Below are 72,089 nucleotides of genomic sequence, written 5' to 3'. Positions count from 1 at the left end.
TATCCATAATTTTATTCTGGTGTGTGAGCCACCCCCTGGTGCGATGACTCAATGTGCTACATACCATGACGCCACTTGACTGAGCAAGAGCTTTACCGTGATAGGTTTTTGGTACCCGTTCATTTGCATTAACATTCACAGTATGTGTATACTCATACTTTTGTACTAAGCGTTGTTATCGTTCGAGTCCTCGATTTTGTATTGAACACCTCATTTCACGGGACAGGACTTAGGTTGGACGGACCCAAAGGTAGCGGTCGCTGAGGTTGCAGCAGTTCTGTGGGTTGTGTTCGTTCCAGTATCAGGTTTCTGTTGAGAGATAATTTCCAGTACTATTTCCGATGTGGTTGTATAAACTATATTTCAGCTTTGGTTTTAGGGCCGGTTGTATTTCGCCGGTTGGTTTGTTGTGAGACCTTATTTCCATTATTTTAATGGTTATGATGTTTTAAGATTTATTTGCATGCTTAAAAATATTTATTAGGAGATCCCAGGACGGATCACTACAAAAATGATGCTTTAGAAATTTTTCTTTTTCTTTTTATACAATAAGGTAAAAGAATTTCCTATCTAAGCTAACTACTTTCTATACACATGGCATTTGAACCCAAGACCATGTTCTTAGACCTCACTAAATCCTTGGTTTTCGAAAGAAAAAAATGGTATGCAAATTTAGTTTAATATACAACTACAAGCTCAAATCTTTACATGGTTTAATATACAACTACAAGCTCAAATCTTTACATGGTTTATATATATATATATATATATATATATATATATATATATATATATATATCCTCCAAAATGTAAGATTAAGTCTTTTTTTTTTTTTTTACATCAAACCCCTATTTGAAAATGTTGAAAATACACACTTTTCTTGTATGAAAATTTAATAGGATCCTAGCTCTTAAGCTTTTATAAAATTTGCACATTTTACCTTTTATCACAGCGAGTTGTTACATATATGTTATTTTTGCATCTAAGTGACCATTGTTTTTTGAAAATATTAGGTCGATAGTACAAAAATATCTTTATATTATTGTAATACTTTTTAGATCTACTAAAATACATTTCTCGCATCAGAATACACATTGTTTCTTAACAAACTATTGTGATGTGGATGATGGTCGATGTATTTGAATAGATTTGAAAACTATTATTATAATGTGAGAATTTTATTCCATAAACCTAATATAATCACACACAAAAATTTGTTACTTAGGCGCTAAACTCATCATAGTAAAGATAAAACTTACAAATTTATAAATGTTAAGGGTTGAGATGTTTGTTAAATTTTCACAACGATAAAATATGTATTTTCAATATTTTACATGCGAATTTGGTGAAAAAAAAAACTCTAATGAGATCACACTCTTTAGTAAAAAAAAACCCATAGAAATTCTTCGCCCTAGTTTTAAATTAGCTCAATTTAACTTGTCTTCACATTCTATTTTGGCTCGTGGGTAGGATGGTATATACACGCCTCTTCAGCTTCCGTTTGAAGTTCCCATGCACTTCTTTCGTTTGAAGCGCATGGATTTCCTCTTCTTTTATTATTGCTAGGATAAACGCACACGCAACGCGTGTGTATAAAATCATGCAATATATTTAATATTGTATGTTATATATAAATATTATTTTTTAAATAATATTTAAATTTATTTTTTAACATTTATAAAATAATATAAAAATAAATTTAATGTTTAGTTGAAAAAAATATGAAAATTTGAAATATAAAAAAAACAAATAAAAATAAAAATATAATATTTATATTACATAAGGACAATTTTGGCAATTTAAAAAATGGTGTCTAAGGAAAGATTTTTTATATATAGGGAGAGATTATTAGAGAAAATTGATTTTTTGATCATATATGTTTGTCAATTAGTGATTCAGTCCTTTGTATTTTCAGATTTAGTCCGCTATCTTTATTTTTTTTATTAGCAATTTTCGTCTTTTTTTTTTTCCAACGAAACGCTGATGTGGAGCTTACGTGTATAGTGCCACATAAGCATTTCGAAGAAAAATGACTAAAATTCTCAAAAATCGGAACATGCGGGACTAAAATTGAAATCTGAAAACATAGATGACCAAAATCACAAAGTGACAAAACTACCGAACCAAAATTGCTATTTTCCCTTATTATTATAACAACTTCAAAACGAAAATTGGAAGCAAAAAAAGTGAACTTTGGTGCTAATACAACGCTGGTGCATACAAAAATGCCGATTACATACAGCGAATGCATGATATATGAACAACCACCCAACAAAAAATTGTGTACCGCGTTTATCAGATACCGCGTTTATCAGATTCAGGATTCTTCCTTTACGAAATAACTTTGCGGCAAGCGGAAGTCTTCCTCCTGAGTCAGAAACTCGGTATCTTCATCGTCTGGTTTCTGAATGAGGCAATAAAGAAACCAGATGTAACGATATTACCAATTGTTGTCAAGTTTGAAGCCAATATAAATCATCCAAAGTGCTAAAGATAAAAGATTGGTGAATTGCGATAAATCAAAATGTTACCCTCCGTGTCACCAAGAAATATACAAAAATCATACATTTTGTGTCTACTGCCATGATTTCCTTTCTTGTTGCTGAACTTCTTTAAGGATCAACTCTAATGTTTAACATCATGTTGTGTACCAACCTGAAATCTATTGCCCACTCACAAATGCAATCGCTCAGTAGATATGACATTAGAGTAAAACAGCAACCTTGGAACTATAAGATCTACAAATTGTGTAATACAAAATAATGCTGTCAAGCTACAAGGATGCGGATATAATTCTCATATCCTATTTGGGCAAGGATAAATCAAATTCGTCAATCCCGACTTCTTGGACTCAAGACCAGTGTTCTAAATGGCGGTCAAGGCGGCCGCCTAGGCGGTAGGCGGCCCTCGACTGCCCCGCCTTAGACTAAGGCGGTCTTTATAGGCGGTCAGAGGCCATCCTGCGGTGGAGGCGGGCAAACAGGCGGTTGAGGCAGCCGAGGCGGTCAATGATTTTAAAATCTCAGTCAACTATCAAAATCAAATAATTTTAAAAACATGTCAAAGTCAATTAATTTTAAAAACCTTAGATATAATAAAAACACTTCTCACTCTCTTTTGTATTTACTTTTGGTTTCAAATGTCCTCCACCATCAATCACTACCTGCCTCAAACCGACTCCATCCGCCCTCCACTGCTGCCGCCATCAGCCATCAGCCATCATCTTAATTATCTTATTAGTTTGCATTTATGTATTTATTTGTATTTTGTCTAGATTGTATAATATTGAATGAAACTTCTTTATGCATAAACATTATTTAATTACATATATCACACAAAAAAGTAAAACTATTTGTAATTACATTGCAAGATTATATATAATTATAATTACCTATAAAAATTGTAAAAAAAAATTCAACAGCCTAGGCACTGCCTGGGCGGCCGAGGCGCCACCACCTCCCGCCATTTACAACATTGCTCAAGACTCGTTTCATGCTTGTATATCATCTACTTTATCATGTTTGGGTATCGAGTAGAAACACAGAAAAGTTTCATGCAAATAAATTTGAAAACAGCACTTCGTTAGACATTTTGTACAGCTTTCTTTGTGTGCATAATTGGTTGACTAGTGGAGGAGGAAGAAACATACCACCATTTCCAAGTTGTAAAAGCGGTCAAGCAACTTAAGTACATCTTCTGCAGTAAAGGGTCGATTGAAACTGCAAATTATAAGATTAAAGCTTCAACATGATGATCGAGGTAAGAGCAAACGGAAAGCCAAGATAGCATAACATAACCTTCTGCGCATGTATTCTGTCAGACCGTATAGTACGAAGTGCCTATGCACACCTGTTATACACAAGAAATATTGAATCACAAACTACTACTATTGAATAAAAGATCTCCTTCCAAACTCTACACAGTTTTTATGCTAAGCATTTTTTATTTTAAGAATTATTACCCAAAAGGTTATGCTCAAAACGAGGGAAGATTGGCCAAATTTGCTTCATATAAACTAATTCTCACTATCACTCCCTCAGTCCTATCATCTCCCTAATCCTAAATAAACAACAAATTTACAAAATGTATTTAATTTTGGAGGTTTAAACTATGGAGTATCTTTGGCAAACCAATTTCGCATACCACTAATGGTTAATTCCAGCTTGTAAGAGAAGAAAAAATAGGGTAAATTGCAAAAACAACCAATGTGCTTCTCTAAAACTTGATAAAGCTCCCCTTGAAAGAAAAAACAATATGCTAAAATTCCTTAAAATTTGCAATTTGAAACTGAAACCCCCTACGAAAACTAACGAGCTAAATACTCCAGTGCTGTTAAATTTGTGGCTAAAGCCTTCTTTAAAAAATTAATAAGCTTAAAAACCCTTCACGCTGACAATATTTTTGTGATGAATGTGTCTTTTACGCGTTTATGTATAAAAAAAACTTGAAAGTGCCCTATTCAAAATGCTGTTTTCAATAAAAAAGAAAATAAATGTTTTTTTGCCTTGTATTGTAGCATCTAAAAAAGTTCAAATTTTATACATCCCGATTTTGCTAAAACAGAGGAAAAAGGAAATATCTATTTATTCTATCACCTTCAAAGTATTATTTTCAACTTTGAACACTTAAGTTTTCAGTCTAATATCACCCATAGGTGCTTACAGTGGATAACAAAAGAATTGTCGTCTGGAGATTTTTAACCGTAAATTTGACAACACGTCCATTTTTAGCTCATTATATAATTTACACGGGTTGTAGCTACAGATTTTAGGGGCGACCTCTAAAAAACATGATTCTTCCTAACTCTACCTAAAATCACATGGGGTTTTAGCTCTTTCGGAAAATTATTTCACCCCAAATAGGAAAAATATTAACGAAAATAAATTTCAGCCATTTCATTTAGAAGTTTGAAATCACCCGAACAAATTAAAGAATAATCATTCGCGATCAAATTTACAGATAGATGACAAAATGCAAAATTTAAGCAACCAAAAAATATATATATAAAGAAGAAAATCAAAACACCTCGTAGTTTGGCGGGAGGATAGATTTCCAGAGCTTCCAATAATCTCAGCTCCAATTCCACCTCTGTATTCTCCTGAAAATCAATGAATCAAAACAATGAGCTGCAATTACTAGCTGTTACGCGCGGATAACGAAAATATCAGTCACCTTGCGAAGTGTAGAGCTAGGAATTTTGCAAGGAGAGTGAACGGAGAGCCCGTCTTGTTCTTCCTGTTCCTCGTCTTCCTCGTCTTCCTCTTCTTCTTCCTCTTCCTCTTCTTCTTTCTTTACTTCCTTCTTAGATTTACCATTAGCGATTTGCCCCATTTCCGCCCTACAGATCTCAACAACAAAATCAAAATTCAATCTCAGCTTGGATTTCGTTTATTTCCATCAGAGTGAGGTGGATTGGTTTATTTGAAGGTGTTTGATTTTTTATTTTTTTTTGAAGGTGTATGATTCCCATTTGGAGGTTTGAATTAGGGTTTTTATAGAGTGATCATAGAGGAGACTGGAAGATGAACCCATAATATGCATGGATATATGGGCCCAAATCTGAATCCTGAACTGGGCTCAAGTCCTTCGTTTTTTCTTGAGCGAAAAAACATTATTTTTTTATTTGAAAAATAATAATAATAACAATAGAAATTTTGAAACTTCAATTTCTGATTTAATCTTGTACGATTGAAAATATGCATATATATATATATATATAGAGTTCTTTTATGGTGCCCAACATTATATGCCCACTTCATGCCCACCATGTACAATAGATGAGTTGACTTGTACATGATAGGCATGAAGTGCGCATATAATGTTGAGCACCATAAAAAAACTATATATATATATATATATATATATATATATATATATATATATTGGTTTTCTTATCTTGGGCTGAGTTGTTCATGAGAACATAGATAATGATATAGACATGTCACCCATATATCTTGGGCTGAGTTGTTCATGAGAACATAGATGATGATATAGACATGTCACCGATGAATCTTTAATGAACTCTACCATTTTTTTTTTTATCACATTGAAAAAGGATTGTGATATAGTCATGGATGGTGGTGAATCTTTAACGAATCCTACCATATTTATATATTTTATCAAATTGGTATATTTAAAGTAACTAGGAGTTTCAACTTGTAGATTATACAGGAATAATTCTTTTATTGATATTCCAACCTCTTTATCAAGGAAAAGAAAATATACAGCTATACAATATTCTGTAATTACAAAATATACAATCAAATAAATATCCTAAAGATTCAGAATGTGATTTCCTTGACTTTGAACATGATTCTCAACACTCCCCCTCAAGTTAGAAGAAAGATATCGTTCATGGCCAGCTTGCTTACTAACTTGTCGAATTGCTTCTTTTGTAGGCCTTTTGTAAGAATATCCGCTACTTGTTCAGATGTAGGAATATATGGCATGATAATGAGTCCATTTTCTATCTTTTCCTTGATAAAATGTTTGTCAACTTCAACATGCTTGGTTCTATCATGGAGGATCGGGTTGTGTGCGATTGCTATCGCTGCTTTGTTGTCACAAAAAACCTTCATGGGCAGTAGAATAGGAATCTTAAGCTCTGCCAGCAACTGTTTGATCCATAAAACTTCACAAATACCATGAGCTACTGCTCTGAACTCAGCCTCAGCGCTACTTCTGGCCACCACATTCTGTTTTTTACTGCGCCAAGTCACAAGATTTCCTCCAACAAAGGTACAGTATCCCGAAGTTGATCTTCTATCGGTTACACTCCCTGCCCAATCTGCATCAGTGAATACTTCAACTTGGAGATGTCCTCTATCTTCGAACATAATTCCTTTTCCCGGTGTCCCCTTTAAGTATCTTAATATCCTGTATACAACATCAAAATGCTCTTGCTTAGGTGAGTGCATAAATTGACTCACCGTACTTACCGCAAACGCGATATCAGGACGTGTATGAGAGAGATAGATCAACCTCCCAACTAGGCATTGGTACCTTTCTTTATCAACCATTTCTTCAAGATTTGCAGGTTGGAACTTCACATTTGGTTCTATGGGAGTTTCTGCTGGTTTACAGCCAAGTAGGACAGTTTCTCCCAATAAATCAAGAACGTACTTTCTTTGAGAGACAAAAATACTCCTCTTGGATCTTGCAAATTCCATTCCAAGAAAGTATTTTAGAGGACCCAAGTCCTTGATTTCAAATTCGAGAGCTAAGGCCTTTTTTAACCTAGCAAGTTCTAGAACATCATCTCCTGTCAGGATGATATCATCTACGTAAACTATCAGCACTGCCACTTTCCCTTCTCTTGAGTGTTTGAAAAACATAGTATGATCAGCTAGACTTTGGACATATCCTTGAGACTTGACAGCTTTTCCAAACCTATCAAACTAGGCCCTAGGAGATTGCTTAAGGCCATACAGTGACTTTTTTAATCGACACACTTTCAGGTTTCCAAAATTTTCTTCAAATCCAGGTGGTATGTCCATAAAAACTTCTTCCTCTAAATCACCATTTAAAAATGTGTTTTTCACATCTGACTGTTGCAACGGCCAGTTAAGATGAACTGCAAGAGAAAGAAGTACTCGAATGGAATTGATCTTTGCAACAGGTGCGAAGGTTTCCTGGTAGTCAATTCCATGAGTTTGTGTGAAACCTTTAGCAACCAACCTCGCCTTGTATCTCTCAATACTTCCATCAGGTTTACATTTGATTGTGAAAACCCACTTACACCCTACTGTCTTCTTCTCCTTTGGTAGATCAACAATTTCCCATGTATTATTTCTTTTAAGGGCTTTCATTTCTTCATACACTGCTGATTTCCACTCCAAGTGTCCTAGTGCTTCCTGTATGGTCTTAGGTACAAACAGGTTAGAAACATTTGTTGTGAATCCTTTGTATTTTTCTGAAAGTATATGATAGGACAAATGCTTGGCGATAGGATATTTGGGACAGTTTCTAACTCCTTTACGTAAGGCAATTGGAACATCAAGATCACACAAAGGTGAAGGAGTTGAGTTTAGAAGGGGACTACCAGATACCGGAGAACTAGGTGATGATGATTGACCATGCTCAAAATTGACAGGAAGATTCTCAATGGTGGACTTCAACCTGCGTCTAGAGTAAACACGTAGCTCAGTGGACATAGGTGGTAATATTTCTCCCCCTGTGTTGGATCTAATATTATTTGGCATAGATAGATTAGACCTTTCTGAATTTTCACTATCCATAATATTCAGTTCTTGATTTATTTCAGGAACAAAAATCATTGGTTTTGGTTTTTCTTGTTGCCAAAAATGATCTTCACTCAAACTCTCTCTGAAGAGAGGTTTTGGTATAAAAAGGAGATTTTTCCAGAAACTGAATATCCATGCTAACAAAGAATTTTTTTTTGACTGGATTGAAACACTTATAACCTTTTTTATTAGGGGCATATCCAACAAAAATATATTTTTCAGCCCGTGGATCAAACTTTGAACGAAGATGGGACGGAATATGTACAAAAACTGTGCACCCAAAAAGTTTTAAAGGGAGATTATTGATGGGACTTGTGTTTGGAAATGATGTTTTAAGAATTTGCAACGGAGTGCCATAGTTCAAAATTCTACTGGGCATTCTATTAATCAAATAACAATTTGTCAAGATTGCATCCCCCCAAAGATAAGTAGGGACACTCGTATGAAACATGAGAGCCCTAGCTACTTCAAGTAAATGGTTATTTTTACGTTCAGAAATTCCATTTTGTTGAGGGGTATCCCTACAAGTTGATTGGTGTACAATTCCCTTTTGTTTAAAGAAATCTCCTAAACATTCATTAAAAAATTTTGTTCCATTGTCACTTCGAAAAATACTTATTTTAGTTTGAAATTGTGTTTCAATCAAAGAGTAAAAATCTTTAAAAAGTTTTGCAACCTCATTTTTCGATTTCATTAAATAGACCCAGCATAGGCGTGTATGATCATCAATGAATGTCACAAACCATTTTTTTCCCATTAAAGTGGTGATCTTAGAAGGGCCCCAAACATCACTGTGTATTAGGTGAAATGGCTTTGAAGCACAATATGGTTTGCTTTTGTAAAAATTACGATGACTCTTAGCCAATTAGCAAGTTTCACAGACCAATAAGTTACAATCTATTCTCTTAAATAAATCTGGAAATAAATATTTTAAATAGAAAAAACTAGGATGTCCTAGTCTATTATGCCAAAGCATTATTTGATCATGAACATGATTTGAATGGACACTACCAATGAAACCCTGAGCTTGTTTATTCCTAGCGCAGTTGTCGTCGAAATAGTAGAGATCTTCCATCATCTTAGCACTGCCAATCATCATCCCCGTGTTCAAATCCTGAAATTCACAATGAGAGACACCAAAAATAACCCGACAATTAGAATCTTGAGATAGACGACTAACTGATAAAAGATTGCAAGAGAGTCTTGGAACGTGCAAAACAGATTTCAAGATTATTTTGTCGGACAAACGAATTGAACCTTGGCCAGCAATGGAAGATAAGCTTCCATCTGCAATTCAGACTTTCTTATTTCCAGAAAAAGGTTCATAAGACATAAATAAATGTGACAAATTAGTCATATGATGAAAGGCACCCGAATCTATGATCCAAGATGCACGTAAAGAAGAAGAGTATGCACACAAAGTTCGACCTGTTTGGGCCACGGATGCTACAGAGATACCAGGGGTAGATGACGTAGATTTCAGCAGCTTTAGTAATTGCTCAATCTGCTCTTCACTCAAATTTGGATTCCCTGCAGAATGTGCTCTGGCTGGGACATTATTCAAATCATTTGTTTATGATTTCTCCACTCCTTAGGTTTCCAATCAGCTGGTTTTCCATGCAATTTCCAGCAAGTTTCACGAGTATGTCGCGGTTTGTCACAAACATCGCACCAAATATTTGGTTTGTCGTTTTGACGACGCTGATTATGAGGTGTACGATAGGCAGCGGCAGCAGTCCCCAATAAGGCTGAATTTTCAACTGGTTCAGCGGGTATTTTCTTGCCAAGCATGACGATTCTTCTGCTTTCTTCCCGTCGAACTTCAGAAAAAACTTCGCTAAGTGAGGGAAGAGGATGACGTCCTAAGATCCGGCCCCGAACTTCATCAAATTCGATGTTGAGGCCAGCCAAAAATCGGAAAATTCTCGAATTCTCCTCCTTCGTCTTAAAGTGTTTACAATCATCCGCGTTTTTCCACTCATAGTCATCATTTAATAAGTCAAGATCCTACCATAAACCTTTGAGAATATTGAAATATTTAGTGATAGAATTCTCACCTTGACACACTTCCATCAGTTTGAGTTGTATTTCGTATGTTTGGGACTGATTTCCAAGATCTGAATACATCAAAGTGACATTATCCCAAAGATCTTTGACAGTAGGATAACACATGTAATTTGCGCTAATTTCCTCCTCCATGGAATTCACCAACCAAGCCATTATCATGGAGTTTTCAGCATCCCAAACTGCGTGACCAGCATCAGTCTTTTTGGGCTCTGAAATGTCACCGGTTAAATACCCGATCTTTCCTCTCCCCCTAATGTACATTCTAACTGACTGAGACCATCTGAGAAAATTGTTCCCATTGAGTCGAATTGTAGTTATTTGGACAGAGTGAGAGAGTGATTCAGTTGGAGGTTTGGATATATTAGGTTTGGTATTGACAGTAGCTTCTTCAGACATGGCTAGGCGGAAAAAAAACAAGTGAATTTGTGAAGAACAGAGACCAATTACGTTGGCTTTGATACCATGTAGATTATGCAGGAATAATTCTTTTATTGATATTCCAACCTCTTTATAGAGATTCAGTACAACCTATAACTAAGGAAAAAACATAAATAAGGAAAAGAAAATATACAGCTATATAATATTCTGTAATTACAAAATATACAATCAAATAAATATACTAAAGATTCAGAATGTGATTTCCTTGACTTTGAACGTGATTCTCAACACAACTTAAGCATTGGATAAATCATAAAATTGAAACGGAATATTTTATAAGGTTGTAAAACCGAAGTCTTCTCGTTAATACTTTTTTAGAAAGAAGAAGGAGAGACGTATAATGATTTTTGCCTTCGAACTTCCATAATTTCTTGCATCATCTTGTGTATTTGCTTTACTTGATTTGTCTAGTTTGAGTATTTACCATCACAAAAACCACTGGCGTGTTTTCCGCGATATATTTGTTGTCCAACCGTTTTTGAATGTTGATAAAAATTTAGTCTTGCGTAGCTAACTCTATCAAGACCAGCCACAAGGATTTTCAGTGTTTTAGAGAAAAATTTAGGGAAAATAAGTCTTTTAGTTCAGTAACTTTCCTCCTTTGGGTTTTGGTCCATTAACTTTTTCGATGTGGGTTTTGGTACACTAACTTTGCATTTTTAGTGTTTTTTTTGTCCAACTGAATACATGTCAGCTTTTGATTGGCCCAAGTCATCATTTTGGACAAATCAGAAGTTTACACATATGCAGTTGGACTAAAAAAAACTAAAAATGCAAAGTTAGTGTACCAAAACCCACATCGAAAAAGTTAATGGACCAAAACCAAAACATTGACAAGTTAATGAACCAAAAAAACTTATTTTCCCAAACATTTATAGTGTTTATTCACTCCTAAACATATCATCGATCTTAACATCAAAGATATTTAACATGAGATACTTACATAAATTAAGTTTTTTTTGTGTAAAGTCTTTTCACTCCATCTATAAGCAAATAAAACAAAAGAATTCTGGTATTTCAATTAGAGGTGTCAAAATGAGCTAGGCCCATCGGGTTGGCCCGCCCCGCCATACAAAGTTGGTGGGTTGGGTTGGCAATTTCCCAACCCGCCTAAAAGGTGGGCCGGCCCGCCCTGCACCGCCTAATGGTGAGTTGTGGTGGGTTGCGGGTTGGCCCATAAAAACCCGTCAATTTACACGTGAGCACGGGGTTGGCCCGCCCCACCATCTAAAGTAGGTGAGTTGGGTTGGTGGTTTCTCAATCCTCCTAAAAGTTGGGCCGCCCCGCCCCGCCTAATGGTGGGTTACGACGGGTTGTGGGCCGCCCCGCGCCCGCTGGCCCATTTTGACACCTCTAATTTCAATCTTTTAGACAATTGAAAATATGATTTATATTATATTTATTAAAAAAGAATTCAAATCTTATTGATATTATAGATTTATGCAATGATTAATTTAAAAACTATATTATATACACACCAAAATTCAGAGTCACGATTAACATAAATTTTTTATAGTTCATACTATATTATTGATGACATTAAATTTCTATATATTTTCCATGATAAAATTTTTGTATTATAACTCATTCAAAAGTGTTAGGATCGAAAACGTGTGTAAAAAGGGGTGAATACACACTTTTAAAATATTTTGAGTTACAATAGCTCATTTTTGAAATGTTCAAAAATGAACCGAGCACCGAGAGATTATATTGAGTTTGGTTATTGTTGGTGGGATATGGTTTCTTCGATTCAGCTTTTGCCCAAGTACCTTCTTTGTATTCTACTGCTGTCAAGGAACCTTCTTTGTACAGTGGTGCTACAAAAGAACTGCACGAATCTCCTGCTACAAAATCAGATGTGTGAATCAAAGGCGCGTACACTCGCTTTTCTTAAAAAATTATTTTCTCCCACCACAATGATGCACTCGGACTAAGTAAATATTTCTACAAGATACAATGGATTCCTAAGAATTTTTTTTCTTAAAGTACACGCTTGAAAACAACCACGAATACCTTGGATGTCTTTTAACTTGATAATCGAACATTTGTATATTGTATCTGCAATATAACAATATCCAAACCACAAGTATTTTGATGAAAAATATTTTATATTGAAAAGGTCGAGGAACTAGTGTGCAGAATTTTCTCACTCTCAGATTTTCAGAACGATTGTGTTCGGATGTCTTGGAATGATGATTGATCTAGTATTTATAATGATCCAATTATTTCCTATGATAGGACACATCTTTCTGATTGTTAACCATTCGTTTGAATCATCAGAAACCGCCAAAACCACGAAGGGATTCCATGAACAGACGTCTTTGTTCGTTACAGACCTGAAGGAACTTCACATCATGGTGCACTTAGTTTCTGGTTCCTTCAATCTGGTTCTCCTATCACTTTGGTTCCTTGGTTCCTTTAGGTTTCTTTTGGTTCCTTCAGATACATCTATCATTTTCAACATGAGATCTTTCATTTAATGGAAATCACCAACAATCCTCCACTATTTTCATAAAAATGAATTTTAAAGAATTCTTCGGTTATCAAGATATAAGTCTTATGCATAAATAAATATGTAAGACCCGAAAATATTAAGTTCTTAAAGACGGGATTTAAGAGTTAAATTCTGAATACGAGTGAAAAGATGAATTTAAGAATTTATGAAAATTAGAGATTTCAATTTCGGGTCAAAAATATTTAATTTTAGGATTTTCGGATTTTAATATTTTAATATCCGGAATTCTTAAATTAAAAGTTTAAAAATATTTGAATTGATATTTATGGAATTTAAGATGTAAATTCCAGGATTATAAAATCAAGGATTTAATTTGAGGATGAAATCCGAGCAAGGGCCAATTTGCAAATATTGAGAAATTCAAGGACTAAAATGCGATAAGGTCCGAAATGATTTAATTTTAATCCGAGAATATTTAATTTGAGAATATTTAGAGTTTAGAATTAAATTCTAATATTCTTAAATTATTTAGGATTGAAATTTAATTAAATCGCTTGTCCGAGGACTGAATTGCAATTAGGCCAAAGTTCAGGGACCAAAGTGCAATTTGCCTTGAAACTTGCCATTTAAACGTGAATAAGGATTAAAGTGGATCAGATTCTCAGCCAAGAAACCAAGAGAGAGGGAGAAAGGGGTTTCAAGCCATTTTCGATTCTTCAAACTCCGATAAAAATCGATCCGCCGGGTAGAATTTCCGATTGAGCATATATTTGCGATCACAGCTCCGAGTGCTACGTTTTGACGTAAGTTTTAAGAAGTTATACCATGTTTGAATTTTAATTTGTTGTTAGAATTAAGATTTGATTGTATAAACATGTTCTAGCATATACGACGATAGCATATCTAAGACGGATCGAGAAAAGATCATCGTTTGAACCTGTTTATGAATTTTTGAAGATGATTTGCAATTCTGAAATTTAGGGGCTGCATATTTCGAAATTCAGCTGAAGAATTGAAGATGATATCATGTTGAGATTATAGTATTGATGATATTCATGTGTTTAGAATTTCCGATTTTGATCCGTTACGCCGTCGGTTTGAATTCCGGTCACGTGATCAAGTTATTAGATTGTTTGATAAGAATGAAATGATATTAAAAGCTCATATTGAATTAGATATCAATGCATTTCAGATTTGAATTGCAACATATCGATTTCGAGTCGGCGAACTCGAGAAGTTAGCCTTTGAACCGAGAAAGACTGAAGAAGGTATGAAGCAAGTTTACCTTGAATGATTGTAATGATTTGAGCAGATTTGGATAGAAGTTCTTTGATGTCAGTTGTCCAGACTTAGAGCTTCTCAGATTCAGAAGGAAAGGTAAGAATAGACATTAATAAGATGGGAAGAATAACTCGAGATTGTTTCTGATTATCGAGTTTCCTAAAATCACATACATGCATGTTTAATATATGTTATTGTTTACGTTTACATAAATGGGATAGATTATTCAAGATAGCTATCTTTTTGAATTCCCAGAATATTTATGTAAATGTTTACTTGTCTTCTTTGATTTATATTATGTTCTGTATTGAACATGTTTTACGTATTCTATGTGATGCTTACAGATTTTTCGGTATCCTTGAGTGATTATATGATCATATGATTATATGATTAATGTGTTCAAGATGCTGTTTTAGCTTATGTATGATTTGATGCATCCATATTATGTTGCATTCATCTTGAACTCCAGCCTGAAATGCACAGAGGGTAGAAAGGCCTAGAGTGCAGATGACGTTTGGAGAACTGTAGTTGAGTGGCATGAAATGTAGATTTACTTCTAGAGTCAGATGACTCATGACACGGAATATAGATTTATTTCCAAATCTAGATGACTCACTATAGTTTCACCAAAGTCAGGGGAATTGAGATATTTAACACCACTTCGAGTGGGAGAGTCGGTGGCTGGTTAAAGATTTTATTTCTTCGGGATCCCAGAGCTACGATTTATTGATATCAGATTTGATAGCCTATTCCTTGGCACATGCATTGCATTTATGCATTAACATAAAGATTTCTATGGTTTAGAATATGCGGTTATAAATGCTAGCATGTTAGTATTTGACATTCAATATTTGAATGAGTTTATATGCTTGGTATTATTTTATTATAGATGAACGCATATACTATCATGTTTTGTCTATTATTACATGATTTGAGATTTAAGATTCATTTGGCATATAGATTTAATATGCTTAAATGATGTATATGCATGTCGTTCATACTGAGATTTATTCTCACCGGAGTTATCCGGTTGTTGCTTTGTTTGTATGTGTGCATTGCATCAGGTTGGGGCATAAGCAAGTCAGACTTGACTTGGATTGCACGAGATTGAAAGATTAGAAGTGGAGACTCGGGTTTTAAGCAGATGACATGTATTTTATAATTTGGTAATCATGTTAGAACAACAAGCACTTTTGTATATGTTGTTGTTGAGTATTGATTCATGTATTACAAATATGTAGATTGATGTTTAAATGCATGTCAAGTATGGAATCATGTTGAAAGCTTATATGATAGATTATATCATTTTTCAGACTTGATAGCATAAAAAAGACTGATTTTATGCACAGGGCACGGACCCCGTGCATGCCATGTGCATAGGTCGGGATGGACACTGTCCCAAAATGTTTTGAGAAAAGGAGGCACAGACCCCGTGCAAGCCTCCGTGTAAGGGTCCGTGTGTCCTTTGTTCCGCAACTCCTTTGAATATCAATTTCTGTATAGGCACGGACCCTTATCCAAAACAGGAACGGACCCCGTGCCCTGGTCCGTGCAAAGGTCCGGACCTTGGGTCCGTGCATGTTAAAAAAAAAAAAAATCAGTCTTTGATTTTTTTCGTTCAAGTGTGATTCTTTTATGATTAAATGTTAATTTTACCCTTAAGATGAGATTAGAACCCGAGGTCCCACAACAGGTGGTATCAGAGCATAAAGTCTTGGACTAAGATAGAAGTTGAGCGGGGTAGATTGAGTCGCATGCATTTATAGTATTGCATGAGTATGCTTACTTGCTTTACAGAATTGTATGCGACTATGATTGCTTGAGTGAACACTGCTTGCTTTACTGAGATGCGAATTACATGCTTATATGCTGATATGTATGCATGATTTATTGAATTCATTAGAATAAGTGAATTCGTTGCAAGCATGTTTTATTTGAAAAGCATGAGAATTTGCAAGTATGTGTTCTATTCAGAAGAATGAGATTATATGTATGTTATATTGAAATTGTATTTTATAATCTCTGCCATATATATTGCTTCTGTTATTGAATAATACAGATTGTACAGATAGCATGAGAACCTCAGACAGAACAGAACAGTGTTGGGGTAAGTTTTTGAGCCGATCGATATGATGATTGCACTGAGGAGTATGTTAGTTGAACAAATCCAAAGCTATTAATCACCAACTCAGAAAGATACAGAATATGCTATATCTAGAAAAGGGTTGATTTGAAGAGCTGAATCAGTTGTTCAAGAGAAGAATATTCAGATGAACATAGAATCAGCTTGATTGATATCAACTCCAGGACTTAGCAAGAAGTTGGTGAAGTTGCCAGAAGAAGTATTGAAATGTTTGGCAGGTAAGTAAACAGAATTATTTTTTTCCGTATATGATAAAGAAGATAGAAAATCAAACTTTTCAGCATATAAGCATAACAACTTTAATAAGTTGATTTCAAGCCAGTAATAGAATAACGAAATTACGAACCGATAGTATAAGGCAGAGTTGAATTTTTATTCACGCCTCTGTAATTGTGAAAAACTATGATCATCACCTCCACTATAACTTTCATAGCAATATAGCTATGAAGAAAAAGATAGTGACAACAACAGCAAAGATCAATTTAGCCTAAACTCCAGCACATAAAGAAATATAAGCATAGCTTCCATAGCTGAAATGGCAGATAATTTCATAGGCAATAAGCCAATACAGAAAATAAGGTTCAAGTTGTATCAGATAAGAATATTACAGGTAAGTGAGTTAATTCTAGTTAACCGCTTGTATATTGATTGCATAGCATACATTATAGATTAGTGATTTTTTATGCTACAATCCGTATCTGATGAGCCTTTATTTATCGTATTTGCTGAGATTTTGCCTTTGAGTAGATGGAACACATTTACACGATTAGTCATAGAAGATGAAATACAAAATTGAGAAAATAAGATTGAATGTGCTGATATCAGGCGTGAAGTATTAAGCTAGCATGCATTATAGATATTAATACAATAACTGAGTACCAATTAACAACTGATTGAATCCGTGCATTGATTAAGCAATAGTTAAGATGTGAGTTTCAGACATTAGATTTTTTTTATTCGGTACTGGGTATACCAAGAGGAAAAAGTCGGAAGAATTTTAGTCGATGTACTGAATTAGTATAGAACTAACCTAGAATTGACAGATATGTCAGTGGTTAGAATATACAGAAATATTCATAAGTCATATTTTGACTTTTCTACGAAATGAATGCAGTTCTATATAGAGTGGTGTCTAGTACGAAAATCTTATGACAACTCGTACAGAAAAGCACTACTTGAACTGAAGAACTCCAGAAATAGCTAGACAAGTGAATAGAAAAGGGTTATTTAGTACCGAAATGATGATTAATTCTATGTCAATAAGTTAGGTTGAAAAGATTAAATTCGACTGTTGTCAGCTGAGAATTAATAGATGAACTCATACCAATAGAGAATAAGAAAAATCAGTTACAATTGAGCTTTCTCTTCAATTTTGTTGAAGCTATTACATCATAGAAATCATGATTCTTGAATTTCTTGATATCGATTCTGAGGTTGTGTTATTTGACCTCGATCGATTTTGTTTAGCTCTTATTCTTTTGCTAGAGTCTGCTTTGCTTAACTCGCTGTCATTCAGAATATTTGATTTTGTCTGACATTTCCTTGAGCGAGGTTCTTTGATTGAAATTTGAGAGTCATTGATTATTTGATGTATATATTCAGTGTATTTTGAATTAGTTGGCTCGTAATTGATAAAAACTCAGATTCAAAGTATCCATAATATTTATGGGTTGATTGCATAATTTGCTAGTACTTGGGAAATAGAAAGAAGAAAAGTAGATGAATGTTTGATCGAGTGATTACAGATTTGTAATTTTTATACGTGAGTTGCTAGACAGATACTCATACAATCAGAATTGTTGCAATCCAAGCTAATATTGATTGGTTTGGAAAGATAAAAGCAACATGGATATGAGATCAAGCAATGAAAATTAGATTATGAATGCTAGATTAAGATATGGGATAAGACAGCAGATCAGAACAGATGAATTTTGGGGTGAATAATCGTTTGAATATGCCAGATATTCTAGATGTGGAATATCAGATTCTGAAAGAGGCATAGGACAACAGATTGAATATCCATTCAGTTGTCTACATCTGTATGACTTACATGTAGTCATTCTTGGAAATCAGTATTGGTGAAAAAAATGAAAACATATACGATAGAATTGACATTACCAATACTAAAATTCCAATAAACGAAGCAGAAAAGAAGAATCCAAGTGGTGTCTGTAACAGAGTAGTTACATAAGAGTTGAAAGAAGATCAACTTTGCAGAAGAGTTTAGTTCGAATCTACTCAAATCGTCATGATTTTGCGATTTAGATTGTAGTAGATTGCGACATATTCAAAAATATGTTGTATTAGATATGATACAAACATACAGAGATACTTGGTATAAAGTTAGCAAGATGATCAGATTACAGAAATTAATGAAATCTATTGTCGAGATAGAGACTTTAGATTTGTTTTCTAGATTGTGGCACTGATTGTCAGATGTTCTGAGTGTTGTTTGTATGAGATTTCATTATACCATCCTCCGATTAGTGGAATATCAGATGTGATTATCCAGATTTCCGAGGATATGCTCAGAACTATAGTACTAGATTCGGTACTAGTTGATTGATTATGTGCCATTTGATTACCATAATTCCTGTGACAGCTATCTGATAGATATAGAGACAATCTTTTGCATTTAGACGATAAGAAAAACAGAATTGTCTTTATAATGAAACGATATTTCAGAAGTATCAGCTATCAGACCAGATATGAGTCAAGAAAAGATAGAGAATTTGAAGATTAATTTGAACAGAATAAGAACAGAGCAGCATAGACAGAGTTAGAAAATGAGTAATAGATATAGATTTTGAAGCCTAAACAGAATGATCAACAAAGAAGTTCTTTCCCAAGCATCATTAGGTTCAGAAAGAGATTTCAGAAGCTATGAGTATTTGATCTAGCTTATTGATTAATACTCAATTTCGAATTGTCAGACAGATGACTTGTTATCCATATGAATTGGCTGAAAAATATCAGCTAGAATATATATGTACATTCAAGTCAGATAACTGATACAGAGTTAGATCACGAGAAAGATCAACTTATATCTAAGTTGACTCAGTGATTATATGTTCATGAGAATAAGATATGATTGCAGAAGCGATCAGAAATAAGATTAAGATACTATAAAAAAGAAGATATCAGAATAGATATCTAAAGCTCAGAGAATTGAAGTAATTATTACTTCAGTCAGCTATACAGCTTACGAGAATCAGCAATAAGATCGAATGCGATTTCGAGGACGAAATCATTCCATAGAGGGGAGGAATTGTAAGGCCCGAAAATATTAAGTTCTTAATGACGGGATTTAAGATTTAAATTCCGAATAAGAGTGAAAAGATGATTTTAATATCCGGAATTCTTAAATTAAAAGATTAAAAATATTTGAATTGATATTTATGGAATTTAAGATGTAAATAACAAGATTATAAATATCAATGATTTAATTTGAGGATGAAATTCGAGCAAGGGCCAATTTGCAAATATTGAGAAATTCAAGGACTAAAATGCGATAAGGTTCGAAATGATTTAATTTTAATCCGAGAATATTTAATTTGAGAATATTTAGAGTTTAGAATTAAATTCTAATATTCTTAAATTATTTAGGATTGAAATTGAATTAAATCGCTTGTCCGGGGACTGAATTTCAATTAGGCCAAAGTTCAGGAACCAAAGTGCAATTTGCCTTGAAACTTGCAATTTAAACATGAATAAGGATTAAAGTGGATCATATTCTCATCCAAGAAACCGAGAGAGAGGGAGAAAGGGGTTTCAAGCCATTTTCGATTCTTCAAGCTCTGATAAAAATTGATCCGCCCGGTAGAATTTTCGATTGAGCATATATTTGCGATCACAGCTCCGAGTGCTACGTTTTGACGTAAGTTTTAAGAAGTTCTACCATGTTTGAATTTTAAGTTGTTGTTAGAATTAATATTTGATTGTATAAACATGTTCTAGCATATACGACGATACCATATCTAAGACGGATCGAGAAAAGATCGTCGTTTGAACCTGTTTATGAATTTTTGAAGATTATTTGAAATTCTGAAATTTAGGGGCTGAATATTTCGAAATTCAGCTGAAGAATTGAAGATGATATCATGTTGAGATTATAGTATTGATGATATTCATGTGTTTAGAATTTCCGGTTTTGATCCGTTACAGCGTCGGTTTGAATTTTGATCACGTGATCAAGTTATTAGATTGTTTGATAAGAATAAAATGATATTGAAAGCTCATATTGAATTAGATATAAATGCATTTCAGATTTGAATTGCAACATATCGATTTCGAGTCGGCGAACTCGAGAAGTTAGCCTTTGAACCGAGAAAGACTGAAGAAGGTGTGAAGCTAGTTTACCTTGAATGATTGTAATGATTTAAGCAGATTTGGATAGAAGTTCTTTGATGTCAGTTGTCCAGAATTGGAGCTTCTCAGATTCAGAAGGAAAGGTATGAATAGATATTAATAAGATGGGAAGAATAACTCGAGATTGTTTTTGATTATCGAGTTGCCTAAAATCACATACATGCATGTTTAATATATGTTATTGTTTACGTTTACATAAATGGGATAGATTATTCAAGATAGCTATCTTCTTGAATTTCCAAAATATTTATGTAAATGTTTACTTGTCTTCTTTGATTTATATTATGTTCTGTATTGAACATGTTTTACGTATTCTATGTGATGCTTACAGATTTGTCGGTATCCTTGATTGATTATATGATCATATGATTATATGATTGATGTGTTCAAGATGTTGTTTTAGCTTATGTATGATTTGATGCATCCAGATTATGTTGCATTCATCTTGAACTCCAGCCTAAAAAGCACAGAGGGTTGAAAGGCCTAGAGTGCAGATGACGTTTGGAGAAATGTAGTTGAGTGGCATGGAATGTAGATTTACTTCCAGAGTCAGATGACTCATGGCACGAAATATAGATTTATTTCCAGAGCTAGATGACTCACTATAGTTGCACCAAAGTCAGGGGAATTGAGATATTTAACACCACCTCGAGTGTGAGAGTCGGTGGTTGGTTAAAGATTTTATTTCCCCGGGATCCCAGAGCTACGATTTATTGATATCAGATTTGATAGCCTATTCCTTGGCACATGCATTGAATTTATGCATTAACCTAGAGATTTGCGGTTATAAATGCTAGCATGTTAGTATTTGACATTCAAGATTTGAATGAGTTTATATGCTTGGTATTATTTTATTATAGATGAACGCATATACTATCATGTTTTGTCTGTTATTACATGATTTGAGATTTAAGATTCATTTGGCATATAGATTTAATATGCTTAAATGATGTATATGCATGTCGTTCATACTGAGATTTATTCTCACTGGAGTTATCCGGCTGTTGCTTTGTTTGTATGTGTGCATTGCATCAGGTTGGGGCATAAGCAAGTCAGACTTGACTTGTATTGCACGAGATTGAAAGATTAGAAGTGGAGACTCGGGTTTTAAGCAGATGACATGTATTTTATAATTTGGTAATCATGTTAGAACAACAAGCACTTTTGTAAATGTTGTTGTTGAGTATTGATTCATGTATTACAGATATGTAGATTGATGTTTAAATGCATGTCAAGTATGTAGAATCATGTTGGAAAGCTTATATAATAGATTATATCATTTTTCAGACTTGATAGCATAAAGAAGACTGATTTTATGCACAGGGCACGAACCCCGTGCATGCCATGTGCATAGGTCGGGATGGACACTGTCCCAAAATGTTTTGAGAAAAGGAGGCACGGACCCCGTGCAAGCCTCCGTGTAAGGGTCCGTGTGTCCTCTGTTCCGCAACTCCTTTGAATTTCAATTTCTGTATAGGCACGGACCCTTATCCAGAACAGGCACGGACCCCGTGCCCTGGTCCGTGCAAGGGTCCGGACCTTGGGTCCGTGTATGTTAAATAAAAAAAAAAATCAGTCTTTGATTTTTTTCGTTTAAGTGTTATTCTTTTATGATTAAATGTTAATTTGCCCCTTAAAATGAGATTAGCACCCGAGGTCCCCACAAAATATTTCCAATGGATTTGAATCTTTACGTAGTGAAAACCTCTCAAATGCTAATCAAAGTGACTGGTAGACCAGCTTTGAACCGACGACCTTATACGATTAACCGGAGGGATCTCTCTCACACATAAACTTTTCTTATCCTTGGTATTCATATTGGCGACACGTGGATCGGCCTTGTGCCTTAATACCTTGGATTTTCATGAATATTTATGTAGTTATGCCATACCACACTATAGACGGTAACATCTCTTATATTCACATAGGTGGTTGTTATGAAGAATACCCACGTAACTAAGTATTTCAAAGGATTGCTCTTTATAACTTCATTCAAATCAATGAAGATTTTCCTGACAATTTCATTACATGAATAAGCACTTTCCTTGTGGCAAAATTTAAGTGTTACACTCATTCATATAGTATACTTTACTCATTGAACCCAAGATTTGGAAATCATCCAAAGTTGAGTCGATTTTCTACTATTGATGATCAATTAGTTGGCTTCAGTCCCATCTCTTTTGACGTTTTCAAAACTAGATCACATGCAAGGCCTTTCGTCAAAAGGTCCGCCAAGTTAAGACTTGACCTCACATAGTCCACAGTTATGACACCCTCATATATTAATTGTCTAAATGTACTATGTCTCAATCCAATATGCGTCGAATTCCCGTTGTATATATTGTTATTTGCCCTTGATAGTGTAGCCTCACTATCACAATGTATAGCAACTGGGGGCCCTGGTTTCGGCCACAGAGGAACTTCCATCAACAAGTTCCTCAACCATTCTGCTTCCTTAGCACCCGAAGCAAGAGCTATAAACTCGACCACCATTTTGGAATCAACAATACAAGTTTGCTTTTTGGAACCCCATGATATGGCTCCTCCACCAATTCTGAATATTCATCCACTTGTAGATGCATGATCATCTAGATCGGATATCCAACTTGCATTCGTATATCCCTCAAGAACATGAGAATAACCGGGATAATGTATACCATAATCCATAGTGTGTCTTAAGTATTTCAGCACTCGATAAATTGCATTCCAATGCAATTGTCCCGGATTACTGGTGTACCTACTCAATTTTCCAACTGCAAATGCAATATCAGGTCTCGTTGATATCATTGTATACATCAGGGAACCGATAACCCTAAAATATTCTAGTTAGTTCACTGCCCTTCCCGTATTAGGCTGCAATTTAATACTAGAATCAAATGGTCTTATGACTGACTGTCTTACAATCAAAATGATCAAACTTTCTCAATACCTTTTCAATGTAATGAGATTGTGAAGAACAAGACCTGGTTCCTTCCTTATGATCTTTATACCCAAGATCACATTCACTTGACCTAAGTTCTTCATATCGAAGCATGATGACAACAATGATTTAGTGTTATTTACACTAATCATATCGGTTCCAAAGATCAACATGTCATCCAAAGTTCTTCATTGCTCCTCGCGAGGATGTAGACGTGTGCCATGTATGTGTTGCATCTCCCTCATCCTCGGTTGACCTTAACTTTGACTTGAACTTATTTAATTGTTTAACATACACAATAGTATCGACGTAGGAATAGTGTAGTAACCCAGAATCCATGTTAAGATAATCATATGTTAAATATTATTAAGGGATTGTAATTAACCAATTCCAGGGTTTAATCGGACTTCAGAATTACCAGATGGATCGCTACATATAAAGGTAGTAGCCAAGTTCCACTTTACATGCTATGATATGACATATAATTTTAAAAGTGGCAAAACATGATTAAGGAGTCCTTATTTGGTGAAATAAATGGAAAATCAGCTCCGGAACGTCCGAAAATGGTAGGAAGGGTCTCGGGGGTCTCGGACATTTCGGAGGCACCGAAATGAGTTCGGGCCATCCGAACCCAGTTCGGAGGCTCCGAACCTAGTCAAGTTCGGAGGCTCCAAACTCCCTCAGACAGCAATGCTAGATGACTAATCCACGATTTTCGACAAGTGTTGTACATGCAGGTTCGGAGGCTCCAAACCCAGTTTGGAGGCTCCGAACTCCGACGGATTTTTGGCTATAAATAGGGCTCTTCGGAGTCATAATTTGATACGAATTCCCGAGTTTCCTTCTTCAGTTATATAGTGTGAGTTATACACTTGAGGGTCCTATCGGTTATTATAGAGGTTTTGGAATAACCAAGGTGTGGTTATAGCCATCCGGGACTAGCGACTCCAAAGAGCTTAGTACGGACGAATGTATGGTCCGGGAATTTATTTAAGTTTTGGGAGTACTTATTAGCTTAGTTAAGGCTTATAGAACTTGTTTGGTGATACGATGAACTATTGAATATAGGCTTGGAACCTAGGATCCTACTAGACTTGAACTAGCCTAGAGGTACGTACACATTGACTGAGATTGCCAGCGAGTATACATGTTTATATGTTGTATTTATTTGGTATTATTTGAAAGAGTGGGTGCCCGGTGAGCCAACTTGTGGCTAAGGGCTTTGATGACTCTTTGTATAAACAATCTTTTGTTTTATATAATTTACACTTTTATTAATGGCAATGACTTTATCTTTCTTCATATTGTTATATTGTGATATACTATTGTTGTTTTGATAAAGACCTTGAATATACTATAGTGTATGTAAGATGTGGTAGAATATGGGGATGTCTATCATGAAACACATCTTATAGTCACTGTATATTCTAAACTGTTCCTAGTCGATTGAGACGTCCGATAATAAGGATAAGGATCGCTCGAGTTTGAAACTAGCATTTGCGATGCTGAGTACCACGTTTCATTGGTAGGGAACATAGAGATGTTCGAAGCATGCAAATAGATATTCATATGATGAATGATCGAACTACCCTATCCGGACTTTCCAAGTGGTTATCACTTATCGAGTGGATAAAGTCCGCGGTTTTGGTTGTACACCATTAGTCCTTACTACTTGAAACATCATTGAGACTCTATATGCTAGTACTGTGCTTTAACTCGTTTACCGACTCTATTAGGGTCATCAGGTGTCGGGATTGGGTACAGTTACAACACATATAGGAGTCGATGCTTTGTTGTCAAGGATTCACCACATACTTGCGAGTGTGGATATCCTATGCGATCTGAGGAGATATTAGTGTGACGAATCTCTGGCCAGAGTACATGATGTGTTTTAAGAAATGGTTTCTTAGTAACACATGCGATGTCACTATTTGATCTTCAAGATGTATTGCATAGTTATCGAATCTCGAACGACTCTCGATTTACCAATGGTTGTTGATTCGATCGGGATATATGGATGAAGGGACCGTACTGTACGCTAACCAAAATATATTGGTTCTTGCAGAAACTATCAGTGATACCTAGGGAATCATGGGGCGATGTTGCTAGGCGCTCTTACCATGATTCGATGGGCAAGTCGGAAATTGTTGTTCCGAGTCACAAGGAGTTGTGAGCCCATGACTAGCTGTATCCCTGAACCATTGAGGGTCACACAGAGTAATGGATTTTTAATCCCCGTTGAGATAGATAAATTTAAAGAGTTAAATTTAATGAACAAAGAAGTTGGACTTCTTATTTAAGAGTAGAGTAGTAAGATTTCCTAAAATGACATAGGGATGGGCATTTTTGGAAATCACTGAATTCGGATTCAGAAAAATTTATCTTGACTTTAAAAGGTGCAGAAATGGTTTCTGTGCACATTGGCGAAATCGGTTTATCAATCGGAGTCATGATGAATTTTATATTAATTTCTGAACATGCGGGCTTTGCTTGTCGGGCTTGAACTTATGACTAATGGGCCCTAAGCTGTTAGCGGCCTACATTATAAATAAGTTATTGCAGTACAGAAATTACACACAACAGGTCACAAATTTTAGAAAACCCTAAGTATTTTCTCTAACAGTGGCCGCCCCCCTCCCCTCTGCTCGGAAAAATCCAGTCTGTGAATTTTGAATTACAGTCTGGTTTAACGGATCAAATTCGTTAATTCTCTTCGTAGAAACTTCTGATAGATTTTCTAGTGCAATCTATCAGAGGGATTAATTATCCGTTCGTGGACCTGATTGAAGAACAGTTCGTCCATCAGTTCCAGGGATATACAACAAGAGCAGAGCAATCTGTTGGTGTCCATAATCTCGCTTCGAGATTGGAGGTAAAAATTTATAATTGTTATTTAATTTTTACACACACAATTTAATCGTTAAGTTTTGATACCCATTATGGAATCGTTCCATATAAAATTTTTAAACTTCCGCTGCACCGGGTATCAATTCTGATTGATCTGATCGCCGCGTTCTCCAACAGTGGTATCAGAGACAGGTTGCTCAGATCAAGCGATTAAATTAATCGATTGTACAAAAAATTTTTTAAGCCTCGGTTTTTGAAACAAAATAAATATTTTAAAATAAAAAATTTTTTTTTCGGGCAAAACCCGGGCAGCGATTGGATCGCTGCCCGGGGGGGGGGGGGGCAGCGATGGTCGCTGCGCAGGGCAGCAGCGATCGTCGCTGCCCGGCCCGAGCCCTTTGGGGCGCGGGCAGCCCGGGAGTGTCCCCGGCGGCCCGCGGAAAAAAAAAATTAATTTTTTAATTTTAAATTAAATTTTAATATGTTAAAATTCTATTTTTGGTCCGATCGAAAATTGTTTTTGATTGGTCCACGAGGCGTCGGATCGAATTGTTCGAGTCCGAAAATTTTAAAATTGATTTTTGGATAAATTTGAATTTTTTGAAAATTTTAATATTTTATCCGTTAAATTGAATTTTGAAATTAATTATTTTTGGTACAATTGATGATAAGATATGATCTTATGGATATATTGAGTAAAATATGATTTTATGTATAAAATTGGATTTTATAGATAAAATATGATTTTATTTGATAAAAAGATAAAATATGATTTTGTATGTAAAATAAGATTTTATATATGAAATATGATTTTATCCTTTTAAATTTAAATTGCCATTGCATGTTATCCAATAAATTAATTTTGAATTAAATGTTATTGGATAAGGATGATCGATTGCCATGACCAATTTTGTAGGTGTATGTTAGGAATTTACATTTGTTTTTATTGTTGTTGGATTTATTAATGGGCCTGGTTTATGACCCAATATGAATTGTCATATGTAATAAAAGTGGGCTTGGTTTATGGCCCGTTCCCACCCCTTAAAAATGTATCCCCTACTTGTCATTGTTATTTATTGTAAATACATTAGATTTAGTGGGAGATGAAGATTTGAAGATGGAGGTGGGCCCAGCAGACAATAAAGACAGAAGAAATGTAAATTGGAAGCACAATGTAATAGGATTGCATTGCATACTGCATATTACCTAGGATTGGACTAAGACTCGTGATTGGCAACCACGGGTCGATTAGAAATGGAATCGATCATCCTATATAATATGTGATATTATTGTTGTATGCATGTTTTAGACAAAATTGTGTGAATCCGGCAAGCATACAAAATTTTAAAAATGATGAGACAAATTTTCAAAATTAAAATCCCTCATTTTAAATATGATTTAAAATTGATATTAAGATAAATAAAGGAAATTTAAATTTGTTTAAATGTTCCTACCTTCCATCAACGATCAATGTATGAGATGCTACCCGCGGATACGGTCCGGCTCATATTATTGGGGGGGCCCGTTCATCGGAAAGCTGTACATTGGATCGACACATGTTGTAAGTTGGGTGGAACTCCCATGGGATCGGCTCATATTATTGGGGGATCCACATGGCGACCGTCCATCACAACTTAATATTTATGGGTCATCTTGACATGTCACAATAAACGGCGTCATATTATTGGGCCCTTATTGGACATGAGGTAAAAACATGGAGGTTGCTTTGGAAGCAATTGGGCTCTACCTTTTGAAAATTATGGTTGGCTGATATTATTCGGGACCATAGTTTGTCAATTGGACTCCATGTTCTCACTAAGGAAAACAGTTTTCCGTTTTCACTAGAGGGTAGTGAAATCGTTAAAATAGTGGGAGTGAGATTCATAAAATAAATTTCGCCTATTTTATGTCTTAGTAAATTACTTAAACAATCACTGATATTTGTCTGTTTCTTTTCAGTATTTCATAAAGATGAATTCGCGTAATCCACTTTTCTCGATCCTCGAACAAAATAAATTGACTGGCGCAAACTATACGGAATGGTTCCGTAAGTTGAAGATTGTCTTGACTTCGGAGAAGATGCTCTACGTGTTAGAAAAATCTCCTCCGAAGGAAGCACCAGCTGACATAAGTCCGGAAGAGTTAGCCAAACTTGATACATGGTGGGACCATGATATCAAGGCCAAATGCTATATGCAAGCCTCGATGTCTGATGAACTCCAGAGGCGATTTGAGGACACCGTGAATGCTGCTGACATTCACGTACAACTCAAGGAACTTTTTGGGGCTCAATCGAGGGCTGAAAGGTTCGCTACTGTAAAGGAGCTAATGACGTGTCGCATGCGTGAAGGGACTTCGGTCCGTGATCATGGGGTACGAGTGATTTGGTTCATACAGAAGTTGGTAACCCTTGATTTGGTGTTGGAGCATGAACTCAACGTGGACTTACTACTTCTATCTCTTCCTTCTTCGTTTGACGGATTTGTGGTGAATTTCAATATGAACAAGATAGAGGCCTCCCTTGAAGAGATGGTCAATATGCTTGTGACATATGAATCCACTTTAAAGAAGGATAAACCGGCTTTCTTGGTGGGCTCCTCTTCTTCTGCTAATAAGGGGCCAAGTACAAAGGGTAAGAAACGTTCTGCCCCACCCAAGAAAATCGAACCAGAGAAGAAGTACAAGACAAAGGCTTCAAACATGGAAAAGTCCAAGGATGTTTGCCATTACTGCAAGAAGCCCGGTCATTGGAAGCGTAACTGCAAGGAATATCTAGAGCAGTTGCGAACTGCGAAGGGTATGTTCTATATTGAAATAAATGTTTCACTTAATACTACTTCTTGGGTATTGGATATCGGATGTGGATCTCACATTTGCAATGATTTGCAGGTGATGACAAGAAGTCGCAGGCTTAGAATGGGTGAGACCCAGCTGAGGCTCGGAAATGGTTCCAGAGTTGAAGCTAAAACTGTGGGAGATATTTATTTAATTTTGCAAAACGGTTTTAAGTTATTTTTGAGAGATGTTTTATTTGTTCCGGATTTGATTAAAAACATTATTTCTGTTTTTATGCTTGATAGAGATGGTTATTCTTGCAATTTTGTGAATGGGATTTGCAATATTTACAAGAATGAATGTTTGATTGGAAATGGACAACTTGAAAATGATCTATATAACTTAAAACTAAAAGACGTTCCAATAAATTATGTTGATAAACCGGCAACAACAAACAAAAGGAAAATCGATAGCCAAAACCCGGCAAACCTTTGGCATGCTAGGCTAGGTCATATTTCCTCAAGGAGGATGAACAAGCTAGTGGGAGAGGGCATGTTTGATATGTCTGATATTAACTCTCTACCTACTTGTGAATCCTGCCTGAAAGGAAAAATGACTAAATCTCATTTTAAGGGGAAACCTGAGCGTAGTCAAAATCTGTTGGATTTGATCCATACAGATGTTTGTGGTCCATTTAGAGTTGGTACTCAATATGGCCACACCTACTTCATTACCTTTACTGATGATTATTCTAGGTATGGGTATTTATATTTAATGAAATATAAGTCTGAAGTATTTGAAAAGTTCAAAGAATTCAAGGCTGAAGTAGAAAACAAGCTTGGTAAAAGTATTAAAGCACTTCGATCGGATCGAGGTGGAGAATACTTAAGTACCGAGTTTTTGGACTATCTGAAAGAGAATGAGATTCTCTCTCAGTGGACTCCTCCTATGACACCTCAGCTGAATGGTGTATCGGAGCATCGTAATCGAACTTTGTTGGACATGGTTCGATCCATGATGAGCTTCACTGAGCTTCCACCTTTGTTTTGGGGCTATGCGCTTGAAACGGCGGTATTGTTGTTGAACAACGTCCACACTAAAGCAGTGGACAAAACACCATACGAGTTATGGAATGGCAAAGCTCCTAAGTATTCGTACTTGAGGATTTGGGGATGTCCTGCTTACGTGAAGCAGACAGTGGGAGATAAGTTGGATAGTCGATCCACCTTATGTTATTTTGTAGGGTATCCGAAGAATTCAATCGGATATTATTTCTATCATCCTGCTGAAACAAAGGTGTTTGTTTCAAGGAATGCCACCTTCTTGGAGAAGGAGTTCTTATTGGATAAGAAAGGCGAGATGATGGAACTCGAAGAAATTCGAGAAGAACCCAAAATACAAAATAACGATCCTACACCTCAGGAACCATTGATAGACACGCTTGTACCTAGAAGATCCGAGAGGACTTCTAGACCTCCTATTCGATATGGTCTTCTTCTTGAAGGGGATCAAGATGAACCCGATGTTGGATGTGATCCAAGAAATTTCAAGGAAGCAATTTCTGATGCGGATTCAAATTTATGGCTTGAAGCTATGCAGTCGGAAATAGATTCGATGCATACAAACCAAGTTTGGTCTTTAGTAGATCCTCCCGATGGAATTGTTCCAATAGGGTGTAAATGGATCTACAAGAGAAAGATTGGGCCTGATGGTAAGGTATTGACCTACAAGGCGCGATTGGTGGCGAAAGGTATACTCAAAGACAAGGAGTTGACTATGATGAAACCTTTTCACCAGTTGCAATGTTCAAGTCCATAAGAATCCTTATTGCCATAGCTGCTTGGTATGACTATGAGATATGGCAAATGGATGTGAAGACTGCTTTTCTTAATGGAGACATTAAGGAAGAAATCTATATGACGCAGCCTGAGGGATACACATCCATGGAAAGCGAGCATAAGGTATGCAAGCTTCAGAGATCAATCTATGGTCTAAAACAAGCATCAAGAAGTTGGAACCAGAAATTTGATGAAACAATAAAGGATTTTGGTTTCATCAAGAACCCGAAGGAACCATGCGTGTACAAGAAAGTAGTTAAGGATGCTGTGACATTCTTAGTACTTTATGTTGATGACATCCTACTCTTTGGGAATGACGTAGGGATGTTGCAGTCAACAAAGATATGGTTAACAGGTAGATTCTCGATGAAGGATTTGGGTGAGGCATCCTATATTCTAGGGATACAGATCTATAGAGATAGATCTAAGAGAATGATAGGACTCACTCAATCAACCTACATCGACACCATATTGAAACGGTTTTCAATGGATGGGTCCAAGAGAGGACATCTACCCATGTGTCATGGAGTTTCTCTATCCAAGTCTATGTGTCCCAAGACGGATGAAGAGATAGAGAAAATGACACATGTACCTTATGCGTCAGCCATAGGTAGTATCATGTATGGGATGATATCTACCAGACCGGATGTAGCATTTGCTCTGAGTGTCACGAGCAGATATCAAGCTAATCCCGGTCAAATGCATTGGAAAGCCGTGAAGGACATTCTTAAGTACTTACGAAGGACTAAGAATATGTTCATGGTATATGGAGGAAGAGAACTAAAATTGGAAGGCTATACCGACTCTAGCTTCCAAAGTGACGTGGATGACTCGAAGTCAACCTCTGGATTTGTGTTCATGCTCAATGGCGGTGCTGTCTCTTGGAAGAGTTCCAAGCAGGACACCACAGCAGATTCCACCACTGAGGCAGAATACATTGCAGCATCAGCTGCTGCTAAAGAGGCCGTTTGGATGAGGAATTTCGTCCAAGAGTTGGGCGTCATTCCTGAAGTTGTTGGTCCAGTCCCGGTGTACTGCGACAACACGGGTGCCATTGCTCAGGCAAAGGAACCAAGGTCTCATCAAAGATCCAAACACGTACTGAGGAAATACCACATCATCCGGGAGATTGTGGAAAGAGGAGACATCACTGTCGAAAGAGTGGCCTCTGCAGACAATATCGCTGATCCACTTACTAAGCTCTTGCCAGGACCATTATTTGACAAACATCGCGAAGCAATGGGTCTACGTAGTATGACTAGTTGACTTTAGGGCAAGTGGGAGATTGAAAGAGTGGGTGCCCGGTGAGCCAACTTGTGGCAAAGGGCTTTGATGACTCTTTGTATAAATAATCTTTTCTTTTATATAATTTACACTTTTATTAATGGCAATGACTTTATCTTTCTTCATATTGTTATATTGTGATATACTATTGTTGTTTTGATAAAGACCTTGAATATACTATAGTGTATGTAAGATGTGGTAGAATATGGGGATGTCTATCATGAAACACATCTTATAGTCACTGTATATTCTAAACTGTTCCTAGTCGATTGAGCCGTCCGATAATAAGGATAAGGATCGCTCGAGTTTGAGACTAGCATTTGCGATGCTGAGTACCACGTTTCATTGGTAGGGAACATAGAGATGTTCGAAGCATGCAAATGGATATTCATATGATGAATGATCGAACTACCCTATCCGGACTTTCCAAGTGGTTATCACTTATCGAGTGGATAAAGTCTGCGGTTTTGGTTGTACACCATTAGTCCTTACTACTTGAAACATCATTGAGACTCTATATGCTAGTACTGTGCTTTGACTCGTTTACCAACTCTATTAGGGTCATCAGGTATCGGGATTGGGTACAGTTACAACACATATAGGAGTCGATGCTTTGTTGTCAAGGATTCACCACATACTTGCGAGTGTGGATATCCTATGCGATCTGAGGAGATATTAGTGTGACGAATCTCTGGCCAGAGTACATGATGTGTTTTAAGAAATGGTTTCTTAGTAACACATGCGATGTCACTATTTGATCTTCAAGATGTATTGCATAGTTATCGAATCTCGAACGACTCTCGATTTACCAATGGTTGTTGATTCGATCGGGATATATGGATGAAAGAACCGTACTGTACGCTAACCAAAATCTATTGGTTCTTGCAGGCACTATCAGTGATACCTAGGGAATCATGGGGCGATGTTGCTAGGCGCTCTTACCATGATTCGATGGGCAAGTCGGAAATTGTTGTTCCGAGTCACAAGGAGTTGTGAGCCCATGGCTAGCTGTATCCCTGAACCATTGAGGGTCACACAGAGTAATGGATTTTTAATCCCCGTTGAGATAGTTAAATTTAAAGAGTTAAATTTAATGAACAAAGAAGTTGGACTTCTTATTTAAGAGTAGAGGAGTAAGATTTCCTAAAATGACATAGGGATGGGCATTTTTGGAAATCACTGAATTCGGATTCAGAAAAATTTATCTTGACTTTAAAAGGTGCAGAAATGGTTTCTGTGCACATTGGTGAAATCGGTTTATCAATCGGTCACTGAGAGTACCACGATGGTGGGGACATGTATGTCTGACTACTCTGGTGTACTAGATGAGTTTGGTTGAACCCAGAGATTGATCCGTGCGATGGCAGCACTCATATGGCGTCGGTACTGAGCATGACTTTTCAGATGACTTTTTACCAGTCATCATGTTGCACGCATCATATATATACGTTTACTCATGTTTATGTACCGGGTGTTAGAGCTCACGTTATAGTTATTATCTTGGACACCCTATTCCACGGGGCAGGTCGCAGGATGGATGGAGCCGATAGCTCAAGGCAGGACTAGGGAGCCAGAGCTTTTCAGATGATTTTATACAGCAGGATTTGTTTAGCTGTATAAATGTTTTAGACAGTTTATTTCAAGCTTTTCTATATGGTTGTATCACTACAGTATTAAGCTGTAGATATGTTTTACTAAGTTGATATGTAAATTATGGATTATATTTCCGCTCGTTTTACTCTATTAAGCATTCTTGCTTTATTAAGTTTAATACATGTTATTAGTTGCCAGTTAGTAGGTGATTCAATGCAGGGTCACTACATTTTTGGTATCAGAGCATGCTTAGATTTTGGGATTTGTACTTGGGATTTAGTCTAGTCTTGAGTAATTATTGCGCATTTGGGATTTTAAATGTGCAAATCTTTTCAAAATATGGCCGGGTGTAATGGACTGCGCTTTTCTCTCTGTTGGCTCAGCCATTATGCTACTCATGGCCTTTTTCTCCCTGGTGGGAAATTTCATGCCCTCACCAGACTCGAACCTTGTACCTCCAGGCTAAGTACAAAGTCTTATCAAGTCGGGTACCATTGAGCTAGGCGCCCTTTTTGTAATGGTCCGGGTGCGTCCCATCTCTCTCGGGGGCCCGCAACCATTGTGCTACTCATGGCCTTCTCCCCACCTGGCTAGGGAATTTTTTGCCCTCCCCAGGGATCGAACCTTGTACCTCTAGGCTTAAGTACAATGAAACACCTACTACTAATAAATGCGGAAATTTTTTTTTTAAAAAAATAATCTATAAATAATACTATACATATACGCCCATACATATATGTATAAACATAAAAGAAATAATTTTACTACATAAAAATAACTTAATTAATTGCTGAAAATATCCTTATGCAAGAAATAAAAATACTAAGTTTGATAATTCAACATTCCCATAATTAAAATAATAAAAAGAAGAACTTGTTTAAAAACTCAGCATAATAAAATAAATGTTTCTTAATCATCAACTAAAATCTGCGACGGTCACGGGGTCCACTGCTCCGTGAGCTCATACGTCCTCACCACCGGTAGGAGCTACATAAAAGTCATCTGTCTCACCTGCACCATATAAGCGTAGTGAGCCTAGGGGCTCAACATGTCTAATCCTTTATAACAAGGTTAAAAATAATGCATCACATAATTACTAATACATATACATGTACATGAGCATGCATGGAAATATTTTCATCACATAATAAAACTGCTGAATCATAAACTGAATCATAACCATAATCATAAACATATTATTTCTTTATCATATATAACATAATTGAGCAATGCTTTTGAAACTTGAAGATGGTCCTATCCATAAGTGTGACGCTCATGTGTCGACTGATCAGTCTCATAAACCAACGTACGATGGCGGTGATAAATCACCTCCTATGGTAGTAAACTACCAAATCATATGGTGGATAACCACCCCTATGGTAGTAAAACTACCGAATCATATGGTGGAAAACCACCCCTATGTTACACATACTTCAATTTCCACCAAAATATTTTATTGCTCATCATTTACATAATTATATACATAAGAAATTTCATGAATGCATGCACTGAAAATATGTCCTTAATATATATTTAATTTATTTTCATAATAAATATACTTATACTTAAAATATAAACTTTATGCATAAAATAATTAAATATATATTTTGGACTCATTTATTTTTCATGGGTTGGTCCAGACTGCTGGTCTCTTTACTAAGCCCCTTAACTGACTTAAAGCCCATTAACTCATTTAAAGCCCATAATTAAATAAATAAATTTTAAAATTATATTTTTTTACTAAAATAAAATACTTAAATATTATTGGGCTTAAATAAAAATATTTAGGCCCATTAACTAATTTATTTATAAAAATTCTTAGACTGGCCCAAAAATTCATTGACTGGCCCAATAATTCTCATGGGCTCCCAAGCCCATAAAAATTATTAGGCTAACTTAAATAAGTTATTTAAGGTCCAAATAAAATTATTTGGAGGCCCAAATAATTTTTTAATTAATTTTTAAAGCCCAAAAACCAATTAAACTCTTAATTAATTAAAAATTAAAATACCCAAGCCCGGCCCACCTAACCCAAACCCGGACCCTACTGACCCGACCCTAGACCTACCAGACCCAACCCAGGCCCCAAACCCGCCCCGGAAACGCACTAAACCCTAAACCCAATTCCCAACCCGTAGCCCCTCCTCTCCTTTCTCGGCTGAGCAAGCAGTAGCTATTTCATGGCTGCTGCCACCCTGCTCCGGCCGCCCCTGGCCGGAGCACCACCGCCCAGACGTAGCCCACGTCTGGGCGGTCCAAACCAGACCCCAAACCCGACCCCATGCAGTCCAGGAGAAGAGAACCCGAACCCCTTCCTTGCAACCCTAGCCCTGCGCACAGCCTAACCATCGGCTGGTGTAACTTTGGCCTGGCCCTTACTTGGCTCGAACCACCAGACCAAACCGACTCTAGGGACCCTAAGGAACCCCCTCTAGGCCGTGACCAGCAGCAGTACTTCACCAGGTAAGAAAACGTGAGGTTATGATGCAACACAAACCAAGCAAACGTGAGTTGTGATATGATCAATCCAATTCTTACATAAAATCGATGCTAACAAAACAAACATGAAGAATCTATAAAGAAATCGTGTAATAGCTCATATGGTGGCCAAAGAAAGGATTTAGACATGCCTTTAAATTATTGACGAAGAATATCGCGTCTACGGGTCTCCGGGACGACGAACGGACCAAAATTCTTCAAGGAATGAAGCTTGAATGATCGGCTATGGAGTTTTCTGCCAAGAAGGATGATGGAGGCGTGAAGGAGGGTGGAAGAAAAGGGAGTTGTCGGCTGAAGGAGATAGTGGTAGGGTAGGTTTAGGTTTTAAATAAATTAAATAGAATTAAAATAGGATATTAATTAATATAATATAGTTAGGTAGATAATATGACATAAAATATAAAATTTTTAAACTATTAAAATTAATAATAAATCTGATATTAAACCAAAATCCCAAAATAATAATTTTGGGAATTTTTAAATATTAATAAAAGTCAATAAAATGACTTATTTTGGCTAAAAATCAATCCTTAAATAAATATATAATTAAATACTAAAATTTTCTTGAAAAAATACCTTAAAATATTATTTTAAGGCTCATAAAACTCATAAAATATTTTTGGCTAAGAATTTTGGTATCTCGTCCGTCCACGGTCCCGTCTACGCGATCAAAACCAATAATTTCCTTAAAAATCTAAAAATTCTAAAATAGCGGGTTAAATGTTAAAATAAATTAAATCATGCATATAATTCACATAATAACACATAAATGTCATTTAACCCAAATATAAATTTTAAATAATTATTTTCCTTAATTATGCATGCAAATTTACGTATTAAAATTTTCGGGTGTTACAATTCTCCCCCCCTTAAATTGAATTTCGTCCTCGAAATTAAAGTGCTTACTCGAATAACTCCGGGTAGCGAGTCCTAATGTCTGCCTCGGTCTCCCAAGTGGCTTCCTCCTCGGAATGATTCTGCCACTGGATTTTGACCATCGGTATGACCCGCGTCCTCAATCTCCGCTCATCTCTGGCTAATATACGAACAGGCCTCTCCTCAAATGCTAGATCTGGTGCTAACTTCAAAGGCTCGTAATCCAACACATGCGTCGGATTAGAGATGTATCTACGAAGCATGGATACATGGAAAACGTTGTGCACTGCTGCAAGCCCTGGCGGTAGTGCTAAATGGTATGCCAAAGTGCCAACTCTCTCCAAGATCTCAAATGGCCCAATATATCTCGGATTCAACTTGCCTCTGCGACCAAATCTCATCACCCCTTTCATAGGTGATACTTTCAAAAACACATGATCACCTACTACAAACCCAAGATCTCGTCGTTGAGTATCAGCATAACTCTTCTGACGACTCTGAGCTGTCCTCATACGATCCCGTATTTGTGTCACAATATCGGCAGTCTGCTGTACAATCTCGGGACCAAGTAAAATCCTCTCGCCAACCTCATCCCAATGCACTGGCGATCTACATCTCCTTCCGTAGAGAGCTGCATAAGGAGCCATACCTATAGACGACTGAAAACTGTTGTTATAGGTAAACTCCACTAATGGCAGTCTAGTCTCCCAAGAGCCCTGAAAATCAATGACACAAGCTCTCAGTAGATTCTCAAGAATCTGGATCACCCTCTCCGACTGACCATCTGTCTGGGGATGGAACGCTGTACTGAATAATAGCTGAGTCCCCAAAGCTGTGTGCAAACTCTTCCAGAATGCAGACGTAAATCTCGGATCTCTGTCCGATACAATCGACACTGGTATGCCATGCAGTCTAACAATCTCCTTGATGTAAAGCTCTGCATACTGCGTCAATGAGTAAGTAGTCCTCACCGGCAAGAAATGAGCTGACTTGGTGAGTCTATCCACGATCACCCAAATAGCTGTACATCCTCTAGTACTCCTCGGAAGGCCAACTACAAAGTCCATCGTGATGTTCTCCCACTTCCACTCCGGAATGGGTAGAGGCTTAAGTAACCCTGCAGGACGCTGATGCTCTGCCTTGACCTGCTGACAAGTCAAGCACTCTGATACAAATCGGCCAATATCTCTCTTCATGTCGGGCCACCAATACAATGACTGCAAATCTCTATACATCTTCGTACTTCTGGGGTGAATGGAATACGGAGATGTATGAGCCTCTGTCAAGATCTCAATCCTCAACTGATCAACGTTCGGTACCCACATACGACCACGATACTGAACGATACCATCAACAACTGTATAGAGAAGCCCGCCCTTGGCTTCATCTCTCTGCCTCAATCGCTGCAACTCCTTATCTGCAGGCTGTCCAACTCTGATACGATTCCGAAGATTCGGCTGTACCACTAACACTGCCAAACTCGGTGCCTGACCGCTCGAGTACAACTCCAGCTCGAATCTCTGAATCTCCTCCTGAAGTGGCAACTGAACTGTCACACAAGATACCACTGAAGTCTTCCGACTCAACGCATCAGCCACTACATTAGCCTTACCCGGATGGTAGCTAATGTCACAGTCATAATCCTTAACTAACTCCAACCATCGGCGCTGTCTCATGTTCAACTCCTTCTGTGTGAAGAAGTACTTGAGACTCTTGTGGTCTGTGAAAATCTTGCACTTCTCACCATACAGATAGTGCCTCCAGATTTTCAAAGCAAAAACCACTGCTGCTAGCTCCAAGTCATGCGTCGGATAGTTTTGCTCATGAATCTTCAACTGTCTCGATGCATAGGCAATGACTCGGTCACTCTGCATCAATACGGCGCCCAACCCTAGCTTAGATGCGTCCGTGTAAACCACTAACTCCTCATGTGAAACAGGCATTGCCAACACTGGCGCAGATGTGAGTGCTTCCTTAAGCCGATCGAAGCTCCTCTGACAGTCTGAACTCCATATAAACTTTGCATTTTTCTTGGTCAAGGAAGTCAAGGGTACTGCAATAGAAGCAAAACCCTTGATGAACTTCCGGTAGTAGCCTGCTAAACCCAAGAAACTGCGAATCTCTGAAGCATTCTTCGGAATTCCCCAATCCTGCACTGCCTGCACTTTCTTCTGATCCACCGATATCCCATCTTTCGAAACTATATGGCCAAGAAATGCCACCTGCTCTAGCCAAAACTCGCACTTACTGAATTTCGCATACAGTCGATGCTCCCTCAAAGTCTGCAATGCTATCTGCAAGTGCTGTCTATGCTCCTCAATGCTCCTCGAGTAGATCAAGATATCATCAATAAAGACTATGATAAACTGATCTAAGTACGGCTGAAATACGCGGTTCATGAGATCCATGAAGACCGCTGGAGCATTGGTAAATCCAAACGGCATTACTAAGAACTCGTAATGCCCATAGCGTGTCCGAAAAGCAGTCTTGGTCACATCTGCATCTCTGACCCTCAACTGATGATAGCCAGATCGCAGATCGATCTTGGAGAAAACCGAAGCTCCCTGCAACTGATCGAACAAATCCTCAATCCTCGGCAGTGGATACTTGTTCTTCACAGTGACCCTGTTGAGCTCTCGGTAATCGATACAAAGTCTCATGCTACCATCCTTTTTCTTCACAAACAACACTGGAGCTCCCCAAGGAGAAAAGCTAGGACGAATAAAGCCCTTCTCCAACAACTCTTGAATCTGCTCCTTCAACTCTTTCATCTCTGTAGGAGCAAGTCGATACGGTGCCTTAGAGATAGGCACAGTACCTGGTATCAGATCAATACTGAACTCCACCTCTCTATCTGGTGGGACTCCCGAAACGTCCTCCGAAAAGACATCTGAAAAGTCACAAACCACCTCTATATCTGACAATGATCTGCTAGGTGGTTCTGATGAAGTGACTACACTGGCGAGAAACCCCTGGCAACCACGTCTCAATAACTTCCTCGCACGTGTATAAGAGATAACAGGCGAGATCTCACTGCTCGGAGATGCATAGAAAACAAACTGGTCGCCTACCACTGGTTTCACTGCCACTGTCCTTTGCCGAAAATCAATCACTGCTCCGTTGACTGACAACCAATCCATACCCAAAATCAGATCGAATCCAGTCAACGGTAAAACCACAAAATCTGCTCTGATAGTATGTCCTTGTAACTCCATCTCCAACTCTCTGCAGACGCTAGTGGTAGTAAGAATCTGACCAGACGGCATAGTGACATCGTAACCTGTAACAGCAACCTCAGGCTTGATGCCTACCCGCCTGATATACTCTAGGGAGATGAACGAATGCGTGGCTCCTGAATCTAGCAATGCAAACGTGGAATTTCCTCCCACTAGAATTTTCCCTGCACGCAGAAAATCCCAACAATCGCATACTAAACTTACTTTTCTCCCAATACAAGTTACAAAATTATTTCTCTTAATTAAACACGAATAAAATGAACATCCTACTTTAACCAAACAAACAGATAATTCATGCAATTTAAAATCATGAAGTAAATTCCCAAAAATTTCTTAAAAGAAGAAGTTTAGGAAATACCGGTGATTAAGGAGGTATCTGGGTCTGCCTCCTCAGCCTGCATGACGAACACCCGCCCAGTGGTGTTCTTCCTCTTCGGGCAGTTATATGAAACATGCCCTGGCTCCTTGCAAACATAGCATACATTCGACCCCACTAAACACTTCCCGGTGTGCGGCTTCTGACACTGTGGGCAGATCGGAACTCCTCCAGTATTAGGGGCCCCGCCCCTCTGCTGCTGCTGTAGCTGACGCCCCTGAGGCCTCTACTGCTGTCCCTGCTGATTCGGGCCCTTAGACGGCCCAGTATATGGCTTCTTCGCAGGAGGCTGCGAAGTTGTCCTCTGATACCCTGGCTGAAACTGCCTCTTACTCTGCTGCTCTCGCTGCATCTCTCGCCTCCCTTCCTCAGAACGTAATGCTCTGCTAACTGCCGCCTCATAAGTAGTGACATCCAACATGCGAACGTCATGTTTGATGTCAGCCCGCAAACCATCCACAAATTGCCTCAACTTATCCGGCGCACTGTCAGCAATAAGAGGCACGAAACGACACCCTCTCTCGAATTGGGTGATGTAATCCACCACAGACTTGTCTCCCTGGCGGAGACTCATAAACTCCCGGATCATGCGACTGCGCACATCCTCAGTGAAATATTTGGCATAGAACATGCATCTGAACTCTATCCAAGTCAATGTAGGTAGATTCACACCCCGAACAGCACCTTCCCACCAAGAGGCTGCATCACCTCTCATCATATACACTGCACACTTCACCCTGTCAGCATCAGTGATCCCCATGTAGTCAAATGTGGACTCCAGTGAACGAATCCACCCCTCAGCAATGAGTGGATCAGTGGTGCCAACAAACTCCTTAGGTCCCTTCTTCTGGAACCGCTCGGCAACATCCTCATCATGGGTGAGCCTAGGACGTGCCGCCTGCTGCTCCAACAGAGCAGTAATCCCAGCCATCATATTCGCATTGGCCTGCTCCAATGCTGCAAGCGGATTCTGCGGAGGTGGAGGTGGAGGTGGAGGTCCCCCTCGCCTATTCATCTGTCTCGGAGGCATTCTGCACCACCACATATTTCTTTACGTAAATCGCAATGCATAACTTAAGGGTTCTAAAACTTTTCTAACATGAAAATCTTAAATCATTACATATGCTCCTTATAAATCATAAGAAAACAATTTAAAACTTACAGACCGGTAGTAGGATTTTTGAGCTTCACGTGGCAGTAGGACACCCTCCAAGGACCGCGCTTTGATACCAAATGAAACACCTACTACTAATAAATGCGGAAAAGTTTTTTTAAAAAAAAATAATCTATAAATAATACTATACATATACGCCCATACATATATGTATAAACATAAAAGAAATAATTTTACTACATAAAAATAACTTAATTAATTGCTGAAAATATCCTTATGCAAGAAATAAAAATACTAAGTTTGATAATTCAACATTCCCATAATTAAAATAATAAAAAGAAGAACTTGTTTAAAAACTCAGCATAATAAAATAAATGTTTCTTAAACATCAACTAAAATCTGCGACGGTCACGGGGTCCACTGCTCCGTGAGCTCATACGTCCTCACCACCGGTAGGAGCTACATAAAAGTCATCTGTCTCACCTGCACCATATAAGCGTAGTGAGCCTAGGGGCTCAACATGTCTAATCCTTTATAACAAGGTTAAAAATAATGCATCACATAATTACTAATACATATACATGTACATGAGCATGCATGGAAATATTTTCATCACATAATAAAACTGTTGAATCATGAACTGAATCATAACCATAATCATAAACATATTATTTCTTTATCATATATAACATAATTGAGCAATGCTTTTGAAACTTGAAGATGGTCCTATCCATAAGTGTGACGCTCATGTGTCGACTGATCAGTCTCATAAACCAACGTACGATGGCGGTGATAAATCACCTCCTATGGTAGTAAACTACCAAATCATATGGTGGATAACCACCCCTATGGTAGTAAAACTATCGAATCATATGGTGGAAAACCACCCCTATGTCACACATACTTCAATTTCCACCAAAATATTTTATTGCTCATCATTTACATAATTATATACATAAGAAATTTCATGAATGCATGCACTGAAAATATGTCCGTAATATATATTTAATTTATTTTTATAATAAATATACTTATACTTAAAATATAAACTTTATGCATAAAATAATTAAATATATATTTTGGACTCATTTATTTTTCATGGGTTGGTCCAGACTGCTGGTCTCTTTACTAAGCCCCTTAACTGACTTAAAGCCCATTAACTCATTTAAAGCCCATAATTAAATAAATAAATTTTAAAATTATATTTTTTTACTAAAATAAAATACTTAAATATTATTGGGCTTAAATAAAAATATTTAGGCCCATTAACTAATTTATTTATAAAAATTCTTAGACTGGCCCAAAAATTCACTGACTGACCCAAAAAATTCTCATGGGCTCCCAAGCCCATAAAAATTATTAGGCTAACTTAAATAAATTATTTAAGGTCCAAATAAAATTATTTGGAGGCCCAAATAATTTTCTAATTAATTTTTAAAGCCCAAAAACCAATTAAACTCTTAATTAATTAAAAATTAAAATACCCGAGCCCGGCCCACCTAACCCAAACCCGGACCCTACTGACCCGACCTTAGACCTACCAGACCCGACCCAGGCCCAAACCCGCCCCGGAAACGCACTAAACCCTAAACCCAATTCCCAACCCGTAGCCCCTCCTCTCCTTTCTCGGCTGGGCAAGCAGCAGCTATTTCATGGCTGCTGCCTCCCTGCTTCGGCCGCCCCTGGCCGGAGCACCACCACCCAGACGTAGCCCACGTCTGGGCGGTCCAAACCAGACCCCAAACCCAACCCCATGCAGTCCAGGAGAAGAGAACCCGAACCCCTTCCTTGCAACCCTAGCCCTGCGCACAGCCTAACTATCGGCTGGTGTAACTTCGGCCTGGCCCTTACTTGGCTCAAACCACCAGACCAAACCGACTCTAGGGACCCTAAGGAACCCCCTCTAGGCCGTGACCAGCAGCAGTACTTCACCAGGTAAGAAAACGTGAGGTTATGATGGAACACAAACCAAGCAAACGTGAGTTGTGATATGATCAATCCAATTCTTACATAAAATCGATGCTAAAAAAACAAACATGAAGAATCTGTAAAGAAATCGTGTAATAGCTCATATGGTGGCCAAAGAAAGGATTTAGACATGCCTTTAAATTATTGACGAAGAATATCGCGTCTACGGGTCTCCGGGACGACGAACGGACCAAAATTCTTCAAGGAATGAAGCTTGAATGATCGGCTATGGAGTTTTCTGCCAAGAAGGATGATGGAGGCGTGAAGGAAGGTTGAAGAAAAGGGAGTTTTCGGCTGAAGGAGATAGTGGTAGGGTAGGTTTAGGTTTTAAATAAATTAAATAGAATTAAAATAGGATATTAATTAATATAATATAGTTAGGTAGATAATATGACATAAAATATAAAATTTTTAAACTATTAAAATTAATAATAAATCTGATATTAAACCAAAATCCCGAAATAATAATTTTGGGAATTTTTAAATATTAATAAAAGTCAATAAAATGACTTATTTTGGCTAAAAATCAATCCTTAAATAAATATATAATTAAATACTAAAATTTTCTTGACAAAATACCTTAAAATATTATTTTAAGGCTCATAAAACTCATACCAATAATTTCCTTAAAAATCTAAAAATTCTAAAATAGCGGGTTAAATGTTAAAATAAATTAAATCATGCATATAATTCATATAATAACACATAAATGTCATTTAACCCAAATATAAATTTTAAATAATTATTTTCCTTAATTATGCATGCAAATTTACGTATTAAAATTTTCGGGTGTTACATACAAAGTCTTCTGATCCCTGGTACCATTGAGCTAGCTCAAAAAATCCCCTAGCCAGGTGGGGAGAAGGCCATGAGTAGCACAATGGTTGCGGGCCCCCGAGAAAGATGGGACGCACCCGGACCATTACACCGGGAGAGGTGATGAGAGCCATGGTAGTGTTGGCCAGGAAGGTAGTCATCATCATCGTCACCATCTCCATCATAATGAGGATCGACATCGCCTTCATGAGGGTAGACATCGCTACTCTATCAATAAGTTTATGCAAGTAGGACCGAAGCCTTTATTGGGTGGCGAAAATCCTGAACAAGCAAGAGGTTGGATGTCCAAACTCGAGAGTGCTTTTCAAGATTTCGATTGCACTGAAGAGCAGAAACTGGAAGTTTTAGAATTTTTTCAAGAGGATCGAGGTTATGATGGGATGCCAAGGCTACTCAGGCACATACGGAGAGAGGACGGGTGACTTGGGGAGGGGGGGGATTTCTGTCAGCAGTTTCAGAAACTATATTTTTCCCCAGCAGTTTGACAGGCACGATCTATGGAGTTGATGACTCTGAGGCAAGGATCAATGACTATTGATCAATATCAGCAACGATTTCTTGATATGCTGCCTTTCAGTCCTCATATCAATGACAATGATGCGTCAAAGTATGATATCTTTCTGCAAAGCTTGAATCAAAATATCTATTCACAAGTTGTCGTCTGTGATGATTCGACATCTTATGAGGCTTTGGTGAACCGTTGCCGTCAAGTGGAGAACAGCAATAGGCGGGCACAGTTGATGATGCCAGGACATCCTAGTGGATCTCTTGGGTCTAGGGCTCAATCTGTTGTGCAATCTGGACCTATGTCTTCTTTTTCTACTACTACTTCGTCTGGTTCTCGTGGTTCACGAGGTACATTCCATTTTGGGAAGAAGAAGAAGAAGAAAGATGAGTTTTGTAGCCACTGTGGTGGGAAGCATCCTGCAGCTTCATGTCGGAAGGCTACTGATGCTTGTTATATTTGTGGTGAGCAAGGACATCTGCGGAGAGATTGTCCTCAGCGTATGGGTTCTGCTAGTGGATCGGGATCACAGGTTGGATCTCAAGATTTGACTTTTCCACGTCAGCAGCCTGCACCACAGAGTTCTTCTGCTTACCGTCCACAGACTCAAGGGCAGGTATTTTCTCTGTCTCAGGAGCAGGCTACTGAGGGAAGCGATCGCATGTTGGCAGGTACCTTTCTGTTATGTGGTATTCCTGCACTTGTTTTAATTGATACTGGAGCATCGCATTCCTTTACTTCTAGCCATTTTGTTAAGAGACATAGATTACCTTATGTATCATTAGACTTGGATTTAGTTGTATCTACTCCGCTTGAGCAGGAGGTAGTAACTAAGCGTCTAGTTATGGGTTGCCTTCTAGAGTTTGAGGGTCATGTGTTATCGGCTAATTTGATGATCTTAGCGATGGAAGATTTTGACTGTATTTTGGGAATAGATATGCTGACTTTGTATCACGCTACTATGGATTGTTATCAGCGTCTGGTACAGTTTCACCCGAATGAGGGTGATAGCTGGTAATTTTATGGTGAGGGTGCGCGACCTCCGATGCCACTTGTATTGGCTCTGAAGGCATGTCATGTCTTAGAGTTAGGTGGAGAGGGCTACCTTATTTATGCAGTTGATATGTCCACGAGTAGTCCGGGTATTGATCTATTACCGGTTGTCAGCGAGTTTCCTGATGTATTCCCTGATGAGATTCCTGGTTTTTCTTCGGTTCGAGATGTTGAATTTGTTATTGATCTAGTACCAGGAAAAACACCTATATTCTGAGAACCTTATCATCTGGCACCTTCAGAGATGAGGGAATTGAAACAGCAATTGCAGGATCTACTTGATAAGGGATATATTCATCCAAGTGTTTCTCCGTGTGGAGCACCTGTGTTGTTTGTCAAGAAGAAGGATGGATCGATGCGATTGTGTATTGATTACAGGCAGTTGAATCGCGTCACCATCAAGAATAAGTATCCTTTGCCACGAATTGATGATCTATTTGATCAATTATAGGGTACTTTTGTTTACTCTAAGATAGATCTGAAATTGGGATACCACCAGATGCGGGTACGAGACTCAGATATTTTTACGACTGCTTTTAGGACCAGATATGGGCATTATGAATTTCTGGTAATGTCATTCGGTTTGACGAATGCCGGCAATCTTTATGAATCTGATGAATCAGGTATTTCAAGAATATCTGGATATATTCGTCATCGTCTTCATTGATGATATTCTTGTCTATTCTCATGACAAGAATGAGCATGCACAACATTTGAGGATTGTTTTACAGACGCTGCGAGATAAGCAGTTGTATGAAAAATTGAGCAAGTGTGAATTTTGGCTTGATCGGGTAGTGTTTCTCGGTCATGTGATTTCTAGTGAAGGAATATCTGTTGATCCAAGTAAGATAGAGGCAGTGTTGAACTGGTCTCGTCCGACGAAGGTTGCTGAGATTCGAAGTTTCTTGGGTCTAGCTGGTTATTACCGTCAGTTCATCGAGAATTTAGCACAGTTGGTCAGGCCTTTGACACAGCTTACACGGAAATATGTTGCCTTCATATGATCCTCGGATTATGAGGAATCATTTCACGAGCTGCGTAGACTTTTTACTACTGCACATGTGCTAGCTTTACCTTCTGGATCGGGAGGTTATGTTGTCTATACTGATGCCTCTGGTTAGGGGTTGGGATGCGTTTTGACACAGCATGGACATGTTATTGCCTATGCTTCTCGATAGTTGAAGACGCATGAGAATAATTATCCAGTACATGATCCCGAGTTAGCTGTCATTGTATTTGCACTCAAGATCTGGAGGCATTATCTTTATGGCGAAAAATTTGAGATATTCACGGATCAAAAGAGTCTGAAATATTTATTCACTCAGGCGGAGTTGAATATGCGACAGAGACGCTGGATGGATCTCCTGAAGGATTATGATTGTGAAATAAAATATCATCAGGTTTTGCTAATCTTACTACTGATGCCTTGAGTCGGCAGGTGAGACTTTCTGCACTTCAGACTTGTGAATTATCTCATATGATTCAAGAATGTTGTTCTAGAAAACGATGATTCTGCCTTAATAAATATAACAGAGTACAAAACTCTTAAATAGAGTTTACAAGGAAAACCCTAAAGGAAACAAATCTATACATAATTAAAGGACTAATCAAATCCCTAAAAAACAGGGCCTATTTAAACTAAAAAATCTTCTATACAACTGACAATATTCTATTCAACACTCCCCCTCAAGCTGGCTTGTAGATATCATCCATAGCTAGCTTGCTTCTTAACACTTCAAACTGTCCTTTAGGTAACCCTTTAGTTAAGATGTCAGCAACTTGTTCCTTGGTCGGGATGTAGGGGATACAAATTATACCACTATCAAGCTTTTTCTTGATAAAGTGTTTGTCAACTTCAACATGCTTTGTTCTATCGTGAAGAACTGGATTGTGTGCAATTGAAATGGCATCCTTGTTATCACAATAGACCTTTATAGTAGGAGAAACAATCACTTTTAACTCTTCAAGGAGTTTTTTTAACCACATAACTTCACATATGCCATTGGCTAGAGCTCTGAACTCTGCTTCGGCGCTGCTCCTTGCCACTACGTTTTGTTTCTTACTCCGCCAAGTGACTAAGTTTCCTCCAATAAATGTGCAATACCCTGAAGTAGATCGTCTATCAATGGTGCTACCTGCCCAATCGGCATCAGTATACACTTCCACATTCAACTGATCTCGTTTCTTGAACATAAGTCCTCTGCCCGATGAACCATTTAAGTACCTTAAAATTTTGTTTACGGCATCAAAGTGTTCCCATCTAGGAGAGTGCATGAACTCGCTTATCATGCTAACCGCAAAGGTTATATCAGGGCGAGTATGAGACAAATAAATTAGTCTTCCTACCAGCCTTTGATATCTCTCTCTATCAACCACATTCTCAGGTTTGACTTCCTCTAACTTCAGGTTAGCTTCAAGTGGAGTATCAGCCGCTTTACACCCAAGTTGTCCCGTCTCTTTGAGTAATTCAAGAACATATTTTCGCTGATTCACAAATATTCCTTCTCTTGACCTAGCAAACTCCATTCCGAGAAAGTGTTTCAAAGTTCCCAAGTCTTTAACTTCAAAACTTTCAGCGAGTTTCTGTTTAGTCTTTCCAATTCTTCAAAGTCATCACCTGTCAAAACTATATCATCAACATATACAATTAAGACATCAATTTGCCCTTTTTTACTGTGTTTATAAAACATAGTATGGTCTGCCTGACTCTGATAATACCCTTGAGCTTTCACGGCCTTTAAAAACCGTTCAAACCAAGCCCTCGGTGACTGTTTTAAACCATATAGAGACTTTCTGAGTCTACACATGTTGTTCTGATCATACTTTCTTTGAAACCCAGGTGGTAGGATCATGAACACCTCTTCTTCCAAGTCTCCATTCAAGAATGCATTTTTTATGTCCAACTGGTGTAATTGTCAATTCAAATTTACAGCCAATGATAACAAGACTCGAATAGAATGTATTTTTGCTACAGGGGCGAACGTCTCCTGATAGTCAATGCCGTAGGTTTGCGTAAATCCCTTTGCCACAAGACGTGCTTTGTATCGCTCCACACTTCCATCTGCTTTACACTTAATATTGAACAACCAACGACATCCAACAGTCTTTTTTTCCTTTGGGCAAGTCAACGATCTCCCATGTTTTATTTTTTTCAAGTGCATTCATTTCTTCCAACACTGCCGATTTCCAATTTTGATCATCTAGTGCTTCCTGAATATTTCTTGGAACAAATAAGTGAGATATATTTGAAGTAAAAGCTTTATGATTGGGACAAAGTTTTTCATATGACAAGTACTTGGCAATCGGGTGTTGGGTGCAACTTCGAGTTCCTTTTTTAATGGCTATGGGAACATCAATATCTGACTTATTGGGGGTAATAGCAGGCAAAGTAGAGTTTAATTTACCTTGAATATTCAGTGAGTCATTACTCGGGTCCTCTGGTTGGCCATGCCCAGTTGCAACAGTAGGCAATTTATTTCTTTGACAAGTTTTTTTTTCTGCTATAAACTAGAAGTTTAGGATTTAATTGTTGCTGGTGAGGACTAGGAACCTGTTTTTTTATTTCTGGAATATCATTTCCTTGGCCAAAAATTTCACCATTCAAGGTACTGTCATGTGAGACAATAGGTATGGGTAGAGAATTTTAGGTAGAAGTCTTCCAAAAAAAATTTCATCATCCTTCTCCCCCTGAAGAAATTTTTTTTGAAAATAAGGCTGGTCTTCAACAAAAGTAACATCCATACTGACAAAATATTTTCTTGTTATAGGGTTGAAACATTTGAAACCTTTTTTATGCGGAGCATAACCAACAAAAATACACTTCTCCGCACGAGAATCCAATTTAGACCTAAATCTACTAGTTAGATGAACAAAATCAGTGCATCCAAATACTTTTAATGGAATGTCAGAATAAATACGAGTGTTGGGAAAAATTGATTTTAGACAATTCAGAGGTGTCACATGGTTAAGGACTCGAGTAGGCATTCTATTAATTAAATAAGATGTCGTTAAGACCGCATCTCCCCATCTATCAACTTAGCACTGCCAATCATCTTCCCCGAGCTCTGTTCCTAAAATTCACAGTGAGATTCAAAGAAAATAACAAGACAGTTAGAGTCTTTGGACAATTTACTGACTGACAAAAGGTTACAATTGAGCTTAGGAACATGAAGTACAGATTTAAGACTGATATCATTGGACAGTTGAACTAAACCTTTACCTGCTATGGGAGAATAAGAACCGTCAGCTATCCTAACCTTTTTTGAACCAGAACACGGAGAGTAAGTTTGAAAAAAATGGGGAGAATTTGTCATGTGATCAGATGCTCCTGAATCAATTATCCAAGGAGCATCGAGAGATTTGGAACGACAAGTATAGGCTTTAAAGTGGTTACCTTTTTGAGCCAATGAAGTATTAGGACTACCAGATGATGTTGAATTGGATTTCAATAGTTTCAGAAGATAATCCACTTGATCTTTGTTGAACGGATGAACCACTGCTTCATGAGCCGTTGGGTTTCGATTGAATCTGCCCTTTTGTTTACTTTTCCAATTTGCTGGTCTACCATGAATTTTCCAGCAAGTTTCACGAGTGTGATAAGGTTTTTCACAGACATCACAGTAAACAGAAGGTTTTTCATCTCTTTTCTGGCCTGCATTTGCCTCACATGTAACAAGGGCAAAAGTCTTCATATTTACAGCTCCTGTTGATACTTTCTTTCCAAGCATCACAAGTCTGCGACTTTCCTCTCATCGAACTTCAAAAAAAACCTCACCAATTGATGGCAGTGGTTGACGCCCAATGATTCTGCCTCGCACTTCATCAAATTCAGCATTTAGCCCAATAAGAAATGTAAAAATCCGATTGTCTTCTACCATTTTCTTGTAGTGTTTGCCATCCTCGGGTGATTTCCACTCATAGCTACTGAATAAATCAAGATCTTGCCACAAATGTTTCAATGAATTAAAATATTTTGTGACATTATCTTCACCTTGGCGAATCTGTCCAAGTTTCAGCGTTAATTCATAAACTTGAGACTGATTTCCTAAATCAGAATACATCTGATTTACATTGTCCCAAAGTTCTTGAGCCGTATGATAACACATATAATTGACACTTATGTCTTCAGCCATTGAATTGACCAGCCATGTCATGACCATCGAGTTTTTTGCATCCCAAGTGGCGTAGGAAGACTCATCGGGCTTTGGTTTCTTTTTTTCTCCAGTCAGGTAGTCGATTTTCCCTTTACCTCGGATATACATCCTTACAGATTGGGACCAGCGTAGAAAGTTTTCCCCATTCAGTCGTGTAACTCCCCGATTTTATCTTAATTGACTTTATTTGTGATAATCGAAGATTCCAGAGTTCAAGAGCCGACTTGTTTTTGATCAGGGTCCTTTTTGCAAATTTCGGAAATTTGAGGGACTAAAACGTAATTTTGGACTTAAATAGATATTTAAGCATAAGTTGACCCATTATTTCACTTCTTCATCCCCTCCAACATCTCTCTCCTCCATTGAATACGCCCAAGCGACTTCCAAGCTTTTCAAATTTCATCCCGAGCTCGATCCGTCCGTTGGAATTTAATCCTGAAGGCAGATTAGCGATCACGGCAGCGAGAGCTCCGTTATATCGTAAGTATTTCTCCGATCAGATCCGTTCTTTTTTTAGGATTTTGTTAGAATCGATTGAGTTGCGAGTATGTTGTTTTTGGCAGAGTTTTGATCGTTTATTCTTTGTCGGTTTTGAAATAGAGCGTCGTTCGAATTTGTTATGATTTTTTGGAAACCATTTTAAAAAAGAGGATTTTTAGATTTGTTGGGTTTGAGCTTTTGTTGTTGTTTGGGCATTGTATTGAGCTGATATCGTTGTTATGATGCTGTCTGCGATTCCGGTTTAATTAGAATATAGCCGTTATGCCGCCGATTTGAAATTGGGATTTTGAACCGTTTTGAGTCGATGATATTTGGCTATTGATCTTGATTGTCATTGTTGATCTTCTCTTACCTCCGTACAGATTCGTTCGAAGGCCGTTGAGTTGTGAGATTTCAGGAGTTGAATCGCTTTGAAGATTGTAGCCGGTATGGTATCGATTTCTTATATTCGATTGAGAAAGTTTGATGGAATCTTGTTTGAGGAATCATTGTTGTTTCCAGGTTTGGAGCATCGACGTTTGAGAAAAGGTATAAGATGACTTAGACTGAAATGGAACGAGTGACTCAAATCCGACTTGATTCGAGTGTTCCGAAAAATCACATAATTGCATGTTATTTGCTTTTACTCGAATTTAGTTGATTGAGTTATGTTTGCATTGCATTCATCTTGAGCTAAGAATCCTTGATTTCAGTGGGCAGAACGACCCTTTTATGTTAGACGTTTTGGGGGCTATAATGTGAGTGGCCTGGGTGTAGCCGTTTCACCTAGTGCTAGCATACTCCTTATAGTCGCACCAAAGTCTAGAGGATGGAGATACATGGCACCACCTCGATCGAAAGAGTCGGTGATTTGTTTACGTGATCTCATCCTTGGGATCCCAAAAGCAAAAGCAGCAATGTTGTGATTATCCGAACTTGATAATCCAAGAGTTTTAAAGACATGCATTTCTTTTTGATTTGTCTTGAAATTGCATGGTTGATATTTGAATATCTGGAAGTTGATGTATTTCGATTTGAAATGCTTATTTCATATTGCATGCTAGTCTTTTTTACTGGGAATATCATTCTCATCGGATTATCCGGCTGTTGTCTTTGTTTGTATGTATACTTGGCAACAGGTGGGGCAGGATCGAGTCAGAGATGACAGGGATAAAACGAGAATGAAGAATAGAAGTGGGACTTCGAGTTAGAATTGGAAATGCATGTCAATCTAGTTTATGTTTTGAAAGCAGGTTTAGAACTCGAGCATTGTTGAATATTAGAATTGATTATGAATGATGAATATTGAAGTTTTTATGTTGATTACATGTTGTTGGATTCGGAATTGAGCATATTAGATTGAGTTGAATTGTTGATTTGAGATTTGAAACATGTTCAGTTTTCTGGAAAAATTCTGATCCCAGGGTGCGCTCGATCCTATGATTTTATAGGATCGAGCGCGACACTTATTATTTTCTCGACAGAGAGTTCAGAAATATGGTGCGCTCGATCCTGGAATTTTCTAGGATCGAGCGCGGCACTGTTCACTAGAAATAATTTTTTTTTATTTGGTGTCTTATCTCTTGGCCTTTGAATGATTATCGATAGGATTAAATCTTGATTAGATGATTAGAATCGGGGTCTCACATTAAGTGGTATCAGAGAGATAAGATTCTTGGACTGAATTTAGAAGTGAGCGGGGTAGATCGAGTCCGCATGAATTGAATTCTCGCATGTTATTGAGTTATTTAAATTGATTTGTTTAAATACCATGCGAGCATGGTTTATTAATTGAGAATTATTTGAATTACATGACTATGTGATTTATTTATAAAGCATGAATTATTTGAGATATGAACTGTAATTCACCTGTATCCGGAATTTTGAGAGATTGCAAGGACATCGAATTGCAGCGATTGAGATATCTTGTGTCCTAACCTTTGATTATCAGATGGGTCCTCGACGAGTTATTAACAGGAACCCACCGCCAGTTACTCCACCGAATGAGCAAGCTAGTACCGAAACTGTTCAGATGGATGCTACAGCGACGCCGATGGAAACCTTGCTGAAGAGGTTCCAGTCGTTTAATCCACCGTTGTTGTTGGGTACAGAGAATCCAGTTGACTGTGAGAGTTGGTTGGATGATGTTGATCAGTTTTTTGATTCCCTTGACTATTCTGATGACCGCAGAACTAGGTTGGTCATTCATCAGCTTCGTGATGTTGCTAAGAACTGGTGAATCACGACCAAGAGATCCATGAAAAACCGAGGTACACCTATTAACTGAAATCTGTTTAAGTCTGATTTTTATAAGCGGTTTTTCCCAGTTTCGTACCGGAAGGACAAGGGAGCCGAGTTTGCAAATCTGAGGCAAGGGAATTTGAACATTGAGGAGTACGTAGCCAAGTTTGATAGCTTGTTGCGTTTTGCACCTCACATTGCCGACAATGAAGAAGCTAAAGCCGACCAGTTCATTAATGGTCTGAACCCTGATATCTTCACACCGGTAAACACTGCTAGGCCAGATAATTTTGCGGATGCCATGAATCATGCAAAAGGAGCTGAAGCAGGTTTGTGGAGACAGAGAGGAGCTCAGTTTGTGCCTCAGCAGCAGCAAGGACAGCTCCAGGCACAACCTTCTCAATATCAGAACCAACCGTCCGAATACCAAAATCAATCTTTTCATATTCAGAATCAACCACCGAGTTCTGAAGGTGGTAGCAGTGGAGGTAATAGGAAGGATTACTATCTTCCGAGGGGGAAGCAGTTTAAGAAGCACAGAGGCAGTTCTTCGAGCTCTAGTGGCTCGAGGCAGTATGGATCGGGACAAAGTTCGAGTCAGTCAGGCATGTCTTGTGCCAATTGCGGAGGGCGTCACTCCAGTGATCAGTGTAGAGGTATTTTTGGAAGCTGTCATATCTGTAACCAGGCGGGGCACTTTGCAAGAACGTGTCCTCAGCGTGTCCCTGAGCAAGCTCAGAGTGGAAGTTCTTCGAGACAGACAGCTCAGCCTCAGCAGCAAGCACCTACTGTCCACTCTTTCCAACCTCAGCAGCAGATTAGGCAGGAAGGTAATCAGTATGTGAACCAGCCTCCCAGACAGCAGGCACGAGTTTTTGCTCTGTCTGAGGATCCGCAGACTCAGGTTGCACCCGATATTGACAGATCAGGTAACGTTCGATTTTGGTTTTCCATTCTTATTGGACTATTAGATACTGGCAAGTCTCTTTCTTTCTTATTGAAGAATTTTTTTAGTGTTTATCGTGCTCCTTAAATTTTGTTGAGTCGTTTGAATTGACGAACACTCAATTAGTGTTGTTAATCTTTCCATTAACCGGATCTTTCAGAAGTTTTAGTGGAAGCTATGAATTCTTATCGATGATTTCTTATCTGTTGGAATAAGAATTGTACTGATCTTTCAGAGCTTTTGAGGATTTTATAGCAGATTTTGTGTCGAACAGTTGTATGCTATTCTTCGATGTCTGAATTTTGTTTGGATCGAGTTGTCTTCCTCGATTTTATGATTTGGTGATGGAATTTTTGTCGACCAGCGCTCCGGTATACTGATTTCGATGCTGATGATCTTTCAGTACTTGGTATTCTTCTTATCGAGATCTTGGGAGGTATTATTATTCAGAGGAATCGTGCTCTAGTCTAGACATCGAGACAGGGAAGACGCTCGAGACTCAATGTCTGAATCTGGACTTTGAGCTCGCAGCGATCTTATTGATTAGAATATATGTTATCTATTGTCTTATGAGGATATTTACGTGATCTTTTCTAATCTTAAGAGTTGGAATATTTTCTTTCGCAGACGGAACTGATCTGAAGGCAGATAAGAGGATTAGATTGTATGATATTTCTGACTGCGAATCTTTATCTGAGGAATTGTATGCAACAACTGATGTTTTGAGCTGATCTTATTTTATCTACTACCTATTTTTTTGATGGATTTGCCGTGTTTTCCCTACAGAGTGATTCTTAGACATGATCAGATGTTAGATTTCTGTCAGAAATTTTGTCAGATAGTATGTTTTGGCTGAAGTCTGTCAGTTTAGATAGAGATCTTTGATGCACTCGTTCTTTCGGCAAGGACTTCGATGATATTTTGTTGTCTAATTTCAACTTATTCAGTTCGATATCCTCAGAACGACGGACAGCCAGATCAGACGAGTCGAACTTTAGATGTTATGCCTTGAGTTGGAACCAGAGATGTTTTGGATTGTGACTGAGCAGATGAGGATTATGCCGACGAGAATGAGTCGAATTTTGATTGGCGGACTTGAAGGAGTATTTGAGAGACGCAGTTCGCGTTGGAACCATGTTTGATTTTGAGGACAAAATCTTTTCTAAGAGGGGGAGAATTGTAACGCCACGATTTTATCTTAATTGACTTTATTTGAGATAATCGGAGATTCCAGAGTTCAAGAGCCAACTTGTTTTTTATCAGGGTCCTTTTTACAAATTTCAGAAATTTGAGGGACTAAAACGCAATTTTGGACTTAAATAGATATTTAAGCATAAGTTGACCCATTCTTTCACTTCTTCATCCCCTCCAACGTCTCCCTCCTCCATTGAAGATGCCCAAGCGACTTCCAAGCTTTCCAGATTTCATCCCGAGCTCGATCCGTCCGTTGAAATTTAATTCTGAAGGCAGATTAGCGATCACGACAGCAAGAGCTCCGTTAGATCGTAATTATTTCTCCGATCAGATCCGTTCTTTTTTTTATGATGTTGTTAGAATCGATTGAGTTGCGAGTATGTTGTTCTTGGCAGAGTTTTGATCGTTTATTCTCTGTCGGTTTTGAAATAGAGCGTCGTTCGGATTTTTTATGATTTTTTGGAAGCCATTTCGAAAATGAGGATTTTTAGATTTGTTGGGTTTGAGCTTTTGTTGTTGTTTGGGCATTGTATTGAGCTGATATCGTTGTTATGATGATGTCTGCGATTCCGGATTAATTAGAATATAGTCTTTATGCCGCCGGTTTGAAATTGGGATTTTGAACCGTTTTGAGTCGATGATATTTGGCTATTGAGTTTGATCGTCATTATTGATCTTCTCTTACCTCCGTACAGATTCGTTCGAATTCCGTTGAGTTGTGAGATTTCAGGAGTTGAATCACTTTGAAGATTGTAGCCGGTATAGTATCGATTTCTTTTATTCGATTGAGAAAGTTTGATGAAATCTTGTTTGAGGAATCGTTGTTGTTTCCAGGTTTGGAGCATCGACGTTTGAGAAAAGGTATAAGATGACTTAGACTGGAATGGAACGAGTGACCCGAATCTGACTTGATTCGAGTGTTCTGAAGAATCACATACTTGCATGTTATTTGCTTTTACTCGAATTTAGCTGATTGAGTTATGTTTGCATTGCATTCATCTTGAGCTAAGAATCCTTGATTTCAGCGGGCAGGACGACCATTTTATGTTAGACGTTTTGAGGGCTATATTGTGAGTGGCCTGGGTGTAGCCGTTTCACCTAGTGCTAGCATACTCCTTATAGTCGCACCAAAGTCTAGAGGATGGAGATACGTGGCACCACCTCGATCGGGAGAGTCGATGAGTTGTTTACGTGATCTCATCCTCGGGATCCCAAAAGCAAAAGCAGCAATGTTGTGATTATCCAGACTTGATAATCCAAGAGTTTTAAAGACATGCATTTCATTTTGATTTGTCTTGAAATTGCATGGTTGATATTTGAATATCTGAAAGTTGATGTATTTCGATTTGAAATGCTTATTTCATATTGCATGCTAGTCTCTTTTACTGGGAATATCATTCTCACCGGACTATCCGGCTGTTGTCTTTGTTTGTATGTGTACTTGGCAACAGGTGGGGCAGGATCGAGCCAGAGACGACAGGGATAGAAAGAGAATGAAGAATAGAAGTGGGACTTCGAGTTAGAATTGGAAATGCATGCCAATCTAGTTTATGTTTTGAAAGCAGGTTTAGAACTCGAGCGTTGTTGAATATTAGAATAGATTATGAATGATGAATATTGAAGTTTTTATGTTGATTACATGTTGTTGGATTCGGAATTGAGCATATTAGATTGAGTTGAATTGTTGATTTGAGATTTGAAACATGTTCAGTTTTCTGGAAAAATTCTGATCCTAGGGTGCGCTCGATCCTATGATTTTATAGGATCAAGCGCGGCACTTATTATTTTCTCGGCAGAGAGTTCAGGAATATGGTGCGCTCGATCCTGGAATTTTCTAGGATCGAGCGCGGCACTGTTCACTAGAAATAATTTTTTTTTTATTTGGTGTCTTATCTCTTGGCCTTTGAATGATTATCGATAGGATTAACTCTTGATTAGATGATTAGAATAGGGGTCTCATAAGTCAAATAGTTGTAATTTGGACCGAGTGCTGGTCAGAGAACGGGACTCGAGTTTCAGCAGCTTTAGTTTGGTGCACTGTAGATGAAGACCCAGAGTCAGTTTCCTACATGGTGAGCAAAGGCAAAGGCTTGGGCTATGAGCCGAGGTGCCAAAGGGGAAGGGGTGAGACACGCAGGCTGGGCGACGAAGGCAGTGTAGTCGCAATCACAAACACTGCGATGGGTTGAGCGGTGGAGGACAAAAAACGAGGCAGAGAAGGATGGGCTTTTAAGAATTGGGCCTTTCTTTTTCCCTCAGCATCGTTTTTGTCTCTGATACCATCTAGAAAAAGATGATTCTGCCTTAATAAATATAACTGAGTACAAAACTCTTTAATAGAGTTTACAAGGAAAACCCTAAAGGAAACAAATCTATACATAATTAAAGGACTAATCAAATCCCTAAAAAACAGGGCCTATTTAAACTAAAAAATCTTCTATACAACTGACAATATTCTATTCAACAGTTGTTCATTGAGTTTTACACTCAAGCACAAAAAAGAAAGAAATGGGATTCGCTTGTATACTATATTATCTGAGCCGGCTTTGTATTCTCGGATTAGAGATGCTCAGATATATGATGTTAAGACTCAGCGTTTGGCACGTCTAGCCAATGGAGTTAATACATCTGGATTCCATTATCAGTTAGATGGTTTATTATGCTTATCGAATCGAGTGGTTGTACCTGATGTTGCGGAGCTCGGGAATGATATTATTTCTCAAGCTCACAAGAGTCGATTGTCAGTTCATCCTGGAAGCATGAAAATGTATAAGGACTTGCGAACTAGATTCTGGTGGAAAGGGATGAAGCGGAGTGTATATCAGTTTGTTTCGAGATGTTTGGTTTGTCAATAGGTCAAGACTGAACATCGATAACCAGGTGGATTACTGCAAAACCTTGAGATTCCCGATTGGAAGTGAGAGCACGTGACTATGGATTTTGTCACCCACTTTCCTATAACTTCACGTCAGTGTGACGCTATCTAAGTCATTGTTGACCGTTTGACGAAATCAGCACATTTCCTTCCTTACAACCGGGAGTATTCTTATGATCGCATGGCACGCTTATACATCCAAGAGATAGTGCGATTGCATGGAATTCCAGTGAGCATAGTCAGTGATAGAGACCCGTGATTTACCTTACGTTTCTGGGGTAGTTTTCAACAGGCGTTGGGTACCACTATGAGTTTGAGCACTGCATATCATCCGGAGACTGATGGGAAGTCAGAACGGATGATTCGTACGTTGGAGGATATGCTACGTTCTTCTGTCATGGATTTTGGTTTGTCTTGGCAAGATCAGTTACCTTTGATCGAATTTACCTACAATAACAGTTATCATCGTAGTATTGATATGACACCTTTCGAGGCATTGTATGGTCGACGATGTCATACTCCGTTATTCTAGGATGAGATAGAGAACGACAAGTCGAGGGTCCTGAGTTGGTGCAGCAGATTGTAGACAATGTAGATTTAATCAAGCGGAGGATCAAAGCTGCTCAAGATCGACAAGCCAGTTGTGCTAATATTCACCGCAGGCCACTTCAGTTCGAGCCTGATGAATATGTGTTTTAGCGAGTATTACCTTTCAGGAAGGTTATGAGATTCGGTGTGAAAGGCAAGTTGTCACCTCGTTTCATTGGGCCTTTCCAGATACTGGAGAAGATTTTAGATGTTGCTTATCGTTTGGTGTTACCGCCATATCTTTCCAGTATACATGATGTTTTCCATGTGTCATTACTTCGACAGTACATAGCTGATGAATCTCATATTATCCAGCCTACTGATGTTCAGCTAGAGTCAGATCTATCGTATGTTGAACGACCACTCCGTATCCTAGACAGGAAGGAGAAAGTTCTTCGGAATAAGACTATACCACTTGTGATGGTACAGTGGCAGCGCCGAGGCATTGAAGAAGCAACTTGGAAAACCGAGATCCATATACGAGCAGAATATCCTGAGTTGTTTGCTTTGTAATTTTGATTACCATGTAAAGATGTAATTACAGTTGTTGTAATAATACATGGTTTGATGTTTCATATTGTTATCTTGATTTGTCTTTAGATTTTATTTCGTGGACGAAATATCTAAAGGTGGGGAGAATGTAGTAACCCAGAATCCATTTTAAGATAATAATATGTTAAATATGATTAAGGGATTGTAATTAACCAATTCCAGGGTTTAATCAAACTTCAAAATTACCAGATAGATCGCTACATATAAATGTAGTAGCCAAGTTCCACTTTACATGCTATGATATGGCATATAATTTTAAAAATGGCAAAACATGATTAAGAGTTCCTTATTTGGTGAAAATAAGTGGAAAATCAGCTCCGAAACATCCGAAAATGGTAGGAAGGATCCCAGGGGTCTCGGACATTTCGGAGGCATCGAAATGAGTTCGGACCATCCGAACTCAGATACCAAGTTCGGACCATCCGAACCCAGCACTTAGGAGGCTCCGAACCTAGTCAAGTTTGGAGGCTCCGAACCCATTTCGTAGGATTCGAACTCCCTCAGACAACAATGCTAGATGACTAATCCACGATTTTTTACAAGTTCCGTACATGCAGGTTCGGAGGCTCCGAACTCCAACAGATTTTTGGCTATAATTAGGGCTCTTCGGAGTCATAATTTGATACGAATTCCCGAGTTTCCTTCTTTAGTTATATAGTGTGAGTTATACACTTGAGGGCCCTATCGGTTATTATAAAGGTTCTGGAATAACCAAGGTGTGGTTATAGTCATCCGGGACTAGCAACTCCATAGGGATTACTACGGACGAAGATATGGTCCGGGAATATATTTAAGTTTTTGGAGTACTTATTAGCTTAGTTAAGGCTTATAGAACTTGTGTGGTGATACGATGAACTTTTGAATATAGGCTTGAAACCTAGGATCCTACTAGACTTGAACTAGCCTAGAGGTACGTACACATTGACTGAGATTGCCAGCGAGTATACATGTTTATATTTTTCATTTATTTGGCATTATTATGTGGCATGATGTATGTTTTACCGCTTTCTATACTCATATATCATGTGCACATACACGTTGAGTTTATACCTTGATATACCTGATTATAGAGCCGCTCAGCTCTATACTCGATAGTCTGTCACTGAGAGTACCACGACGCCGGGGACATGTATGTCTGACTACTCTGGTGTACTAGACGAGTGTGGTTGCACCCAGAGATTGATCCGTGCGGTGGCAGCACTCATGTGGAGCCGGTACTGAGCATGACTTTTCAGATGATCCTTTACCAGTCATCATGTTGCATGCATCATATATATATGTTTACTCATGTTTATGTACTGGGCGTTAGCGCTCACGTCCTAGTTATTATCTTGGACACCCTATTCCACGGGACAAGTCGCAGGATGGACGGAGCCGGTAGCTCAAGGCAGGACTAGGGAGCCAGAGCTTTTCAGGGGATTTTATACAGCATGATTTATTTATATGTATAAATGTTTTAGACAGTTTTTTTAATCTTTTCGATATGGTTGTAACACTTCAGTATTAAGCCTGGATATGTTTTACTAAGCTGATATGTAAATTATGGATTATGTTTCCGCACGTTTTACTCTGTTAAGCATTCTTGCTTTATTAAGTTTAATGCATTTTATTAGTTGTCAGTTAGTAGGTGATTCAATGCAGGTCCACTACAAATAGAAAGTTTAAATCTTTTCACGTGGGACAAGTCACATTTCTCTGCTACACATTAATTGGACCTTAACACCAATCGTAATTAATTAATTACTCATTAATCCGAAATCAATTTTGAGCAAATTAATATTCCAAAATTATATACTCGAAATTTAGATTTTAATTTTCAAATCAATTTGTAATTTTATCGAACGAATAATATTCGATTAATTTTTGAAATTTAATTGATCTCAACATTTCCAACAAGTATAGCACCAAAATGCTTTGTTAAGAGCATGTTCAAGGACGTGAGAAAGTTGGTGTGGTCAAGTTGGTAACTTGATCGCATGATGATATCAGCGTTGATAACTTCATTGTACGTTTCTACAATGGTGTGGTGATGTTGTAGTGGTGATATTGAAATATTATTATTTTTAATCTATTAAATAATATTTTTAAGGGAAAATACTTTTTTTGGTCCAATAACTTTACTCATTTTGGGTTTTGGTCCATTAAATGTTTCGATGTGGGTTATGGTACACTAACTTTTTATTTTCAGTGATTTTTGGTCCAACTGCATACGTGTCAACTTTTGATTGGTCCACGTCATCATCTTGGCCCAATCAGAAGTTGACACGTTTGCAGTTGGACCAAAAATACTGAAAATAAAAAGTTAGTGTACCAAAACCCACATCGAAAAAGTTAATGGACTAAAACCAAAATATAGACAAGTTATTGGACCAAAAAACTTATTTTTCCTATTTTTAAAACATAATAAAAATACAATTAACATATTAAAAATATACATAATTAAAAAATTTAAAAATTACATAATAAAAATGCACATAAATATAACAAATTAAATTTTTAAAAAAAAAACAATTTTAAAAGCACAAAATATTCCAAACTAAAAAATACACAAGAAAAAATGTACATCAATTAAAATAGACACAAGTAAATAAAAGTGGACAAGTTCCACAATGCATCCCCATGTAAATTTCAAATATGTTCGATCAGGTCTTTTTGAAGCTTGTGGTGCAATTCTCGGTTTTGAATACTGACACGTCGTTCTAGAAAAACGTTGAACTCTACAGTAGGATCTCTCGAAGGGACAACGTTTGGTGGGACATGTTCATCATCTCTAGCTGGAAAATCGTGATCTTCGAGTATATCCTCTCTTTCGTCCTCTACAATCATGTTATGTAAAATGATACATGTTTTCATTATATAATCTAGATCAATTGGATCCCACAAGCGAGATGAACCTCTCACTATATGTCAGCGTGCTTGAAGTACACCAAAGGCTCGCTCAACGTTTGGTGGCACATGTTCATCATCTCTAGCTGGAAAATCGTGATCTTCGAGTATATCCTCCCTTTCATCCTCCACAATCATTTTATGTAAAATGATACATGTTTTCATTATATAATCTAGATCAATTGGATCCCACAAGCGAGATGAACCTCTCACTATATGCCAGCGTGCTTGGAGTATACCAAAGGCTCGCTCAACATCTTTTCTCACCCCTTCTTGATATCGTGCAAAAATCCTATGTTTTTGCGAGAGGGGTAGAGAGATAGTTTTGACAAAGGCAGCCCAAGATGGATAAATACCATCGGCGAGATAGTATCACATGTTGTATTCATTCTCGTTCACCTCAAATTGCACTAGAGGGGCTTCTTCCTTTGCAAGATTTAAGAACAAGTTGGACCTCTCCAGTACGTTGATGTCGTTGTTGCATCCTGGTACGCCGAAATATGCATGTCAAATCCATAAATCTTTTGATGCAACCGCTTGTAGTATGATCGAAGGTTTTTTTATGTCCACTTTGATATTGCCCTGACCAAGCTGCCGGACAATTTTTCCAAGCCCAATGCATGCAATCAATGCTTCCAAGCATCCCGGGAAATCCTCTTCTAGCATTTTTAGCATTTAGCCGAGCAACGTCCTCAGATGTTGGTTGCCTCAAATATTATTCAGAAAATATATCATACATCCCCCTGCAAAATGTTTTCAAACACTCCAACGTTGTCGATAAACCTATCCTCAAATATTCATCAACAGCATCACCTGCAACATCATATGCAAGCATTCGGACAGCAGCCGTAATCTTTTGTAGTGATGAAAACCCGAGTTTACCGGTTGTGTCCCTCCGTTGGACAAAGTAAGGCACATTGGTCTGTATATCTTCCACAATTTTAAAAAACAAAGGTCTTCTCATACGGAATCGCCTTCGAAAATCATGCTTGCTGTAGACGGGACTTTCAGCGAAGTAATCTTTAAATAATCTTTGAGCCCCGGCAACACGTTTTCGATTTTTTTATTTCCGTTTGTAGCCATGTAGGCGACTTGAATCCCCCGATTGAAGCGTATAGACGTTCATTATTAATTTTTGGGTTATTGAACGTGGTGGAGAGATAAAGTCGTCCATCATCGGATCGTTTAACATAATTTCATCGTCCGATGATGAAAAACTCATGTATGCCATGAAAAATATTGAAGATTGAGTGTGTGAATATGTATAAACAAAGTGGAGAATGTGTGTAAAATGAAATGAAAATGAGTATATTTACATGAAATTTCATAGATTTTGAAAATTATGGCCGTTTGTACTTTTTAATAATATTTTTAAAAAATTCAGAATTCTTTTTTAATTTTTAATATATTTTTTTAAAAAAAAATAGGCTGGGATTGATCTGGCATATCATCCCAACCCTTCATTTTTTTTAGACTTACTTTTTCTTTTTTTTAAGATCAAAGGGCCAGATCTTTCTGGACCTTTGAAGACGAAAACTTCGGCGTGCGGTATCCTCGCGAGGTGGTGAAGTGGGCCGGTCAAGTGGGCTTGATCGCTCCACTTGACCGGCCCTTGGGGGTGATCTAATAATAAGAAATAGATCAAATGGTTAATTTAAAAAAAAAAAAAAAAGGGTAGAACAAAAAGTAAATAATTATGGTTTGACTCACCATCCATTGGGCCACTGCATTTGCAGATGTCATACTCCACGAGCTGTTTTATACAATTGGCAAGGCAATCATATAATATAACTAGTAGTCACATAAAAGCTGCAAACACTTGACGATAGTGACTAAGAAATTGCTCCACTCTTTCAAGGCAAAAAAATAAATAAATTTTACGTAATTTTTTTTAAAAAAAAAATGGATTTTGCCTTTATAATTTCAGAACTTGATCCCTTTGTGCATTGCCCATTAACAATTCCTTATTTCTTGATATGTCCGCACTTGAACCTTGGTGTTAACGCACAAATTTGTTTCTGCATATGTTGCATCTTTCTTGTTTTCCCATATTTATGATCGGAAACAAGCATCAGCATCAAAATCTTGTAACGCTGCAATAGAATATTTGGTTTTTCTTCCAAGAATGGCTTCGATGTCTAATATCCATCTCCTCCAACGATCAAAATCCTCCTCTTTCTACAAACAGCATGCCACAAATTCAATCGCATCAACAGCAAACAGAAGAACCCACGTGGCATTTTCACCTCCGTCAAAAAAGATAGAGGATACCAAACCAGTGATTTTTTCGAGCGCGCCTTTAACATTTGTCCGACTCAATGAAATATTGAAGCGCCATGATTCTCATAAATCTTGGATCACAAAAGCTGCAGCTGCTGATGCAGAGGGTCGTGAGATCGAGATTGCGAACGGGTTCGTGTTGTTTAAGACAATTTTCAGGCCATGTAATGAATGCCTTTTGAGCTCATAGTTCTTTGTATTTCAGGTCTGCTAAGCCTGGTAAGAGCTTTGCAGAGAGATTTCCGGCATTGGTTACAGGGTTCTTTTTCTTTACATGGTGAGCATGCTTTTGTCGTCTCGTAGTGTTCCTTTTTAACTTTTAACAAAAGAATAGAAAAGGTTTCTAACAACACATTAAAAAATAAAAGATAACTATACTGTTTACTTCTAATGATGCAGGTATTTCTTGAATGTCATATTCAATATATTGAACAAGAAGGTCTATAATTACTTCCCATATCCATAGTAAGTTGTCAGCTTGTATTTGCTTTCTACACACGGTTTTAAATTATAATCACACCAGACTGCTAGGAAAACCGATATCCGGCAAGGAATTGCTCGTTCGATCCATGAATTCAACTCTCTTATTGGACTTAAGCTCCAAATGACAGCATGGGAAAAACTGGTGCTTAAAATATTGAATTGCGATTGAAAGTCATCCTAAGTAGGACGCTGTTGGGCAATGTTATGAGTCTCATATCAACTTCACAATGAACTACATAAATGATACTTAAAATTGAGAGATTTTTGTTCACTTACTATTATTTTTCCAAGTTGTGCTTTCCTAACTGTGTTGGTTTGAAAATTCCTCCTCTTCTGCAGTTTTGTTTCTGCTGTTCATCTTCTAGTCGGAGTGTCATACTGTCTGGTTAGCTGGGCCGTTGGCCTACCAAAACGTGCAGTGAGTTTCATCCTATAACATAGAACAACAAATTTTATTATTTCATAAATAAGAGTTCTTTGTTCAATTCAAGTTTATGACTGTCACAAGAGCAGCCAGTTGACAAGGAAATCTTGGGGATCCTTACTCCAGTGGCATTCTGTCATGCACTTGGACATGTAATGTCAAATGTCTCATTTGCAGCTGTTGCTGTGTCGTTCACGCATACCATTAAAGGTAAGAATATGACAGTACAAGTATTTTTAAGGATCTACTCTTCGGATCATCTAAACGGAATTGGTGATGTCTTCTTCCTTTAAAGTTTCGATTTCTTCCATTGATTGTGGTCTCCAATGATCTGTTCCAAAAAATATCAATAACAAGTTGCCTAAAAAGAAGGAAAGGAAATGTATAATAACACTTCAAAGACATAATGATAAAAAATAGTCATTAACGGTACTTTAGACTAACTGCATTCTTCACTGTTTCAACAGCCTTGGAGCCATTTTTTAATGCTGGTGCATCACAGTTTGTATTAGGTCACCAGATTCCGCTACCCCTATGGCTCTCGTTAGCCCCTGTTGTCATTGGTAAGCAAACAGTCATCAAAATTTTCAAGAACTGAATCCATTAAATTATTTTGACAGAATCTTACAAGAAATCATGAGGGTTCATTTAAGTAAACATGATTTATGATATCTGAAACTCTCTCTGCAGGTGTCTCAATGGCATCATTGACAGAACTTTCATTTAACTGGACTGGTTTCAGTAGTGCAATGATTTCAAATATTGCATTTACCTACAGAAGTATTTATTCGAAGAAAGCAATGGTAGATTCTATCATGAAGAAATTTATTACACATATTGGCAAGAAATTTCATCATTTGTCTCATTACGAAACCTTTTTATTGGAAATTCATGCATGTTGTAACAGACAGGAATGGACAGTACAAATGTCTATGCTTACACTTCAATAATAGCCCTCCTTTTCTGCCTCCCACCAGCAATATTTGTAAGTTTTCTTCAAACTTTTTACAGGAAATTCTTTGAAAACAGTTTATCGATTCCTTCTTTCTTTACTTTTTTCAGATCGAGGGTCCAAATCTGATGCAGTATGGATTCAAAGAAGCAATTGCTAAAGTTGGACTATATAAATTCTTGTCTGATCTCTTCTGGATTGGAATGTTCTACCATTTGTACAATCAGGTTAGCAAGATCTACTATTATTTGATCTCTGAATTATATGGGTCAATGAATTGGATATCGGAAATTCGGTACCTACAACAGGTCAATGTGATTCAACAGTATATGATCTCATTGATTTCAAAGACAGATTCAGATATTTTGATAAGAAGGGCATCTTTAGTGTATTTTGAGGGAGGAAAACTCGAAATCCAGTGAATTTTTATTTATTGTTTACTGTAAAGAGAAGAGAAGTGGTATTTTGGTCTTGGGTACCACAGTATACAATGTGATCCAATGTTTCACAATCCCGAGTCCAAGTTCCCAACCAGAATTTTCATAATCAGTGTTTCACAAATACACAAGTAACTGGTACCTGTTTCATTTGAAAATCGCAGGTAGCTACTAACACATTGGAACGTGTTGCACCGCTTACGCATGCAGTCGGAAATGTGTTGAAGCGAGTCTTTGTGATTGGATTCTCCATTGTTGTATTTGGTAAGTACACCTGCTCTTCTTGCATTTTGATATCCAACGACAAACTTGAGATTAGGCTAACCGCTAAACACAGCAGGCTCAGTCTATTTCTTATCTGTGATCAGTTGGTGAAAATGATTAACTCAGGTAACTAGAAAAGTCAATCATATAACTTTCTAAACGCTCAAAAAAATTCCTAACTCACTCAGAGTATTCTATCATACAACTTCATAAGCAATTTAAAACTTGTCTAACTGTCTGCTGTTAGATTCTGCTTTTACTTGGCTCCCAACTTTATTCGATGCTTTGGTGAAAAAAATCGGACAGGCAATAAGATCTCCACACAAACTGGGATTGGTACTGGAATAGCTATTGCTGGAGTTGCTATCTATTCATTGATCAAGGCAAACATGGAGGAGAAAAAAAGGGTAACACTAACACATGTTACGAAATATTTTATAGCTTTAAAAAACTCACGATCTTAGCCACTTATGAATCTTTGTACTTCTTTCAGAAAGCGGCTAAGACTCCTGCTTCGTAATGCAGCCATACAAGAATTCACACACAATTTTTCCGACAAAATTCACTCGCAATAAAGGAAATGCAGAATGGTCTACATAGACATTCAAGCATTTTCCCCTCGTCCAGAGGCTGACAGACTAATTCTTTGAGAAACATGGTCGGTTTCAAAAACATTTATGAAAACTCAGTGTATTCAACTGTTTTCACCGAATTTGTCGATGATTCGCAATTCACTTATCTTAATTAAGCTTTTTGGCCAAGCCTACAAACTTGACAGCTCCCCGGGGTTATAAATGCCAGAAACTGAAGATTACAGGCAACTTGTTCACTTTTAGTCTTCTACATATCTTTAAAGTATAAAAAGACATGGATCACTCATCTAGATGCATCAACTGGAGCAAGAACCTGAACTGATACATAAAACAAAGTTTAAGGAAGATGATAATATGACCACCTCAAACATTCAAAGAATAATTGCAAGTTCTACAAGAAGCTATTAATCCAAGGTACGGATGAAAAGGAGGCCTGCATGCGTTCTTTCTCAGGCCATACATCGCAGGTTTCAGCCTCATCATCAACTCAAACTTCGTGTTTTCCGGTAAGAAAAAGTTAAAGACAGCCGTTGTTTGGGCAGATTCCCCATTATCCAAGTCGGACAACAGTAAAATCAATGGCTATTCAAGAACAGGAGATCTATCGATTTAATTCTGATTAAAAAACAAACTCTATAATCGCACATATTCGACATCATTTGAAACTCATAACAAGCTACATTGATTGCCAAAAGCTTATATCAGGCCCGCCAACCAAAAATAACAGCAAGATTACGAATTTTATTCAAAATCTGACCTTCTCAATCTGCCTCTCAGCCCCAAGTACTTGATTAGCTGATCATCTCAAAAATGATTTACCCAATGATTCAAATACAGAAAGTAATGGGAAAAACCAGAAGAGAGGAACAACTGAAAATGCAGTGATTTGATTTCTCTTTGTTGAAAATGTATAAAGTTTTTGTCTGAAATTAGTTCATCGAGTATTCGAGTCTACGCATACACTTGTAAAAATATACTAGTGTCATAGTATCATTATTGTTTCACATTAAATATAATATTTTTTTTAGATGACGACAACACTCGGTTGTCCGAGCACTTGATCAACGGAGGAGTTTGTCGTCAGGCGATGATCAGTAAATCACACGGGATAAATCTGTTGGAAAAATGGGTTTTGAAGCTCGTTAACCCTCGAAAATTAATCGACATCACTCGTCCGATAAAATTGGAAATTGACTTGAGAATTAGAATCTAAGTTTCAAGTAAATAATTTTGGTATATTAGTTTGCTCAAAATCGATTTTGGGTGAATGATAAATTAATTATTTAGGCATGATAGGTATAAAGGAATGAGGTCTTTTTTTTTGACGTGGGAACCCGCAGCCGCTATCTTTCGGTGCGGTCTGAATAAACCCCGGACTAATGCAATAGCCTGCAAACTACGCTAGTCAGGTAAATCACACTAGGCAAGCTCATATCACATATGTTTGATATGACCCTTGGAATGAGAATGAGGTCATTCTCATGTACATTGAAATGATCATTCCATCCAAAAATTCCCACTCTCTCTTTATTTTTGTAAAATATTTTCTTCTATATTTAATTTATTTCTAACAATCTAACTATATATTATAATAATAATAATAATAATAATAATAATAATAATAACAATAACAATAATAATTAATATTACATATAAAACAACAAATTATTATATAATTATTTTCCTATTATGTATAATAATTATTATCAAGTATAAATCTTTATTGAGTTATTTGCACCAAAAACCCCTGTGAAATATTGAAAATGCACACTTCTCCCCTGTGAAATTTTAATAGGCATCTTCAACCCTGACCTTTTAAAAAATTAGCACACTCGTCTCTTCAGATGAGTGATTATTGCGCACGCGCCCCTCATGCGACTGGGCAAAGATTTTGATATTTTTTTTTGCACCAAATACCCCTGTGAAATATTAAAAATACATATTTAACCCCTGTGAAAATAATTTTTAAATATATTCAACCCATAATACACAATTTTTATTAAAATCTAATTATAAAATATTTAGCAAACATTTTTCGCTTTATTAATTTTATTTTTAATTTTAAATGTATTATGATTATATAATTGTTTTTTAAAAAAATATTATTAATTTATCTTTTTATCATTATTTTATTAAACTTTATTCTTGTTTCTAACTTCTCCATTAAAAATGCATTCATAAACAAGATTTAAATACCTAAAAGTACCAAAATATTAAATCAAAATGATAAGTGCATGATAAGTACCAAACATTTTTAATTTTATTTATTTTTATTTTTATTTTTAATTTTTTATTTTAAATTTATAATTAATTTATTTCTAAAAAAATTATTACTTTATTTCGTTATCATTATTTTATCAAATTACTTCGTGTTTTCAACTTCTCCATTAAACATGATTCATAAATAAGGATTTAAATATCTAAAAACACCAAAATATTAAACCAAATGATAAGTTCATGAATGTTACTTTTTCGATTTAGATATATATAAGCATGTTATTTTTTATTATTTATTACAAATTGGGCAATACATATTCTCGACAAATTTAAATTTTGGTTTAATAATATATAGTCCTAAATCAAAAAAGCAATATGTTTGAACTTATCAGTTTAGTTCAATATTTTGGTACTTGAAATTATTTAAATACTTATTTATGAATGCATGTTTAATGGAAAAATTGAAAATACGAAGTAAGTTTAATAAAATAATGATAACAGGATAAAGTAATAATATATTTTAGAAAATAATTAATTAATGATAATACATTTAAAATAAAAAAAATTAAAAATTAATAAAACAAAAAAATGTTTGCTAAATATTTATAATTGGATTTTATTAAAAATTATGTATTATAGGTTGAATATATTTAAAAATTATTTTCACAGGGGTCAAATATGCATTTTTAATATTTTACATGGGTATTTGGTGCAAAAAAAAATATCAAAATCTTTGTCCAGTCGCATAAAGGGCGCGTGCACAACAATCACTCATCTGAAGAGGCGAGTGTGCTAATTTTTTAAAAGA

At 37.3% G+C, this 72,089-nt stretch overlaps 3 protein-coding genes and 1 long non-coding RNA gene across 9 annotated transcripts; 1 reads left to right on the top strand and 3 right to left on the bottom strand.

Moving 5' to 3' along the window:
• Window positions 1–2,171: 2,171 nt before the first annotated feature.
• Window positions 2,172–5,503, bottom strand: LOC140875234 (uncharacterized). Of its 3 annotated transcripts, XR_012148373.1 has the most exons (6): window positions 5,173–5,503; window positions 5,026–5,098; window positions 3,798–3,849; window positions 3,650–3,719; window positions 2,567–2,662; window positions 2,301–2,404 (listed from the first exon to the last, which is right to left on the bottom strand). XR_012148373.1 is itself a non-coding variant. In XM_073278868.1 (5 exons), exons 1-5 carry the CDS (start codon window positions 5,329–5,331, stop codon window positions 2,318–2,320), a joined length of 441 nt encoding a protein of 146 aa, XP_073134969.1. In that variant the 5' UTR covers window positions 5,332–5,503; the 3' UTR covers window positions 2,172–2,317. The 3 variants fall into 3 exon arrangements, 2 of the variants coding, with proteins under 2 accessions (XP_073134969.1, XP_073134968.1); XM_073278868.1 differs by lacking the exon at window positions 2,567–2,662 and having other exon boundaries at window positions 2,172–2,404; XM_073278867.1 differs by lacking the exons at window positions 2,301–2,404; window positions 2,567–2,662 and adding an exon at window positions 2,669–3,507.
• A 58,149-nt stretch (window positions 5,504–63,652) lies between these two features.
• LOC140873927 (uncharacterized) lies at window positions 63,653–64,595 on the bottom strand. Its single transcript, XM_073277210.1, has 3 exons — window positions 64,415–64,595; window positions 64,008–64,116; window positions 63,653–63,923 (listed from the first exon to the last, which is right to left on the bottom strand). Exons 1-3 carry the CDS (start codon window positions 64,593–64,595, stop codon window positions 63,653–63,655), a joined length of 561 nt encoding a protein of 186 aa, XP_073133311.1.
• A 999-nt stretch (window positions 64,596–65,594) lies between these two features.
• Window positions 65,595–69,730, top strand: LOC140881559 (triose phosphate/phosphate translocator, chloroplastic-like). Of its 3 annotated transcripts, XM_073286986.1 has the most exons (12): window positions 65,595–66,043; window positions 66,117–66,188; window positions 66,311–66,376; window positions 66,734–66,812; window positions 66,908–67,028; window positions 67,286–67,381; window positions 67,509–67,621; window positions 67,726–67,803; window positions 67,881–67,997; window positions 68,372–68,471; window positions 68,778–68,878; window positions 68,965–69,730. In XM_073286986.1, exons 1-12 carry the CDS (start codon window positions 65,757–65,759, stop codon window positions 68,989–68,991), a joined length of 1,257 nt encoding a protein of 418 aa, XP_073143087.1. In that variant the 5' UTR covers window positions 65,595–65,756; the 3' UTR covers window positions 68,992–69,730. The 3 variants fall into 3 exon arrangements, with proteins under 3 accessions (XP_073143087.1, XP_073143072.1, XP_073143079.1); XM_073286971.1 differs by having other exon boundaries at window positions 68,778–69,730; XM_073286978.1 differs by lacking the exon at window positions 68,965–69,730 and having other exon boundaries at window positions 68,372–68,902.
• Window positions 66,377–69,953, bottom strand: LOC140881574 (uncharacterized). 2 transcript variants are annotated; one of them, XR_012150012.1, is made up of 5 exons: window positions 69,822–69,953; window positions 68,350–68,565; window positions 66,940–67,149; window positions 66,671–66,824; window positions 66,377–66,583 (listed from the first exon to the last, which is right to left on the bottom strand). It is a non-coding gene; the product is annotated as an uncharacterized lncRNA (long non-coding RNA). The 2 variants fall into 2 exon arrangements; XR_012150013.1 differs by lacking the exons at window positions 66,377–66,583; window positions 66,671–66,824 and having other exon boundaries at window positions 67,113–67,369.
• Between the last annotated feature and the right edge of the window lie 2,136 nt (window positions 69,954–72,089).

Source organism: Henckelia pumila, chromosome 1 (genome assembly GCF_033568475.1).
Source record: "Henckelia pumila isolate YLH828 chromosome 1, ASM3356847v2, whole genome shotgun sequence".
Taxonomy (NCBI): Eukaryota; Viridiplantae; Streptophyta; class Magnoliopsida; order Lamiales; family Gesneriaceae; genus Henckelia; species Henckelia pumila.
Note: the sequence above shows the minus strand (reverse complement) of the source record. Positions and strands in the feature narration are given on the sequence as shown.

Excerpts from the sequence above, each read along its gene's own strand:
- LOC140873927 (XM_073277210.1), bottom strand. The coding sequence starts at position 64,595 with ATGAGAAGACCTTTGTTTTTTAAAATTGTGGAAGATATACAGACCAAT. Across the intron at positions 64,117-64,414 it reads TGATGAATATTTGAGGATAG|GATGCAACAACGACATCAAC; the intron begins GTTTATCGACAA and ends TCGGCGTACCAG. Across the intron at positions 63,924-64,007 it reads AACGAGAATGAATACAACAT|GATTTTTGCACGATATCAAG; the intron begins GTGATACTATCT and ends GCAAAAACATAG.
- LOC140875234 (XM_073278867.1), bottom strand. The coding sequence starts at position 5,331 with ATGGGGCAAATCGCTAATGGTAAATCTAAGAAGGAAGTAAAGAAAGAA. Across the intron at positions 5,099-5,172 it reads CTAGCTCTACACTTCGCAAG|GAGAATACAGAGGTGGAATT; the intron begins GTGACTGATATT and ends ATTGATTTTCAG. Across the intron at positions 3,850-5,025 it reads TCCTCCCGCCAAACTACGAG|GTGTGCATAGGCACTTCGTA; the intron begins GTGTTTTGATTT and ends TGTGTATAACAG.
- LOC140881559 (XM_073286971.1), top strand. The coding sequence starts at position 65,757 with ATGGCTTCGATGTCTAATATCCATCTCCTCCAACGATCAAAATCCTCC. Across the intron at positions 66,044-66,116 it reads GAGATCGAGATTGCGAACGG|GTCTGCTAAGCCTGGTAAGA; the intron begins GTTCGTGTTGTT and ends TTTGTATTTCAG. Across the intron at positions 68,472-68,777 it reads ATTCTCCATTGTTGTATTTG|GCAATAAGATCTCCACACAA; the intron begins GTAAGTACACCT and ends AAAATCGGACAG.